General features: G+C 46.5%; 1 protein-coding gene across 1 annotated transcript; it reads right to left on the minus strand.

Annotated features, from left to right (window-relative positions):
* Positions 1-4,911: 4,911 nt before the first annotated feature.
* Positions 4,912-40,812, minus strand: CPLANE1 (ciliogenesis and planar polarity effector complex subunit 1; the record flags this gene model as incomplete). The annotated part of the gene is made up of 24 exons (XM_088454998.1): positions 40,579-40,812; positions 37,667-37,804; positions 37,197-37,320; positions 35,810-35,929; positions 34,551-34,786; positions 34,075-34,181; positions 33,290-33,446; positions 33,096-33,199; positions 32,831-33,013; positions 28,058-28,313; positions 21,015-21,170; positions 18,838-19,574; positions 17,996-18,207; positions 16,691-16,771; positions 15,736-15,900; positions 12,213-12,371; positions 11,361-11,583; positions 10,922-11,061; positions 9,754-9,971; positions 8,530-8,694; positions 8,173-8,311; positions 6,627-6,736; positions 5,413-5,568; positions 4,912-5,020 (listed from the first exon to the last, which is right to left on the minus strand). Coding segments are annotated over exons 2-24 (4,138 nt in total), but the record flags the coding sequence as incomplete, so codon positions are not given.
* Between the last annotated feature and the right edge of the window lie 26,336 nt (positions 40,813-67,148).

Here is a 67,148-nt window from a genome sequence, read left to right on the forward strand (position 1 = left end):
GTCAGACCGCAGTACAACCCCTTCTGAGAACAGGAATAAACCAGCAACTGAAACCCTGACGCTAAAGAGAAAACAACGGACAACTTCCAACATGATGGAAGTGCATAGGTAGTAGTAACTGCTGGCCTGAACATAGCATGAAAACAACCAGGAAGATACCAGTCAGGTACCTGTCAGTATGATAAAAATATCAACAGCTACTGAACAGGAAACCCACCAGGCCCCCTGAGTGGAACATAGTGACTGTCACACTTCTATGTAAAGATGTGCAGTAGCCCAGAGATGTGCTTTGGTCCATAACGCCAACAGATTCTAGTAGAATTGGTTCTCAATGTTGTAACTATGCACCCACACTCCAGGAAAATTCTAAAGTGTAGAGCCAACTGATTAAAAGAGCGGATGGCTGCTAGGAGGCAGTAAGGGAGAAGAACTCTATGTATGTCAGTTTACATGAAATAGGAGCCTCTACCGAGGCATTAGTGGGTAAGCTCTCACCTGTGAGCGACCAGAAGCCCTCTGGCCCGAAATGTAGAATGTCACTGACCTGTTCTATCGCAAAGCAACCCGCCACATTAGGAATAGAGAGTAGCTTCAGTGGGCTAAGACCAATGCCCTACAGCACGTACTTCAGTCTGGAGATGTGCAGTAGAAAATACTGTGGAAACTAGCAGAATGTTAGTGGAGACAAGAAGGTCGTAAAACAGGACTCTATACCTGAGCCTGTTCCATTAGAGACGTGTATCTGAAGATTATACTTATACCCCAAAAACGGTCTGCTAGTTTAAGTATCCTTACATAAATATTTACAATGTGTATTATGCCCACCAATCTAATATAACCCAGGTCTGTCCCTGCCTAAATCGGTAGGTGGCCCTAGGCCTTCAAGATATGAATTGTACCCAAGGGCCCTTTAGACTCATTCTATTGAGATATACGACAATAATATGGAGTATCGGAATCGATACTGAGAAGGGTACCTGTACTTAGACATAGAACTCGTTAGTTATCCCAAGCAAAGAAGGGAGATAGCAGTAGTGATAACCCCAGTAGGGTTAAACAGAAAACAGGTTTTTGTTTCCCAATTATTAGGAAATATACATACAAGGAAATGGGCGTCTTACCAGTTTGCTACCAAGTGCATCACTGTAATGATAATAGGTCCCCCGAAACAGGGCGCCATAGATATAGACTAACATGAACCGAGCTATATAAGTATATATCCTTATATACATGTGACATGGCTAGGGTCCATACTAGAAGCAATGCCTTAGGGAATTGTGACTATCACTATGTAAGCTGCAGCACATGACTTTAGATTATAGAGCCACCATATAATATGTATGGATATAGCCTACAGCTTCTGATAATCCCTGGCGGCTTCCCATGCGTGGTATTATAGGTAACCTAATGCTTGTAGAAGTATAGGCCTCCTACACATATACATGTATATACACACAACCCAATCCCCCGGGAGAGATCGTGTTAAGCGGAGTTATTGTACCATCTACCGCATCAGGAGTCCAGCCTCCAATCGCAGCCTTCTATCAATATGCTAGGTATCAGACATAAAACTGATAACAACAGATCCTACCCCTGCTCTTATGGTAAGGATAAGAAGCGATATCCACATATGCATATGCATACCTACATACAAATTTAGTAGGTGACAATAATATTGTAAAATTAGAACATGAGCAAAAATTAAAGCCATGGAAGGAACTGAGCCCAAGGACAAAATTCACTCCAGCATGTATATGTTCTACTGCAGGGCTAGTATAAAATACAATATACATATTACATATATATATATATATATACACACACACATATACATACCATACACGTGGCTTACCCCCACGCAGGGGGACTGCTCATATACCGCGTGTGGCCGTCACTCTGCTACTGCGCAGGGGCAGGGTATGTTAGCTGCGTGCTGTCCCAGACTGGTTTCAATCCTGGGACCCTTCTGTTACAGGTGTACTCGCCTTAGCAGGTGAGCCATTTTAGCGCCAGATTAACCCATTTTTCGAAGTGGGAATCAAAAAGACCACCTCAGTGCTGTGAGGCAGCAATGCCACGTTACTAACCTCTTCCTGTATGTGCTGCCGAAGGGAACACATGAGAAATAAATAGATGCACATATGCATACCTTCTAAAGTAAGCACAGAAAACTGGTGAAAGGTTTTAAGACCAGCCTATAATGTAGTATATGTAGTAATGTAGTATATGTGCTGCCACATATATGCATGGGAAGATACTGCCCCTCTTTAAGGCGAGCCCATGTGAGGCATAAGCCTGGGGATGGGACGCCAAAATGTGCTAACCCTGGGTGAAGGGTATGCTATAACCATAAGTTCTGGCAGCAGCACCAGAACAGTAGAGCTAGTACACCATGAGGCTATGATACTTCACAAGCTAAGATACCAAGCCATTAGATTAAGCTAGGCGCCCTTTGTTATAGAACGAAGGGAAGCCTGCCAAGCGGCGCTGCATTGGCGGGACTGTCTCGTCAATCCCTCGCTTCTAGCTGTGATGCATCGACTGAACTGGCCTCTTTCAGAACCGCCTAACGTGGTGTTATGGTGCAAAAGGGAATTGGGCTAGTTCCCATACAGCTAGCAACCAGCTATGCACTGTAGCTAGCACTAAACTCCTGTCATACAAGGACAGGGCCTCCCCTACCCTTTGCGCTGAAGCACTCCCAGTGTGGAAGGCGTAAGAGACCCACGCTAAAGCACTCCCTGCTGCAGGTAGTGCACTGAGCTATCATGCTTGTGTGCAGTAGTAACTACAGTCCTTAAAAGGGAAACAGGGGGCGCTGTTTGTACATGAATACCGCGCTGTACGTGTGGAAACTGCTACACTCCAGTTAGCACAGCGCTGCTAGCCCCCTTAATAGTATAAAGCGGTGATGCTGTCCTGCTGTGACAGGAGTGTGAAGGTCATACAGCACTGCATCGGGGAGCCGCATTGTGCTGGTATAACGTAAGGCTATTAGCCCTATGTTATAGCTAACAGGGAAGCCTGCTCAGCCCAGCCAGGAGCTGCGGGACGCGGCATCTCCTCCTGAGATCTAGATGAGGAGCGTTGCTAATTTTTTAAAACCAGCCTAAGCAAAGACAGTGCTGCCTGCACCGGGAGAACATACAAACTCCACACAGCAAGAGCCGTGGAGAGATCCGAGCCCTGCGCTGATACTTATTTGTAGCCAGCCCTATACTCCTATCTCTACTTTTGTGCTAGCAGCACTCCCAGCGTGGGAGAAGGAGGGAGTCGCGTAGGATACCCACGCTAATTAACCCTGTTGCAGGAGTTAGGAGGCAGCCGCGCTCTTCAGGCGCTGGTCTGCACTGCACCTTTAACCAGCGGCAGGCAGTGGTACAGATGGCGCGGCTATTATGCATGACGCGCCCTTCCCTAAAATCCCGGCTATCAGTGTGTGCGCGCGCGCGTGCACTGTTATGCTCGCCTCTGCCCACTTACTAGGAAAGAGTGGGCTGGGCGTAATGTAGGGAAGACAACCTTCCTCCCGGCCCTGCAGAACGGGGTGCGGGACCAGCAGATACATTTATAAGGCTGGGCCGCTCAATAAGGGAAGCCTCTTTACGCGGGTACTCCTTACCAAGGATCGCGCTGCTTGTCAGCGCTGCAACTGCCTCTGTAGAGGGACGCGTCTGGCCTCCTGAAGCCGGCCATTACACCAGATGGCAGGACCTCGCCTGTGCTGCACTATTTAGTGAGCAGCGGTGCGGCGTCTGTCTTACTCACACCTGGCTGCCCCGCTGGTTGGGCTGCCCCGCAATTAGGGCCGCGAAGGGGGGCGTGGCTTTGCCCCGAGTGCGGCCGCCATTTTAATAATGGGGGGGCTGCTGCTGCCCGCTCTAGACGCGGCAGGATGCCCTCCCAGGTACCTCTGAGGTCCCTTCCCGGGGGGACTAATGCAGAGTATGTCAGCGCAGCAGCGCTAACGGACCGGCAGACCGCGCTGCTCTCAGATGAGGGCTTAGAGCACGAGCCCGACTCCATCCCCTCGTTAATAGGAGGGGGATGGCTAGGAATAAGTCAGTCAGCAGCTCCGACACTACCACTTTCACTGGCAGGGGGAAGGAGCAGTGTGTGACAGCCATGCAGTGTGCGCTGTCCCTGAGCCCAGCGTTTTGGCCCACCACTCCAGCTAGTCAGGAGTAGTGGGATATACTTACGGACTGCTGCGGCCGGGTTGCTGGGCTGGGGGGCAAATGAGGAAACCCGGACACGAACCGGTTTCAGTTGTGGCGGGTCCTCATGGAGTCCGATGACTCTGTTTAAAGTCCCCCCTCAGGGTCACCGGACACAGACTGCAGTAGCCGTGTGGTGCCCTCCCGGCGGCTCCCACGTAGCAGGCAGACTGCCACAGTAAGCAGCCTGCCTGTCCTCAGTGCTTGTATAAAAGCTTAAAATATAATTATATGAGAAAGGCTGGAGACAGCCTGATGTGCGACCGGCTCTCTCGGGCACATTCTAAAAACTGGGGCTGATGGGGCATAGAGGGGGAGGAGCCAGTCACACTTCTAAATTATTTAAAGTGCCAGGCTCTACTCTACCACCGTCTATACCCCACTGTCTTGAACTCCAGTGTCCCCTAGTGGATGAAGGAGAAATATAATTTCTGCACAAGGTTCTAGTGAGTCCTCTTCAGTTCTTTACGATTAAGTCAGATCACTTAGGTTTGGAGGAAGAGAAATGAATTTGTATCCCCACATAAGGAGTTTCAACTGTGATAGTTTACGTTTCAATTGATAAAGCATAAACATGTAGAAACATTGGTGTGTCTGTGCTTAGGGTCCACGTGATTCAGTAAACTTTTATAGAGAAAAAAAAAAAAAAGGTGTATTTCATCAATATCGTCATTAAGAACTAGGAGTAGATTACCTTTAATCATGGAGTGTCTCAAGCGCTGCTGAACAGACTGATACTTTTCCCTTAATGGTACACGAACGTCATCAGGATGAGGAAAAGCTTTGACCATGATCTCTGCAACCTACAAATATCCAGATGGTCAGCAAAACTAAACACACTAACTACACAGGACTGGGCGGCAGTCCCATGCCACACTGCTATGTGGTATCATGATTGGAAAACCACAACAGTACCCATATCAGGCAAAGATTCATGTAGCAGACGGTAATATAACGCACATCATCTGTAAGTAACACAGTAGGGTGTATGGCAGTAATGTCAAACTCGGGCCATCCAGCTGCAGTGGAACTACATATCCCAGCATGCACTGCCAGTTTTGCTCTTAGGGCATGATAAAACTGTGGCAGGGCATGCTGGGATATGTAGTCCCACAGCAGCTGGATGGCCACAAGTTTGACACTCCTGGTGTATGGGGTAGTGGTTAGCTTCTAGCTGAAGTCTGACTGCATATACCTTTTTCACCGGAGGTAGCTCACTGATCAGGCTCAGAATGATATCTTGTATCAGCTCCTCGCAGTTCGTTACCCGTGTAAATGGCAGCATTCGACATGACCATTCCAAAGCCTCAAAGCAGTGCTCGGTCACACAGGAATCATACTCCTCCGAACTCTAAATGTAAGAGAAAGGACCAGTCTAAGATGTACCATCAAGTCCTTAGTCTAACATCCCAGAATATCTCCTAATTGTTTTATGGACAACCCTTGACATTCAGTGAACTTTGGGGCCAATTCAGACCCAAACGCTAAGCCGCGTTCGCTCGCTATGGGCGATTGTCGCCAGTCTGTGCATGCGTATGCATGCGCAAACCAATCACTGCGATCGGGGATCGTGCGCTCGTTGTACACAGACTGAGCGCTACTTTGAGTGACAGATAGCGCCGTTTGTGGATGGTAACAGGGGAAGGTGCTTGTGAACTGGGGAGTGGTGGTGCGAATGCAGGCGTGTCTGGGCGTCAAAACGGCATTTAATGGGCGTCCATTATTAGCATGGAGGCGTCATTGTACACGTCACTTGGTTGTATTTCAGCCTGCAGTGATCGCAGCGCTTGCGGTGGGGTAGGGTCTACCTCAAGGGCTGCGTGCAGCTCCGATGGGTCTCAATGTTACTGATTAATCACACACTTCCTTAAGATGACGTGCGCCAAGAAAGAAAAGTGGGCGTCTTTACACCGGCGTGCGCTAAATCTGCCGTCGCTCTCTAAGACATAGAGGGTGTCCTTAAGCCAGACAGTGCGACCGTGGAATTTGCATACCCGGCCCCTTTTGGATGCGAGCGATCGCGGCTTAGCGTCCGGGTCTGAATCAGCCCCCTTCTCTTTAATGTGCCCCTTTTATACTTAAATAGCATTAGCTCTCATATTTTACCAAGCAATCCCACTTTTGTATTTAATAGATACAAAAACGCCTCTATGGGTTCTCAAAAGTACTGTCTCATAGCACCTATTCTGCACGCTAATGAGGGTCTATCCATCATTTCATATTTGAAATGTAGTGGCGTCTATACGGAGGTGTTTATAGTTTATGATGCCAATAATAATAAGAAGTTTAATGAAAATATATTTGCACAAGAGACCTAGCAAAGGTGCAGATCACAGTCTGACTCCTGTTAGCTCCCCTGCACATAAATTGCAAACAACAATTAAATGGTAACACTGAAGAAACCTGTACCTTAAACAACTTGCCATTGTCTCTCGCTTTCTGGTACTGTCTGCAGCTGATAGACAATCGCTCGCGTACATGCAGCATCCAGCACAGAGCACAAAGCTCTCGGAAGCAGGCTGTAAGACAAAGACTTGCGTTTGTTTGCGGCAAGGATATAGGGCATCAGATAATCTTAGCTAATGCCTTCTCTTGGTAAAAAGAAATGGTGTCTGGAAATGGGAAACATTGATTTTATCATCTTTGTAGAGTTTCAGAAGATAATCAGTCTTCCTACAATCTAGTGTCCTTGTCACATAAACCTTCAATGCCCTACAACATCCAATAAGTGAAGATCTCTTTTCCTCCAATGACTGCATTGGCCAATGACAGATTCCTATATATTGACTTAAGTGGAGTTTAGAAACCACCTTAGACCGACAAGGTTTCATACAGAGAACGGCCCCAATCCACATTAAAAACCAGATATGGAGTTGTGTATGAGCTTTGGAAATGGACAAAAGGAACACCGTCTTCCACGTGATAAACTTAGAGATGCATTAATTCCAGAGGTTCCAAGAGAGCTTATTGTAATGTCTTCAACACTAAATTCAAGTCAGGTCAATTAAGACTGGCATTTTGCATATGTATATAAAGTTACGGATGAAACACCCCACACTTAGACCTGGAGATGCTCCCTTTATCAGTGATGACCGATAAACCTGAGACAGAAGCTACTCAACAAGCAATATGAGAAGTGAACATTGCAATGGCAGACTCAGAAGTCACCAGCAACAGTGTGAAAATTCACCCTAATCTACCGCTAATGATAGAAATACTTCATGCAGCTGGGGATCCAGGAGAGTGGAGGTTGCTGGCAATGTGCCTGCATTGGGGGGCTTCAGATAATAAAGCAAAGCCTTCCAAGGAGGGGGTGCTAGGATGCCTCTGGCATTGTGCCTCATTCCCTGGGCCTAGTATAACATCAGCCACCATCCTGACACGGAAAGCCTACTTGTGACTAGTGTCTGTTAGCTGCCCCCACCCAGCCCCTCTTCCCCCTCACCAGTAAACGTAGGGCTATGGAGTGCAGGCCGAAATCACCAGAGTCTGACTGACCACCTCTCCTCTCCATAGAACCTCTCCTCTCACCAGAACTGGGAGAGAGAACCCTCTGATCTGGCCACATCCCATAATAGCAACAAAGGGGGCCCCCGATTCTTACTTCTGTCGGTCCTCCGTCCGGTAACAGTGTCTGCTCAGCCCGTACCAGTGTGCAGACAGCTCACCGAGGCCGTCTGTTTCCAAGTGACTGCCACAGTGGTAAGCTCATAAGATAACATTACAGGAAACTACATCAAAGAAAGAAATCCCCCTTGTGCTATGGGCACTTTAAAAAGAGAGTTCCTGAAAAGTGGGGATATAGAGAAGGACAGGGACCAAACGGTTACATTTTTAGTGCTCCGCTCCTACATGGGTATCAATATCACTATAGGCCAGTGCCCGCCTCCCCCAATGGATGAATGACAAACTGGTACATTGTATCACTACAGAGGTTATCAGCCCGCACACATACCGACTACACTGGAAGACACCAGGTTATTTATATGTCGTCCACTCGCTCCTGCCTTCAGAAACACATTGCTACTGTTGGCGTAATCCAACAGCGTTTCCGGTAGCGATTTGGCAAGGGGCAGGGAGCCTTTAGCTCGGATCTAAACAAAGAATAAGACACAAATAAGGCATCTGAATACACAAAGACTGACACACCTTGACCATTATTACATTATTATGGGTTGTTATGGGATTTTGCCAAAAGAAAGTCAGTGCTAGCTCTGCACAGACGCCAGTAACATGCACAACTTATGTGACGGACATTCCAAACTAGCAAATCCACAATGATTTCATAAAAAGGTAAAGGCGACAATAAAACCTTCTGCATGATTTTTCTTGCTCGTTTAATCTGCCTGATGTACCACTGGGCGGCCGGGAGGGAGCAGCGAGCTGCCCTCAGCAGTAGTAGGATTCTCTGGAGGACTCCAGACAGCTTCTGGCGATTGCCTTTCTCCGCTGCCAAGAGAAGGTCGCTGGGGTCCTGCTAAGCATTACAATGCAAAAGGTTAGAACCCAGACAACACAATAGGGAACTTCAGTGGTAACTACGCAGTTAATCAGTAAGTAATTAGAGGAGCAAGCCTGGATATCAACGAGCAAACATTCGTAGACCATGTCATGGCAGTGACTAGCCCATTAGAAAACGCTTGTAGCACATACAAAGACACATTCTCCCACCAGACCATTCGCACCAATGAGGGGCGATTCTGAGTCGGACGCATCAGCGGGCATTTTTCCATGTGGCCATGGATATCGGCTTACTACATTAAGGTAATGCGAGAAACCGCCTCTGTATAGTAAAAAATCTTTACTTCTCAAAATCTTTGGCATATAGGGGTCAACATGCGAAGGGTGCGAGTTGCCGTTACAAAGGCGTTAAAACGCTGTGAACGGACCGGCACCTCGCACCCTTCGTGGCCCGCTCTGAGCTGAATTTTGCTCAGAGCCCTATGGGGCTGCGAGCAATTTTCTGCGAACCCAGGCTGCCGTAAAGTGCGCCCTCTGCCGCAATGACTCGCACCGACGATATCATCACGGTTAATTGGATTGACCCCATAGTCTGTTCCGCCGATGGACACATCAATCCATATGCACTAGCCGTCTCTATCTGAGTGCAGATACACAGTCTGGCCCGTGTCTAGAAACCGACTTCTATCTTTGGCGCATGTGTAATTTGCTGAACTCCGCGCATGCAATAGCTCCAAATCAGCCCCAATGTGCAACATTTATGCTACATTCAACTTTCTACTGCTCGTCCCCAGTTCTCAAGTGGGAGAAAAGAAGCCTATAAAGATCAGTTGAATGTGCACAGCAGCACAAAGTATTTCAGGGCGTGCTGATCTTGTTGGAGGTAGGGACCCATCCCCTCATATAAATAGGTTACTAGAGATGGAACCGCATTAGACAGGGGCAGAGTCACATTATAAGGAGGATAACAGAGAAGCAGGAAACTATAGGCAGTTACACAGTGGAAGAAGGTCCCCAAATAGTACTTAGATGTGTGCATTACACAACCTGCAGAGGTCAGATCAGAAGCACTTACTTCACTGACAGAAGAGGGCTGGGGACAGTACAGAGGTGGTGCTGGGAGGTATAGTCGCTCCGGCACTAGACCAGACAGCTTCCTGCTGAGATCCTTGGCCGACTCCATTAGCTGGTGCAGGGTTTCGGTGAGGATCTCTGCATCCGCCATGACAGCTGCTTTCAGCATCTCCTGCACTGAACTGAAGAGTACGTCTGCGTCTTCCTCCTCAATGGGATCTACAGGGTGCAGAACGCAATACGTTTATAGTAAGGGCACGATTTCGTGTTCTTGCTCAACTCTATTTTCTCTTTAACCCTTGGTCACACTCACTAGGGGTTAGCTGTGCCTGGCACACATACATATATAAAGCAACTTGCAGGCATACTAAACCATTATGTATATTTTATATAATGTTTGAATAACACAGGTCGCCATGATGAAACACGCCGTGTATGACTAGGGAGGTCAAGTATCAAACCTACTCAAGAGCAGAGAAGAGGACAAGTGGAGACGTTACCCATAGCAACCAATCAGCTTTGAGGTAGCATTTATCCAGCACAGTCTATAAAATGATACAGATGTGTTCATATACAGTACATCTATCCTCCGTGCGCTACCAGTGGCGTTACACAACGCATAAGGGCAGTGTGACTTGGTAGCGCCGATCGTCTTTTTGTGCGACTTTTAACCTTCAAAGGCGTCTTATTCGCCCAGTAATATTCTGTGTGCAGCTGTATCTGCAGGTGAAATGCTACGTTACAGTGTCAGCGGCTGTGACTCTGTAACGTAGCATTCCGCATGCAGACACAGCCGCAGTCACACACAGAATATAGGAATGCTGCATATCATTTTAATCAGCAGAAGCTGTTTGTGCCTCCTATATGCATCACTGTGCGAATAAGACGCATTTGAAGGTAAAAATAAGCACAAAAAAGATGCTCGGCGCTACAGAGTCACGCCATAGTACGACTAGAAGGGCTTTTTAACGCGCAAGGAGCCTAGATGTACGAGGACACATCTGTAGTAGAAGCTGATTGGTTGCTATGGCAACTTCTCCACTAGTCCATTTATTTGCTCTTTAGAAGGTTTCATATACTGTATCTCCACTTACACCAATTGCGCACACACACGTTATTCTCTTTTATACAAGCTATCACGGTTATAGACATTAGACATCTGCAATTACCAGTGAACTGTTTGGCATCAGTATGACCATTATATAAGGTTTCTGAATTTGGAGGCTGGCCGAGGAATGACTGTAACTTCTCCTGGAATATGTGACCAGGGGACAGAGATAGGGGCATTGGTGGAACCTGTGCCCCGTTTCTAAAATCAAGCAAAATAGAAGATGGGTTAAAAAAAAGATACAGAATTATAACAAAAAATAAATCCACCATATCATTTTATAGCATCATTTACTATAATAATTGCCTACAGTAACCAATCAGCTTTCTAACCGCCATTTTTTAGACTGTTCTTGGTAAATGATCGCTAGGAGCCGATTGGTTGCTATAGGGTAACTTCTTAACTTGTACTAGGAAATTTGATACATCCTCCCCCCTCCCCTCCTTAGTAGTGTTTCTAGAATTCTAGCCCCAGAAGATGATCATGGACCAGTAACTTACTCCTCAGGAATATTGTCTCTGTGCAGGTTATAAGCCACGGCCATTGAAACAGACATCTTCCAGTCTCCCAGCTTGTCTGCTAGCCATGCAGCCTCCAGCATCAATCCGCCGACAAGGAGCAGGTCCAGAGCATACTCTACGGTCCATACGCTGGAGAGATTCTGATCTCGGACCAGGCCGGCCACGGTACTGTGCTGTAGAGTAATGACTCTGGGAAACCGGTCTGCAAGAAACGTGCAAATTCATTCCACGTCCGTCTCATTCGGTGCACTTTCAGCGCTACAGAGGAGGACTAGAGCAGCCAAAGCATCTCTGCACCTTTGGGCAAACTACACACAATAAAGACTGGAGTAAACAGTACTCTATGTCACAGCACTCATGGGGGCGATTCAGTTCTTTGCCACGACGTTCGGCTACGCACATTACCGCTTATGACAGCAAGCAATTTTCACTTATTTTCTGCACATATTTGAGGGGTTAAAGTAAAAATGGTCGAAGATACATTGCCAACTAGCGCCATCCCAACGTCGACAAGGCACACTGGACAAACTGAACTGCTCCCAAGGTGTAATGTGCATTATAATCAGTATCAAAATCAGTAGTAATCAACTGGAACAAGAGGTCTCACTAAAGTTTGGATTCGGTATACTCAGTCAATATCCATAACTTCTATATGCTCACACTGACGACATCCACCAGGTCGTCATTTATCATGCCAACATTGATGAAAAGATCGACATGATTAGAATGTCGACAACATTTCCCTGGTGCCATCGTTAAAGTCGACATTTTGACTACATCCCTATGTGTTAAACATAAGATGTATGGAACAAGTGACAGTGCTGGCTGTACCTGTAGTAATATGAAGAGGGGCCAGGACACGGACATTGTGTGGAGGAAACACATAGAGCAGCTGGTTAGTGAAGTACGCTGCCATGAATCGGCCCATAGATTGGATCACAGCCAGCGCTGCTTCTGAGTGCGCCTTAGCAAAAGGTTTCCGGTCAGGGTCTGCGAGAGAAGGAACATAAAGGAATTTCAAATAGAATGAATAGATAATGAATATTCAAAAATCAAAATGTCGAAATGGACTATATGTTGACAATCAATACGTACACAGTCAAAATGTTGACAGGGACATTATATGGATATGGATATAATGTAGACAATTAATATGTAGACAGGATAAAATGTCCACTGGGTCTAAATGTCGACAGTTAAAATGTAGACAATAATAAGGTTGAAATCAAAATGTTGATAGTTATAATGTCGACACAGATAATATAATAAATAATAGTGACCAGTCATAATGGACAAATGTACAATATAGTATACCACTTATTGAAGTGCGCTGCGTATGCACAGTCATCCTGTCATGTTAGCCATACAGTCATAGTTTCCCAAGTGTCACATAATAAGAATCATTGTCAACCCCCCCACTAGAAAACTGTGCACAGACTAACTGCACGTCCGTTATCATCCCCAGCAAGAGAACTGTGCACAGACTAACTGCACGTCCATTATTCACCCTTTGCTAGAGAACTGTGTGCAGACTACCTGCATGTCTGTTATCACACCCTGCTAGAGAACTGTGCGCAGACTAACTGCATGTCCGTTATCAGCCCCCACTAGAGAACTGTGCGCAGACTAACTGCACGTCCGTTATCACCCCCCTGCTAGAGAACAGTACGCAGACTAACTGCATGTCCGTTATCACCCCCCTGCTAGAGAACTGTGCGCAGACTAACTGCACGTCCATTATTCACCCTTTGCTAGAGAACTGTGTGCAGACTAACTGCACGTCCTTTATCACCCCCTGCTAGAGAACTGTACGCAGACTAACTGCATGTCCGTTATCACCCCCCACTAGAGAACTGTGCGCAGACTAACTGCATGTCCGTTATCACCCCCTCCTAGAGAACTGTACGCAGACTAACTGCATGTCCGTTATCACCCCCCACTAGAGAACTGTGCACAGACTAACTGCATGTCTGTTATCAGCCCCTGCTAGGGAACTGTGCGCAGACTAACTGCATGTCCGTTATCAGCCCCCACTAGAGAACTGTGCGCAGACTAACTGCACGTCCGTTATCACCCCCCTGCTAGAGAACTGTACGCAGACTAACTGCATGTCCGTTATCACCCCCCACTAGAGAACTGTGCGCAGACTAACTGCACGTCCGTTATCACCCCCTGCTAGAGAACTGTGCGCAGACTAACTGCACGTCCGTTATCACCCCCTGCTAGAGAACTGTGCACAGACTAACTGCACGTCCGTTATCACCCCCCAGCTAGAGAACTGTGCGCAGACTAACTGCACGCCCGTTATCACCCCCCTGCTAGAGAACTGTGCGCAGACTAACTGCATGTCCGTTATCACCCCCTGCTAGAGAACTGTACGCAAACTGCATGTCCGTTCTCACCCCCCACTAGAGAACTGTGCGCAGACTAACTGCACGTCTGTTATCACCCCCCTGCTAGAGAACTGTGCAGACTAACTGCACATCCGTTATCACCCCCAGCTAGAGAACTGTGTGCAGACTAACTGCACACTCATTATCACCCCCTGCTAGAGAACTGTACGCAGACTAACTGCATGTCCGTTATCACCCCCCACTAGAGAACTGTGCGCAGACTAACTGCACGTCCGTTATCACCCCCCGCTAGAGAACTGTGCACAGACTAACTGCATGTCCGTTATCACCCCCCAGCAAGAGAACTGTGCGCAGACTAACTGCACGCCCGTTATCACCCCCTGCTAGAGAACTGTGCACAGACTAACTGCATGTCCGTTATCACCCCCTGCTAGAGAACTGTACGCAGACTAACTGCACGTCCGTTATCACCCCCTGCTAGAGAACTGTGTGCAGACTAACTGCACACTCATTATCACCCCCTGCTAGAGAACTGTACGCAGACTAACTGCATGTCCGTTATCACCCCCCGCTAGAGAACTGTGCGCAGACTAACTGCACGTCCGTTATCCCCAGCAAGAGAACTGTGCGCAGACTAACTGCACGTCCATTATCACCCCCTGCTAGAGAACTGTGCGCAGACTAACTGCACGTCCATTATCACCCCCTGCTAGAGAACTGTGCTCAGACTAACTGCACGTCCGTTATCACCCCCCTGCTAGAGAACTGTGCACAGACTAACTGCAGGTCCGTTATCACCCCCCAGCTAGAGAACTGTGCGCAGACTAACTGCATGTCTGTTATCACCCCCCTGCTAGAGAACTGTGCGCAGACTAACTGCACGTCCATTATCACCCCCTGCTAGAGAACTGTGCTCAGACTAACTGCACGTCCGTTATCACCCCCCTGCTAGAGAACTGTGCACAGACTAACTGCAGGTCCGTTATCACCCCCCAGCTAGAGAACTGTGCGCAGACTAACTGCATGTCTGTTATCACCCCCCTGCTAGAGAACTGTGCACAGACTAACTGCACGTCCGTTATCACCCCCCTGCTAGAGAACTGTGCACAGACTAACTGCCCTGCCGTCATTACCCGCCAGCTGGAGAACTGTGCACAGACTAACTGCACGCTCGTTATCACCCCCCTGCTAGAGAACTCTGCACAGACTAACTGCACACCCGTTATGTGCATACATTAATTTTCACAACCGTTGCACTAAACCCCATCACGGTGGACATGGTTCTGTCAGTCAATATAAATTTGATATTAATAAATAAATTAAATGAATAAAATATAAGTTAACATATTCTAATATAGTGCAGCATATTCCGTCTATCAATGGCATTCTTTGTGTTTATACACATTTCTGATAATATTAAAAGTCACTATATAGTCGGTTTGTTTTTGGTCATGAAAAATACATACGTTATTTTTTTTTGCAAATAAAATCGGTAAATAATATAGGCCTTGCCCTAAATTTAAAATGCTATGGTCACTTTGTTATTTTATCTTTATCAAATATAGTGAACATGTATCTACTATGAATAGTAATAAGTAATACTATGTCATCACGATGTCGTACCTCATGTAAAAATTTAAATATTACTGTCAGAAACTTTTTTCAATTGTGATCTAGAGGAGGAAATCTGGAAAACATGCACTGTTATGCATCTTGTTTGTTTTAAATAATTAAACAGTTTAACCTTATAGTGTTTTTGTATTTATAGAAGATGTATGCAACCCCTGACAATTTTCGATCCCGGGCTCACCCCTCCTTGAGAGATATCTCATCATCTAACTAATGAGATGAAGTTTAAAAAAAATAATGTTATTATGTTTTGGGGTTGTTAAAGCAAACCAGTGTTCCCCCTGTCCCTCCCTATGGGCCGCCCTGACTGCAGAGACATTCACTGTGGTGGCAGCTGTCAGCAGATGAATATGCATCAGATCAGATCTTACCGTGAATATCCGGCTCTGTCTCTGTGAGAAGACTGGAACGAATCAGCATCTCTTTCACCAGCTGGTCGCACATGCCTTGTGCGTCATTGAGATTGTAGTTATACAGGTAACAGTAGAGGACAGCCAGGTAAAAACGTGTCTGAAGTAACCCACATCTCCTGCCTCCTAGACAGACCACAAGTACATCTCTCAGTTAGCCCCTCCTAGCTGCCAATATTGTAGCGGGAGACGTCCAGCACATGCAGCAGTCTTACAACATTAACAATATTAACTGAATAACAAACAGCAAATCATAAAATATCCAAGATGAGGATGCTCATTATACAAGCCCATATTCAAGAACACTAAACACTGTGCAATAATATAATAGCGTGGGAACATGGTGTAGGGGTAAATGATCCAGGTAACATCAATGGCGAGTGGCCACATCTGGATACAACTTAAATTATGACAGGAAACAGTGGCCAGGTTTATCCCCAGAGGGGAAGCATTGTATCTTCTTCATTAGAAGAAATTCAGATATTGCCAGTTATTATAATCTGCTACAATTTACTGAGTCTCACGATCGTTCTTTCTGGTAAGTATCGCCAACCTAATTTCACCCCCCCCAACCCTAACCCTCCTTTAGGGATGCCCAACCCTAACCTCCCCCCCAAGTGCCTAACCCTAACCCCCCCTTCCCCTAGCCTAACCCTAACCCTCCCGGGCGGGTGCCTAAATCCAAGTCCCCCCCGAAAGGTGGGTTGGGGTTATATTTAAGATGGGGGGGGGGGGGATTAGGATTAGGCTGCGGGAAAGGTGGGTTAGGGATTGGGTTACGGCATTTAGCTGCTTGAGTCCGGATTCTGACTGTCGAGATACCGCTGTCGGTTTTCTGACCGCTGGCATCCCGTACCCAACTCGAGTAAATGTTATTTGTCGTTCTAAAAAAAAAAATAATAATAATATTGTTTACCCCGAAGAGTTGTTTCCAGCAATTGTCTATTCCAGAACTCTACCGACTCTTTGTAGGACCCCAGTAAGTAATATTCTTCCCCTTAAAATAGAAAAAAAATACAATTAATATTAATAAAATGTTGCACGTTAATAAAAATTACTATATATAAATCTCCCACATTCTATGTCAGAACGCTTGATCAAGAACCATTTCCATCAGTTCTCAGATCTCAACAATCTTATAAAAATATAAGTCTGCTGTTAAAGCAATCAGATTTGCACCTTTCGCTAAAACACAGTCATGGCCAGTGCTTCCATAGCGTGGGCCTGATTCAGAGATGCACGCTAACGCATCCGCAACTGCGTTCTCCCACGGATCTCACTTGCTAAAATATGCTAATGCCTTCCACAGCATAGACGGGCATAGGGACGCCTCCCCACTGCTGCCTTCTCATATCCATCAGACGATGTACAACAGCGTAAACATCATTACCATTGATGCTCAAACATCGGTACCTTCAATGCACATCGGGCAATCAAGCAGCAAGTAAGTCAAATCTGACCAGCCGCAAACACTGCAGCTCTCCTGACACGCAAACAGCGGTCATACCTCAAAGGCGATTGCAATGACTAATTTATGCACGCTCATAAACGGCATTTAAACAGTCAGACACGCCTGCGTTTTTCTAACCCCCCCCAGTTACCACCCCCATACGCTGACTACCTGTCACTCACTTTGCGAGTGATTCCTATGTACGAGAGTAATCTCAATGCAATCTCTGCTCATGTGCAGTGCAGCGTTCGCGAATGCGCAATAGCAAATATCGACATTGTGTCTTTCTCTGAATCAGGCCCTAAAGGCCCCCATACACGGTGCGTTATGCACCTCGCGACGACCGTTCCGGCTCCCCCTCCCCCACCCACATAGCTCTGCATGGGATCGTACATCCCATCCCCAGATCAAGTGAACATGTAGTAAGATCTGGAGGTGCGATGTACGATCCCAAGGGAGCGCGCACTGGCCGGTATCATGCCCACACACGGTACCATATAGCAGCGATATCGTACCAATCCGTCGGATCGCCTGCTATATCGCACAGTGTGGGAGCCTTTCGTTTGCTCTGGCCACAGGAACAGTACAGAATTCTGTAACACTGTGTGCAGAGAAATGCTGGACATCATTTGCTGGTCATTTGGGCAGTAAAATATAGAATATTCCAGGCAATAATATCCTGCTTGCATTGCACACGATTGGTCCTTACAATGCCCGCTAATAAAAGTATGAATGTCCTTGACAAGCATGGGGAATTTTACATGACATTACCATTTACAGGAAGAAGACTGGAGCTCTGGGGGAAGTGTTCTCCCGCTGACTGAAGTTCAGCTTGTATGTGACACAGGAGATACCCAATGGCATTTTCTTCCTGTTGAACTTCAGGTGTCAACTGCATGGACTGACGTATACAAATCTGTTTTCTCAGTCGCTTCTGGTACCAAAGGGTCTGATTATACAAGAGTCGCCACAGGACAGCCAACCTGCAACACAAATAATAACATAAAGAAAACAGTTTGGGGTTTGGAGAAACCTATGAAAACATGTAACCATGGGAATACTCCTGTTCTTCCAGAAAACATGTAACCACGGGAATACTCCTGTTCTTCCAGAAACCAGCTCTGCACAGGTAACGGGTTTCTGCTGCTATTGTTCCAATGCACACACACTACTGACGTATACCAGATTACTAAGGGTTGGACAACATTTGATTCCATATTATTAAAAGTTGTTGCAGAATCTTTTTTTTTTTTATATTATCATTTTTATTTATTATTACATTTGGTTTAATGGTTAGTATTACTGCCTCACAGCACTGAGACCTTGGATTCAATTCCCACCATGGCCCTGTGTGGAGTTTGTATATTCTCCCCGTGCTTGTGTAGGTTTCTGCTGGGTACTCTGGTTTCCTCCCACAATCCAAAAACATTCTGGTAAACTAACTGGCTTCCGACAAAAATGAACCCTAGTGTATATGGGCGTGTGTGAGCATGTGGTAGGGAATAGAGATTGATCCACTGGGGCCGGGCTGATGGGAATGGTCACGTATTTTCTGTAAAGCGCTGCGGAATAGGTATGCGCTATATAAATAACTGGTAATAAATAAGATGTACCTTTTCTCTGACTTTACACCGTCAGTCACTGGCTTTGGGGGTTCATGAAAAATAAAGTGCACGGGGAAGACTTTGTGCGGCTTTACCATTGCTTCAAACACAGGCGTCTTCAGAGTGTCCAGGTGAGATACATTGTCCATAGCAGACACCGTGGATGTAGACTCAAAATAGAAGCTATAAATTGCATCCAGGTTCTGGGAAACAGTCTTTAACAAACAAAAGCTTTCTAACAGGCTCTTTGAGTAGAGCTGCTGGTGTTGAACGAGGATCAACTTGATGGCCTCTGCCGTCAGTTTGATCATGTGTCCGATAGCTTGCCGCGGTGCCACGTCCCAATACAGGACTGTAAGGCACTGCTGAATGACAGCAATGTAAGTCGCCCAGGGACTGCCTCCTGCTGGCCTTTTTGAGGGTTTTCCAGTTTTTAATATCGGGCACTTGGGACTCTGCAGAATCATCAGGAAATGAGTCAGGCAGCCCACTGTGTAATGCAGCAAAGTGTTAGCTTCTACTACTTTGCTCATAGTCACCCCAATGGACCACGCGGTCAGTAGGTTCCTTTTGATGTGGAGCAGATCAGTCATGACATCGCTCTTTCCCGTGTTATGGTCTCCAGCGTGGATAGTATCGAACATAGAAGCAAACTCAAGCCTGCCTTGCTCAGCCCTGGCGAGTGTGCTGTCAGAGGGGGCTGTGTATTTAATATAATCCGGACCGTCCGAGTCCTCGTCGTCATCCTGAGGACAGAAATCAGTAATGTGCTGTTAATACTGTTCCATCATCATTAGAGTGTGTGCAGAGATGGCTTCTGCAAACTAAACCAATGACAATGTGTAAACATTAGTGGCGGCTATGTGTAAACCTTTATAAATAACAAGAGGTTTACCCCCCCCATCAATGTGTTTAGCATTTCTTTCAGACCCAGACAAATTTGATTTAGGACTAGTATGGGGGAAATGTTTTACACCTTCTAAAGAGTGGAGAAGTGGAGAGATTGCCCCACAGTAACCAATCAGCGCATGTAAAAGTGTTTCCATAGACAACAATAATATATCAGCTTAACCTGCCTTGCACAGCTCTAGGAAGCCGAAACAGCAGTGTGAGCCGTGTGTCACTCCACAAGAAACAATACTATGGGGCACATTCAATTAGCTGCGGGGGATGTGTTCGGCATCCCTGCGATCGGGACGCCGACTCATTACCGGCACCGGAATACAGACGCTGGTCAGAATCCCGGCGCCAGCATCCTGACCCCCGGGATGCAGAAGGTAAGTGGGTGGAGGGTTATGTTTAGGGTGCGGGGAGGGGGAGGTTAGGTTCAGGCACTTGTGGGGGGGAGGTTAGGGTTAGGCACCAAAAGATGGAGGTTGAAGGGTTAGCATACTGACCAACAAGTGTCGGTATGTTAACCCTGTCGGGATCCCAGCGTTGGGATTCTGACCACCAGGATCCCGACATTCGGTATTTCATACCGATCCCACCCGTGGGGCTTCCTGCATGGCTAAAGCTGTGCCTATGGCGATATAATTAATGCCTGCTACTCTGCGTGACAAGCCCAACAGGGTCCTGCGAGGAAAAATATGCGTAAAATGTACCCTCTGGGACTTAGCGCGCACGGTAACCCATAGATTCCAGGAATTTCACCCAAGAATCTATGGGTTACCGCGCGTTAGCCATGGGCTTACCATGTGAGTATATTGGCTAATAATTCAATAGCTGCAGGCGCTAATCCTGGAGCTATAGCTTCTTGGTGAGCCCAGCGTCTAAATGAATCTGCCCTTATATGTATGAATTGATGGAGTTTTTTCTTTAACAACAGTTTAAACTTTACTTTTACAATATACTGTTATGATTTTTCTACCTCCCCATAAAGTCAGCCTCAATTTAGTTTGTGAACACATCTCCAAGTAGAGAGGAGGCAAGGCGTGCCTATAAATGTGCAGCAGTGGGTCCATCTAAGCACAGTAGTGCAAAATGAAAGTAATATGTGGTACACCCAGGATGCTTCGCAAGTGAGGTCCACACAGTGTAATCACTACCAAAGAACCTCAAATCTAATGGAAAACAAATGAATCTACAGTTTCCATGGACACCAATATTGAAGACGACAATGAGGGGGCATTTTACAAGACCTGCATTGGCGAGAGCGCGTGCTAGCCATCGCACATTTCCAGTACCTGCGACATCAATTTTTCAAGACGTCCGCAGATTTCATCCTCGTCCTGCAGAAAGCTGGGGGTGGCGGACACTACAGACGGGGGTTTCCTCGGGTCTTTTAATAATGTGGCTTTTAAAGAAGAAAGTGACCTCAGTTCAATCCCATTTTTCTTTGGCTGTAAAATAAAACATGGTTTAAATAAACAGTTAAAATGTATCAACGGTTCAACTGAAACAGAATCTCCTGCACGAGACTGTGGATAAAACATTAGACTTCACCTTTAACTGAGTATGTTACCAGTTACAGTGCATCCGGAAAGTATTCACAGCGCTTCACTTTTTCCACATTTTGTTATGTTACAGCTTTATTCCAAAATGGAATAAATTCATTTTTGTCCTCAAAATTCTACACACAATACCCCATAATGACAACGTGTAAAAAGTTTTGAGATTTTTGCATATTTAATTAAAAAAAAAAACTTAAAGAAATCACATTTCAGATAGCAGGTCTGTGTGGTGTGCCATGATTGAAGTTTGGATTGTCACGGTGCCTAATGTTTGTAATCTATGCAGTGGTTGGAGCTGCACTGTCTGGTTGGAGCTGCACTGTCTGGTTGGAGCTGCACTGTGTGGCTGGAGCTGCACTGTGTGGCTGGAGCTGCACTGTCTGGTCGGAGCTGCACTGTCTGGTCGGAGCTGCACTGTCTGGTCGGAGCTGCACTGTCTGGTCGGAGCTGCACTGTCTGGTCGGAGCTGCACTGTCTGGTCGGAGCTGCACTGTCTGGTCGGAGCTGCACTGTCTGGTCGGAGCTGCACTGTCTGGTCGGAGCTGCACTGTCTGGTCGGAGCTGCACTGTCTGGTTGGAGCTGCACTGTATGGTTGGAGCTGCACTGTCTGGTTGGAGCTGCACTGTCTAGGGCTGAAGTGTGTGTTTTGCTGTAGAAAGAGCCAGATTAGTCAGGCCTAATGCAAGGTATTAATACTAGGTCCATACTAACATAGTTCTAATAGTAACAGTTATTCTTGTTACTAATAAATTCACTATATTATTATCTATCTATTCTTAATTTAAAAAAAAAGAAAAAATAGGAGATGCCTCATTGAGTCTCCTTTAAAGGTAATACTTTGGTAAAAAAAAAAAAAAGTAAAATAAAAACAAGATAGAACATCTCTTTCACATCACCGTAGCTCAACTTCTGCTTTACTTAAAAAGTAAGATTAAAAAGTAAGATTCTACATCTGCTCAGAGGCGGAAAACACCTCAATTTTTGGTAAGTGTCAGGAACTGGATTACTGCGTCCCTCACATGACAACCAATGTATTGCCTATGGGCCATATTCAATTTGGAGCGAAAAGTCAGTTTCGGCGAAACTTTTTCACCAATGACGTCATTTTTGCCGATTCCACTTTTCCCCGTATTCAATTTGGCCGACTTTTCGTCGGTGCGAAAAGTCAATGCATCAGACACCCAGCACCCATGGGACAGCCCCCCTAAGGATAACTGTGTCAAAAAAATAAAAAAAGACTTCAGTTTCTACGAAGTCCATAGGGTCCACAGGGTTGACCTTGGGGTATAGCTGGATCTGGTTCCATGGGCACCACGCAGTTAAAGCTTTAGCTGCTCCCAGGATGCACTTGGGTCCGTCCTCCTCTATACCCGCCCCCGAGCCACAGCACCTCAGTTGGTAAGCAGCCAAGGCCGGAGGAGGAGACTAAACAGAGAGAAGGAAGACTGGAACACACAAGAAACCATACTCACAGAAATGGGAGACGGAAAACCGGTGACCAGCCACACAGCCCATTTGAAGCCAGGTGCGTCAGGGCGGGCGCCCTGTGGACCCTATGGACTTCGTAGAAACAGAGATAACAAAGGTAAGTTCTTACCATATCTCTTGTTTTCTACTTCAGGGTCCATAGGGGTCCACAGGGTTGACCTTGGGGATGTCCCAAAGCAGTTCAACTAAGGGCGGGGACGCTCCTGTGCTCAAAGGAGCACCCGGCGCCCAAAGGATGCATCCTGAGAGGCGAAGGTGTCAAACGCATAGAACCTCAAAAACGTTTGAATTGAAGACCAAGTGGCCGCCTTACACAGCTGAACAGCAGAGGCGCGACGTCTAGCAGCCCAAGAGGGACCCACAGAACGAGTGGAATGAGCCTTAACAGAGGCTGGCCTCACAAATAACGGAACGAAGCCAACGGGCTAACGTTTGCTTGTTGGCAGGCCAACCCCTCTTGTGAAAACCAAAGAGGATAAACAAGGAATCAGACTTCCTAACCGAAGCCGTCCGGTCCACATAAATTCTAAGCGCCCGGACCACATCTAAGGAAGTCTCACCAGCTGAAAGATCAGGGGACTGAAAAGCTGGCACAACAAGTTCCTGATTAATGTGGAACTTCGAGACCACTTTGGGCAAAAACTCAGGACGAGTGCGGAGCACCGCTCTGCCCTGGTGAAAAATCAGGAAAGGAGGGTGACAGGAAAGCGCCCCCAATTCAGACACCCTCCTGGCCGAAGCAATTGCCAGGAGAAAAACAGTCTTAATTGTCAGCCACTTGAGCTCCACCGACTCAAGAGGCTCAAACGGAGGACCCTGCAGGACCAGTAGAACCACCGCCAAGTCCCAAGGAGCCACAGGAGGCACAAAGGGAGGCTGGATCCTGAGAACACCTTGGAAAAAGGTGTGAACATCCGGCAGTATTGCAATCCGCCGTTGAAACCACACGGACAAGGCGGACACATGAACCTTCAGAGATGCAAGGCGTAAGCCGAGATCCAATCCTGACTGAAGAAGTTCCAAGATCCTGGAAACTCTGAACACCTGAGGATCATAATGTCTGGACTCACACCACTGAAAGTAAGTGTGCCACACCCTGTGATAAATCCGTGCTGAAGCAGACTTGCGTGCCCTGAGCATGGTACCAATCACCGAACTGGAGAAGCCCCGAGACCTCAAGACGGCTGTCTCAAGAGCCACGAAGTCAAAGACAGCCGACCCAGATCCGGGTAAAGGCAGGACCCCTGAGACAACAGGTCCCGACGCTGAGGAAGAAGGTACGGAGCGTCGATGGAGAGGATGTACGGCCATGACCGCCATAATCTTTGTGAACACCCTCGGTGCCGTGGAGAGACCAAAGGGTAGCGCCCGGAACTGATAGTGGTGTTGAAAGATAGCGAACCTCAGATACCGCTGGTGCGAAGGTGCTATCGGAACATGGAGGTAGGCGTCCTGGATATCCAGGGACACCATGTAATCCCCCGGTTCCATCGCCAGAATGATGGAACGTAACGTTTCCATCCTGAACTTGGGAACTCTGAGGAATTTGTTCAGAGACTTCAAGTTGAGGATAGAGCGATGAGAACCATTGCACCAGAAACAGAGACGAATAATACCCCGTCCCTCGTTGTGATTGAGGAACGGGAACAATGACCCCTGCTTTCAGCAAGGACTCTATAGCCTCCTGAATCTGTAACGCCTTGGTCTTGTCCTGAGAAGGACTCGTGCAGAAAAACTGGTGGGGTGGTCTGTGCCGAAAAGACAGGGCGTACCCCTGGGAGACCACTTCTCGAACCCAGGCATCCGTGGTGGTATTGTGCCAGCACTGGGCAAATCGAAGAAGTCGGCCTCCCACTCTGAGGTCCCCCAGAGGGAGGCCCGTCCCATCAGGCCGCAGGTTTATCTTCCTGCTTGGAAGAAGGGCGCCGAGCATTCCAGGCTTGCTTCTTGGGTTTAGAGGCAGTCTTACTCGCCGACTGTCTCAGGAAGGACTGACCTTTTGCCTTACCCTGAACCCGAAAGGAACGAAAAGCCGAACTCCGAACCTTAGCAGGCAGTGCCGCCGAAGGGAGGAAAGCCGACTTGGATTTAGCCAGGGTATCCACTATTTTGTCCAAGTCCGGACCAAATAGTAATTCCCCATTGAAAGGTAAGGCCTCCAGGCCTTTCTTTGAATCAGAGTCCGCTCTCCAGGACCGCAACCATAAGGATCGGCGGGCAGACACCGCTGCAGCCGATACCCGCAAAGTCAGCAAACTAGCATCTAAAGAGGCTTCCCCAAAGTAAGAAGCAGCGTCCCTCATCTGACCCAACAACGCCCTCTGGACATCCGGAGCGTCGTCCGGGAAGGTATCTTCCAATGCATTGGCCCACCCCTCAATGGCCTTGGCCACCCAGGAGATGGCCATGGATGGTCGGGCCACTGCCCCGGAGAGGGAGTAAATAGACTTTAAGCAAGTCTCAACTTTCCTGTCCGTGGGATCCTTCAGCGAGGATATAGACGGTAATGGCAAAGTAGAGCTCCTTATTAAACGGGTGACATGGGAATCCACCGCCTGTGGAGTTTCCCATTTTTTACAATGTGCCTCAGGGAAGGGATAATTAGAAGCCAACCGCTTCTGAGGAAGGAATCTCTTACTGGGCGCCTGCCAAGCTACCGCCATATGATCCGACAGGGGAAACACCGCAGAAGCCACCTTAGTTTTTTGAAACTAGGATACTTCGACTTAGGAGCCGGTGCCTCATCCTCTATAAGAAGAATGGCTCGCACCGCCCTAACCAGTGCTCGCACATTAATGGACGACTTGGTATCCATTTCCTGGACCGAGGCGTCCGAGTCAGTGTCATCAGGGACCTCCCCATCATCTGAGGAACCCTCTGAGTCCGATACCTGAGCCGCCCGCGCCATGAGTGGGCGTTTTGAAACCCTAGAAGGCATGTCAGTCTGCAACATTGACTGAAAAGCCGAGGATGCGGCCGCCAAATTTTGCACGGAGTTGGAGAGCACATCCACCCAGGGTGGAGGAGTCGCCATAGGGGCCTGAAAAGGTACCGCAGCAGCTGCGGCACAGGGGAAGCCTGTATATACATAGGAAACCCCGTATATGGACCCACAGACTGAGACCCAGGAGGACTCCGCAACAACTGCGGGACACCCGGGGACTGGAGGATGGTCGGCTGGTGTAACGCATTAGTAGGGAGAGCAGTCGGGACCGACAGATGGTCCGCAATAGACACCAGCACTTGAGAAAACATCGCCCACGGTGGTCCCTGCGTCAGAGAAGGTCTGGATGGGCCAGGAGCCACCTGGCACCGACCACACAGGCCATCCTGTGACAAATCCTCCCTATCCACTCCTGCAGAACAGTGTCCGCAGGAGGCCAACACCGGAGTCACTGAGCGCTCAACCTCCTCGTCTGACATGACAGAATATATTATATAGTCAAAAAAATATATATCTGGCAACAGGGCAGAAGAAAACGCACTCACCGGTGTGCTGAACAACAGCCCACAATATGGCACTGTGTAGCACACAACTGTATGTGACGAACCTCACAAATACGTGATTTATATAGGTGAGGTCTGTAGAAACGCCCCTCCCCCACACACCTGTAGGGCTTGTAGGAGAAGTAAAGGGATATGTATAAGCTGACAGTAAGCGGAAAATAAGCACAGACAGGCAGCACTAGCAAAGTCACATACCATGCAGAGAAGACATACTCACTGCACCTTTCCACTACAATCAACCTGCCCAGATTCAGTGTCTGGGAGGGCTATAGTGCTGTGTACACTGTCCTTAAATCGGGGGAGAGGTACACAGGGGGACCGGTCCGCGTGCTCCCTGAGATCTGCGTTGCCACAGAGAAAATGGCCACCAGAGACCTCAGAGGAGGAGTGGCCGAAGAGTCTGCAGCTCAGCGACGCCAGACTGCGTGCTGAAAGGCGCTCTGAGCTGAGGGGAGGAGCCGCAAGACAGGGAAGGCTTCCTCCCCTGGCTAGCCTATTAACCCCAGGGCTTGCCGGGCTTGCCAATATATCCCTGGTGGTCTAGTGGTCCCACGGGGTATTCCTCCTCAGAGGGGGAGCCCGCCGCCACCGCTAGGGGCCCCCGGTCTGTCCCCTAGGACCGGGGGCAAAGGAATGCATGTGCAGGCAATACCCGCTAATCGGCGACTCGCGGCTTACCTTATCCTCGGCGACTCCGGCAGCAGTCCAGGGAGGGACCCAGAGTCCGGCTAGTACGGACTCTGGCCCCCCCCCGCCGCGATCCCCAGTGCAGTACTGGCATCGCGGCGCCAGCGGGGAAGGAGAGCGGCAGCGTGGCCGTCTGCATAGACAGCCCGTCGCTGCCACACTAGAGCCTCTGTTTTAAAAGAAAAATCTAACAGGCTCTTTTTTTTTTTTGTTCTTTTTTTTTTTTTTTAAATAGAAAGCTTTTGGGGGCTGCTCCTGCGCAGGTGACCCGACTCCGGCCGGGCACCAACTCAAACTGAGGTGCTGTGGCTCGGGGGCGGGGTATAGAGGAGGACAGACCCAAGTGCATCCTGGGAGCAGCTAAAGCTTTAACTGCGTGGTGCCCATGGATCCAGATCCAGCTATACCCCAAGGTCAACCCTGTGGACCCCTATGGACCCTGAAGTAGAAAGTACTTTCGTTTTGGGGGCGAAAAATAAAATAAAAAATCAAAGTTGGGGCCAAAACTACCAAAATAGACTCTAGGGGGGTCCCCAAGTATGCCCCAGGTGTTTTTTCGATTGCAAGTAGTTGCGGCAGGTGGTGTCTTCACGTTTTTTAAAACTTCATATTAGCAACTTTAAAATATGCTTGGACCCATTTTCATGTACCCAAAATTTGATGGGACTACTTATTTTGCCAAAAAAAACCCCACCTAAATGCTTCTTCACCACCTTCTTAAAAACACTATATAGCTCTGATTGAGACCATTTAAAAATCCCAAATACCTTCAGCAGGGCTATTCGGGGGTATCCAGAGTGATCCCTCATATCAGAGCATCTTTTGAGGGGTGTCAGGTTGATTTCCCCAAAAATGACAGAACTTTGCGCTGATTTCAGTTTCGCCGGGTTCCTTTTTTGCCGATTTCAAAACCTCCAATGAAGCGAAAAGTCCGGGAACTGACTTTTCGCTCCAAATTGAATATGGCCCTAAGTCTTTTGAGAGACTGTACTAGAGCAACACAGGGAACTACCACGTGGCTTACACAGATACGCATTAACAGCAATGTTGGACAACATCATTCAAGCGGCCATGTTCTATTAGTAACCGATACCTTCACCAACTGCAGCTTCTGCCGCACGTTTTCCAGTCTCTGAGCCGTGTCCAGTAGAAGAGACTTCATGAAGCAGTAAGGGGACAGATTTTGTGTGAAGCGGAGCAGTGTCACCATATATCCATCAGAAACTATGAGGTAGGGTAGACGATGGTGACAGGTCACAGAAAATCGCTGCCTCATTATATCTGCCTCAGACGCTACCGAACCCAGAGAGTCATTGGCATCACAGCTCTCCAGCACGGGCACGGGTGGCCTAACATAGGGAGAAATAATTGGTGAACAGACGAGTAAAATTACCTATTCCACTAAAAAAAAAAAAAAACTTTACAAATAGCGATCAATATAATTTACATTTTAAAAAAAAAAATGCAGTTTAAGTTCAAATCAAAATAACAATTTTAAAACATTTCTTTAAATGCTTGAATTTGTTTAGAATTTTTAATTATTTTCCTACTAAGGACCATAATCAATTAGCGGCAAAATCAGCTGATTTTGCCAAAAAAAAAACAGGCGAAAAATGGGAAGGGCAAAAAAAAAAAAAAAAAACAGGCGAAAAGTTTTCACCAACTCAGACCAGGTGAAAAAAATAAATAAATAAATTTTGCAAAATCCCTATTTTTACTTAGAAATGTGGGTATTTCTTTCAGAACCCTTTGGAAACCCCACCTAATGATAAATTTCCCTAAACCTTTTTGGAAAGTTGCGTAATTTGGTGATAAAAAGGGGGCGATATGGATGCGTCAAGTGTTTTAAACATCGCACGTGGTTGCAGCAGACGCTTTTTAAGAGTTTTTAAAAAGGGCGCTTTTACAACACGAAAATATACTTGCACCCATTTTAATGTACCCGAAATTTACGTGCAACTGTAATTTCCTGGAAAAAAAAAATGCTCTATCATTTCAACGTTTTTTCGCATACGCAAATTACAGTCAACTGACGCAATTTAAGTACAGTAAATACTTTTAATGCGGCCAATAATAAACTTCTAAATTATTTTCCGATGTACATCAGCCATTTTTTGGCCCTCGTTTTTTTGCCTATTTTTGCAAAAATCGTCCGTTTTCGCCAATTACGCACCCAATTGAATTTGGCCCTCAGACTCTTAAACATAGATGTGTCGACCTACGACATTCACATTGGGCCAGCTGAAGGGTGCAAATTTGCACCTGGACTAAACCATACAAGGGAAAAGGACGTTTTTTTTTTATCTTTTCACATGAAGGGAAAGTACAGTACTCCCTGCAGAACACAAATATTGGGCAGCTTTATTTCTATGTGTTGATACAGCTGAGCTAAGATTCGGCCCCGTCCAACTCTATGGGCCGTATTCAATTCAAGGTGAAAAGTCAGTTTTCGAGTGTTTTTTGCGGAAACTTTTTGCCGATGACGTAATTTTCGCCTGTTTTGACTTTAGTCCGTATTCAATTTGAAAGACTTTCCGCCTAGACGGAAAGTCAATGCAATGTAATAGGCAAAAAGCTTTGCCTATGAATAGGAGGCGGAAAAAAGTGCAGAATTGGGGTTTTGGGGTGCAACGTTGCTGGAACCTCCCCGCAGCCTTCAGACAGTCCCCCAAAGGTAAACTGTATCAAAAATGTTTTAAAAACAACACCCCAAAAAAATCACTTTGAATTTGGGGGCGAAAAAAAAATGTTGGGGGACAAAGTTAAAAACTAGCGAATGTGACTCTGGGGGGGTCCCCAAGTATGCAATTTTTTCATTGCAGGGTTTGCGGCAGGTGGATTTCTCACAATTTTTTCAACTTAACTTTAGCAACTTTTAAATATGCTGACCCCCATTTTCAAGTACCCCAAATTTGCTGGGATAAGTTATTTTCTGCAAAAAAAACCAACTCCTGAATACTATTCTGCATCACGTATACAAAAACGCTATTTAGCAGCTATTGAGCCCGTTTAAAAACACCAAATACCTTCAGCAAGCCAAATCGGGGGGGTACCATAGCTAACCCCCATGTCAGAGCATCTTTTAGGGGGTGTCTGGTTGATTTTACCCAAATCTGACAGCACTTTCTGCTTGTTTCAGTTTCGCCGGGGTCCAGTTTTCGCCTACTTTCAAATTGAATACAGGCGTCGCGATAAACGCGATAAACGTCTAATTAGGGATGAAACATTACCATGAATATCAGTGTAAAAGTCCAGAAGTAGATCAGGGGTAGGCAATGGCCCTGATTCAGAGCCGGACGCTCTGACCAGAGTGCTCGCTCTGAATCAGGGCCCTCCTCCATTAAAATGGAGCGTCCTCCTGGACACTCATATAGCTGTGGGTCACCACCCACAGCATATACGAGCGTGCAAAAAGATGGTCGCGATGGTCTTCGCGACCATCGGACTTGCGAGGGAAACCCTGCGGTCGGGTTTCCCAGCCGCAAGGCCAGGAGTGATTTTGGCTCTATCAGAGCCAAAAATCACTCCCACTGACATCACTAGTGATGTCAGTGGGGCCGGCTTCAGACGGTAGGCGTTCCCATGGGAACGCCTCCGTCTGGCAGGCACGCCCACCAAAGGGGGCGTGCTGTCAATCAACATCGACAGCACGCCCCCTTTGGTGCGAGACCCCAAGCGATGGAAAGCCCGTCGCTCGCCGGGTCTCGCGCATGCGCACGACGGAGCTCCCTCCGTCGTGCGCATGCGCAGTGGGGAACATCGACCCACTTGCGAGCGTACTGTCGCTCGCGAGTGGGTCTGAATGACCCCCAATGTGCGGCACTCCAGCTGCAGCGGAACTACACTTCCCAGCATGCCAAAGTTTTGCCGTTAGGGCATGCTGGGATGTATAGTTCCACAGAAGCTGGCGTGCCAGACGTGGTCTGCAGCTGTAGAGCAACAATGTACCTTGTAATTATAGTGAATGAATAGTTTCCAAAACCTGTGCTCTGACCCGAATAGGAAATGACCAAAAAATAAACAGTCACAAAAACATCATAATGTGCATTTTGGTTTTACTTAATGATCACAACTAAAATATAGTAATAGATTTAGTATCTATATAGCTACTATATGCAAGACTACAACTAGCATTTACAAATTAATAAGAGGAGATGGGAGCAGGGCTATAGTCCTATTTATACCACCTGCAAATTGGGAAATTAGATCGGATATTAGAACATTTAAGTAGATGTAGGACCATTAAGAAAACACTATGGAAATACTAAGGACATCTACAGCGTCTTATCTAGATTTGCCTGCCCTCTAGCCGGGGGCGTATTAACACCTGAGTAGGCACGTGTGCAGCAGCCCCCTCCTCTGAGCAGTGGCCCCCCAGCATCACATCTTACATTGCTCCAACAAGTAAAGCAGGTCCCTCCTCCACCCCAGCACCATCATCCCAGATATTGGGGAAGATGGCGCATGGCCACATGAGAGCAAAGGCTCTGGAACAATGTCAGTCTTTGCTATCACTGCACAGCGCCATCTTCCCAAAGAGGTAACTGGGGAGATGGCGCAACGGTGGGAGCAAACCCACTTGCCGGAGCAAGGCAAGTATATTATGGGTGCAGGGTTCACAGTGCGGGGCCCCCCCTGGACCCAGGGGCCTGTGTGCACCACACACCCTGCACCCATTATAAATACACCTATGCCTCTAGCAGCCTATGAAGATTAACTGATTAACGTAAAAGGTTACGCTGTAAATCGAAGAGGCAATAAATCTCTTGTGACAACATTTGTGCATATAAGATGCCATAATGCTATAGCCACATGAATTGTGTTTGTAAGATTAAAACAAGGCGATTTCAATAGTGAAGATGAAAACCAGACGTCGAAAGCCCGGCACCAGTGAAAATCCTGAACGCTCTAAAAGGTAAGTATTAACTAACCTAACCCCCCCTACCCTAACCCTCCTTTAGGGGTGCCTAACCCCAACCTCCCTCCCTAGTGCCTAACCCCCCTTTAAGTGCCTAAACCTAACCCCCCCTTCCCCGCAGCCTAAACCTAACCCTCCCCCCGGGGGTGCCTAACCCTAACCTCCCCCCAGGGGTGCCTAACCCCCTCCTTCCCCTAGCCTAACCCTAACCCTCCCGGGGAGGTGCCTAGCCCTAAGTTTCCCCTCGGGAGCCCCTAACCAAACCCCCCCCCACCCTACACACAGCTGTCCACGCCCAGCTTACCTTCGATCGGTATGCCGGGCGTCTGTTCCCCGGCGTAGGTAAAATGACAGGAGTCGGGTTATCGACGCCTGTCATTAGACCCCTGCCGGGATTAGACAATCGGGAAGCCGGCGGTCAGCATTTCGACCGTCGGCATTCTGACTGCATTCCGTTCAAAATGGCTGTAGCCTAGTATTATACTTTTATAGACTCCAGAAATCATTATATTGTACTTACATGTTCACAATGTAATTTATGTCAGCGGGACAGAACTAGTGATAGAAGGAAGCTAGAATGAAAAAAAAATGGAGGAATGAAAGATAAATGAAAAGACAGAAAAAGGCTACATAGAAATGAAAGTGAAATAAAAACACAACCATAAAGAGAGAGAAAATAGCACACAATGCAGAAGATGGAAAGAGTAAATCTAGAACCGCGGTGACTACAGAGAAGTGTAAACACATTTATTGATCAAATATTGGACAAAAAGCTCTATGTGGTAGTGAAATTATACAATTTACAATCAACATGAATAGCAGCTGCTGCAAATGGTAAGATATGGTTCCACCATATTTTTTATGGCACCGAATGATATATCACAAACATATGAATATAAGGGAAGCCGAATAATACATTCTCAAGTGGCACTAACTTGGAGAACTGACCTGTATGTGATTAACGGGTGAAGTGGGATGAATTCTGCCGGGCCGAATTCCACGCTACATCCGGAGGTGGTCAGTGTCAGCAGCTCGCCCGTGCGAGTCAGTAAGAGGAGGGACCCTCTCTTCAACATACAAGCCAAAAATAGGCTGTCTGCAGTCCAGGCCATGCCCCCTACCCAGTACGACCTGCAAAAGGGAAGGAGCTTCTTACAGACACCGACCTGACATTACAAGATCATTAATTAGAAGAAAAAAAATACATACTGACCGTAGCAATCTGGGGGGGATTTGCTGATCCCTGCTGCTGCAGCCCCTCAAACTACCAAACACAGTAACAAAGTTCATTGTGTTCATAAAGAGGACACAAGTGGTCTGCAATAAGGTAAGGACATTACATTCTCATCATGGTGTCCCTAGAGCATAGAGGCGATACTGGTGTCATTATACTTGCAGCACATTTACCTTGGGGTCTTTCTGGTTTACCGCCATGGCCAGGACTAAACCATTGTTCGAGAACACTGCGAGCAGCGCTCCCTTAGACTTCACCGGCTCACAGGTCAGTGCGATGGTGTCCAGCGGGCAGTCCTGCTGTGCCCAGTGTACATGGTATGGGACCACACTAAGAGAGAGGAAGACCCTCATATAGACTGGTAACATAGGATTCTGGTTACTCAGCTATATCAGCTTGTGTTATAGGCAATTGCATCAATCAACAATGTTATACACTACAAAGACCATAGTTTGGGAAAGGACAGACTAAAAAGGCGTAATTATGGATATGTAAAATGATGACAAATAATAATTTTGGTATATATTTACTATCATCAGCATTACCCAGTGAAACACATTTCTAGGGAGTGTGTTATGTGGTCGGGAATATAGCAAGCTCCTTTGGGGTACATAACATGTAAGCATTATTTGAATAAAAGGTTAAGGATGAAAATCAGGGGTTTGTCTGAATTATCTGCACTAACATTATAACATCAATGAAAGCAACTCAGACTGAACACCGGCGCCCTCTAATGGCAATAGTTCTAACAGATCGGTCTATAATGTCAACCAGAGACACACTGCATTGTTTAATAAGTTGCAATATATTGTTTTAATGGAGCAGATTCAACATAACAGGCATTTTGTTGACATTTACATAAACACTCAACTCATGACAAAATCAACAATATGTTTTTGCACAACCGAGCTTTGAATATTGCAGTCCCCAAATTAAACATGGGCACGACACGGCTTACCTGTTATACTTCTGACTGTTTTCGAGCCAGCGCAGAGCCAGGAATGTCATCACAAGACGTGTGTCGGAGCAGAAGACAATTGCGCACAAGCAGCTATCACCCAGCACCTGTGATACGTACACTAGTGTGACTAGGATGCAGGTACAGTGCAGACATATACAGGGATGCATTGGGATAGAAATATACTATACTACAAAAATGAACTACTAATAGGTTTGCCAAGTATTATAGCATTTCTAACAACTTACTAAATACAAAAAAATATATTTTGCTTATACATCTTTATACTGAATAATTCTTTTAATTAATGCAAAACTCAAACTGTTATTTAAGAACATCCTACATTACAGTACCACTTATTTTTCTATGGCCTTTCACCAATAACCCCTGAGTAACACAAGTCTTCTACTGAGACTATCCATCAGCGAGCTCCCAACGCACACATTTAAATATATATAGATAAATATATACTGTACCTCATTCTTAACAAAGATGGCATTGGCAGTTGCTTCCCTATCTCCTATGCCGGGGAGCACAACTGTGTCATGAGGTTCAATCTTGGTCCATCGACCAGTAAGGACTGTGCTTTTTTGAGACACACGGCGATGCCTGTCCTCTGTGTTTTCCCACAGGTAGACACATCCCGTGTGAGTGGCCAGGAGCACTCTGCTGCCATCTCCTGACACGAACAGGTACAGCTTCAGAGAGGTTTCTGTAATCAGGCAAGCAAACCAGGTCACTTAAAGATTAAAAATACAAAGCAGATTACATTTTGAAACGTGTTTTTGCAATAACATTACAACTTGTGTGCATGTAATACATATCACTTGCGATGTAAGTGCTCCCCAGAATTCCTGCTCACTTCCCCTGTCATTCTCTGCCTCATTAGCATTCAGACACTCCAGAAAATGACCCTAAAATTAACTAGAAGGGACTAATATCCCTAGTCAAGCATGCTGTTAGCACAAAGGGTACAGGTTCCCCTTCAATAGAATAGACACAACAGATTGCAGTCTAGGTCCAGACAGATATCAGCTGCATGAAACCATTGCATCCAGTCTTATATTGCTCAATAAGACAATGAGGGCGTCCAAGCAACGGAAATCATGAGTTTTATAGAGATATATAAATAAAAAGTTCAGGAGTAAGGGCACAAGTATGGTCATTGCTATTTCCAGGTTGACAGGAAGCCACAAAACCACCTTAGGTTGGATCAAGGGAGCTGTAGACATTACCACCTTGTTTTCATGGAAAACCAGAGAAAGACTACTGGAAAGGACTTTTTGTAAGTGGGATTTTTATGTTTTTAATATATAGATTAACATATTCCTAATGCATTGAGGATGGCGCCACATTTAGGTATACAGCCATTATTACAATTATACTGCACAGATACCTCAATATTACACTTCCAAGGAGTACAGTGCTGTCCAACTACCTCCATAAAGAGGGTCACATTCCTGTTATAATGACATGCTTTCAGGCCAAAGACTATTGAATAAATGATTAATCAGAAGCCTGGGGAGATTTCAGGGAGGTAAAATCCACAAAAATGGGTTAGGGGGCCACATCCGGCCCACTGGCCGCTAGCTGAATAGCCATTATATAGCAGACAGGTTTTTTTGATACAAAACCCTAGAAATATGTAATGTAAAAAAAAATGCAGCTTCTGTATCTACTGAATACAGGAAAACAGACACAAATGACGACCACTGATGAGGAGAAAAGGATGTACCTTGTGCTGCACTAATCACTTGGGCAAGCTCTTCATTAGCTGGGACACTGTGCAGACAGTCCCAGTCCTTATTCCATAGGGACAATTTCCCAGTTACATCTATAGCAGCCAGCCATGCCCCTGTGGTGAGAAATCAAACAAGAGGTTAAACAGAACTAGATTATTTCCTACCGATATGTGTCAGGTATCCCTCATACAGCTTAATAGCATGATGTGTAGCTGATGAGATATTAAACCGGCTATAGTCTGGGACTATATTGAAAATAAATAAAATATTCTGAGTAGTTCCTGTACTTTGGCCACTTAAACGAAGTTATAAAATAGTAGCAAAAACAGAACAGATCTGACTTCATGTATTTTATTCCATGTGTGGTCTCGTATTTATGAGAACTCAAAATATGTGTCGACAGACGAAGGGATCGGTGCCGCCGCCATAACCACCACAGAATACACCTACTGCATAGCGGTCCTCGGAGCCGTAACTAGACTTTTTGGTGCCTGTGACAGAAAGTGCATTGCCCCCCCACCCCCTATTTTTTAGGGACATACGATGTGCACCCGAAAAAGGGCCATAGCCTCATGAGGAATGGCCAGGGAAGAGATAGGGGAGGTCAGGAGATACTGTGGATAAAAGAGGAAGCTACAAGTAAGAATGATAATAAACAGAAAATTGAAAGGCCCGAACAGCTCCCCCTGCCCTGCGGTGCCCTGTGCCATGGCACAGATCGCACCACCCTAGTTACGGCCCTGGCTGTCCTGATCCAACAAGGGACCAATATAAAAATGTAGATCATGCAATAAATTTAAAGGGCAGCTCTGCCGCCTGAAATTGCTACGGTGAGGATACAAAATCTACTACTTATTGGCCAATATAAGAACTCAGAAAAGCTTGGAAGGAGGGAACCCTACAAGGGGCCAATTTTATTGACAGGAGGAAGAAAAAAAAAAATCAGGTAAGGAGATATAGGGTAAAGAGTCATCAGCTGAAAAACCCACCTAGCCATATCACTAGCCAGGAGAAATATAAGCGTCCAGGTGTGGAAACACAAGAGAATAATACAGGGGCTCAATAGCAGAGCCAGCAGGACATCCCGAGCTAGGTTCAGGACCCATGGAAGTGGGCTAGGATATGCTAGCATGTATTGTTTGTTTGTAAATTCGGAATGGGACCTTTCTGTAAGGAAGCACAGTATCAGGAGCACTGGCCACCTGTAATAAATCAGCCAGCCAGCATTTCTACATGACATTTCCCCAGCATAAAGTTTGCACAAATAGATGCTCACAGGGGGTTCAAAGCCGTTTTGGAGATAAGCGAAAAATAACGAAGGTGGAAAAGGTTACTGAAGTATCTAGTGCGCATGGTATCAATATGGGTAATATTCACAACCATTGACAGAGGTATTAAGGGTCACAACGCTGCTCTTCTTCAGTAGTGTCTTCTTCACCCTGCCTGAGCGTAGGTTGATCTCACTAACAGTCTTCTCATCAACAAGGAAAACAGCTTCTTTCTCCTAAAATAAAAAAACACAGTACGATAATTCAATGATTGGGCGTGGGAATAATGATTAAATGAAGATGTCAAATTCTACACTATAGTGCTTGTTGGTTTCAGTTTGCTATAACGATTGGGAGTTAATACAAATGTTTTGATGGTAAAATGGACTAAATTGGGAGCAGAAACAGTATCAAGTGCAACAATGCATTTCATAAAATGAAGTAAATCATATACACATGTGATGTGATCATGTAACGGATTAAAAAAAAACAAAAAAAAAAACTACATTTATTAATTTAGGTCACTTCTTGTTTTCATCTCAATTACCAAAAGCTGTGGAATTAGTTTACTGATAGACTGACCTGCCCCAACCAACTCAGCCTGGAACTGGGCTTTTTCCTCTTGATGCCGGTAGACAGAAGAACTTCAAGAGAGACGTCCATGTTTATTAAAACATGTTACCAAGCTCCCCCAGACCAGCTAGACCAGAGTCCTGCTACCTAAGAAAGGCACAGTATGCAATTAGTGACACAGAAACAATGCATGGATGTGGTAAACAACCTGCAGACGTTACACAATAGCTTAATGGGAATACAATGTTATAGAAAATACTTGTGTATATAAAATCATTTTCACAGACTGCTAATTACTGTAAAATATTTACATGGACTGGCGCAATGTCTGTGTTGGTGCTCTGCTCTTTTAAGTACACATTTCTTCTTTCAGCCTTCTGAAGTGCAAGAAGAAATGTGCGTAAATGGCCTGATTCTGCATGGATCGCAAATGCAACTGCATACGCAGATCGGACATTTGTTGCGTATTGCGATTGTTGTGCATGCCGTTGCATGGAATTGCATAAACTAGCCACTGAGATTGTCTATGCAGCTTGGATACTCACTGCGTGCGACGAGACTTGCAATTTCTGCGACGGGTCAGAGCTGTTGTAATTGTGCGTGACGGGCTGATGTGCTTCGATGTTACCGATGTATACGCAGGAGTGCGAGGTATTACGGATGCGAGAAAGCAGTAGTGGGCGTCTCTATACTGGCTGAGCTGTGGCAGACATTAGTGTATTTTCACAGCTACATTGCGTGCCATTACGCAGCTGCGATCCGTGCTGAATCAGGCCCAAAGTCCGTTGTTTTGGGCACGCTAACGGTGGTTTGGACTCTTCCCCGGCTGTTTGGGCGCCCTAATCACTTCTTTAGTCAGCTTTTTTAGCCACATTAAATACTAACGGGCGCCTGAATGGAGAAACAATTGAATTGCTCCATCGGGCGCCAGAAAACATTTGAATCGCCCCCTATGTGGGTGCAACTATTTGTGATCTAAAGGATCGTTTGTAACTAAACTATTATTGGGTAGTGTGTACGCTGTATATAATCCATTTTTGGGATTGTTTTGGTCAGTCTGAATCTGTCTATTCGTTAGCATCGTACAGCAAAATCTTATAGTGTGTACCCAGTATCAGAAGGAAATGTGGATGGATTGAGCCTTTTATAAACAGGAAACAATCATTCAATCTCTGTTATTGTTATCCCTTAATTGCGAAGTATCAACATATTCAGTGGTGCTATACATACAGTATATTACCACTTATTCTGTATACATGTAACTCACATATAGACATTACAGGTAATTCTATACAGTACCACATAACCTCTGTACATGTAACTTACATATAAACATTATTACAAGCAATTCAATACAACCTGCCTACAGACACTATTACATGTAATCCTATACAATACCCCTTATCCTATGTACATGCAACCCACATACAGACATTACATGTAAATCTAAGCGGAATCAGTATCATATCCCGACAGCGACAGGTAAGTATTTTCGCTATTTACTAACCTAAACCCCCCCCCCAACCTAACCCACCCTTAGGGGTGCCTAACCCTAACCTCCTCCCCAAGTGCCTAAACCTAACCCCCCCCCCTTCCCTGCAGACTAACCCTAAGTCTCCCGGGGGGTGTGCCTAACCCTAACTCCCCACCCCTTCCCCTAGCCTAACCCTAACTCCCCCCCAGGGAGCCCCTAACCTAATCCCCCCCCCCCCCCCCCCACAGCTGTCCTTCGATCGGTAAGCCGGGTGTCAGGCTCCCGGTGTAGGTCTAATGACAGGCGTCTGGATTTTGACGCCTGTCATTAGACACTTGCCGGGATTTGACAGTCAGGAAGCCGGTGGTCGGCATTACGACAGTCGGCTGCCTGACTGCATCTCATCTATGGAATATCCCTTATCCTGTTTACATGGAACCCACATACATATATTACATGTAATCCTATACAATATTCCTTATCCTGTATGCATGTAACCCGTATTTAGGGCCTGATTCACTACCGTACGCAACTGCGAATACGCACGCAATCTGCTGATTGTTTCGCACTGCGCATGCGTACGGATCGCAGTGCGTGAACCGGCCGCTGCGATGGGGACTGCAATAGCAGCGGCTACGCAGACCCATAGCAGAGTGATTGACAGGAAGTGCCATTTGTGGGTGGTGACAGGGGGTGGTCGGCGAAACACAGGTGGGCCAGAACGTTTGAACGCCGTTGCAGGGGCGTGCATAAATTATCCACTGCGATGCCACACGCAGCCTGAGCTCTCATAGCATGCGTGGAGGTTAGCAATTTCTGAGTAAGGTCAGGGCTTGTGCAAGTGTGCGTGAGGCTGCGATGATACTCGATTGTACCGATGGTTTTGCTATTCTGCTTAGTATTACGGATGTGTGTAATGTAATGTGGGCGTCCTTATGTATTGCTGAGTTTGCATTGCAATTAGCATACTTAGGTGAGCGAGTTCGGTTTTACCCGGATCTTTAAACGGCATTTTATTGGCTATCGCCTATCATGTGTTTTGGGTAACCAATAAAATAAATCCGAATTTGCGGTAAATTTGCGATAAGAACCGAGTAAATCCGAGCCTGCACATCCCATCGGAATCGCAGTTGAACTGCGTGCGTGCGCAATATTGCGTTCTTAGTGAATCAGGCCCTTAGACATTATTACATGTAATACCACTTAACCTGTGTACATGTAACCCGCAAATAGACTTTGCATGTTACTCTATACAATACAACTTCTCCTGTGTACATGTAATTCACATACAGACATTACTACATTTTATTCTATACAATACCACTTATCCTGTGTACATGTAACCCGCATACAGACATTATTACATGTAGTCCTATACAATACATACATCATTCTATGTAATCCTATACAATATAGCCCTTATCCTGTGTACATGTGACCTACATACAGTGTCCCCGCTCTGCAGCTCTCGGCTCTCCTGACATGTTGGATCCTCTCGTTGGGAGCCCGGGAAGAGGGGCGGCAGTAGCGGCTAGTAACGGGGAATACACGGGGGAGGACACAGCTCCCAGCCCGGCCCTAGATACAGTGTACACACCCCCTGCCAGGCTAAGGGGCATCGGAGACACTCCCCTGCTATCCCAGCCCTGCCCAGGGACACATAGGCAGGCGGCCGGGCACTCCTCTTCCGTCGGCTGTGAATACAACATAAGGCGGCCTGCAGATGTGATGAGACCTCGGTGTGTCGGTCCAGCTCAGCGCGCATAGCCAGCACCCACTAGGCCGGGGAATAATGGGGTCAGCCCGGAGAGAGAGAGGTCCAGCAGTGACCAGAGCTGTCCCTGTTATTTATCACAGCCATAATGCAATGGGCTCTGGGCTGAGATTTCTATATGGAGACATCTCTGTGTATCACACTCTGGGCCAGATTCGCTTCAGATCACAACTGCGAATGCAATAGCCATTACGCACGCAGTCTCACTGCGATAGTATGCTAATCCACTGCAATCGCTATGCCGCCGCAGCACAACATAAAGACCCCCCAGACTGCGAAACCATCGGTAACATCGCAGCCTCACACACACTTGCACAAGATCTGACCTTGCTCAGCAATTGCTAACTTCATCGCACGCTATGAGTGCTCTGGCTGCGTATGGCATCGCATTGGATAATTTATGCACGCCCCTGCAATGGCGTCCAAGCGCACTGGCATGCCTGCATTTCGCCAATCCCCCCCACCCGTCACCACCTACAAACAGCACTTCCTGACAATCGCTCTGCGATGCGTCTGCATAGTCACTGTGATCACAATGGCTGGTTCGCGCATTACTATGAATACGCATAACAACAATCGGCTGATGGCGTGCGTTTTAGCAGTTGCGATCCAAGCTGAATCAGGCCCTCTGACATTTCTCTCTTTCCATATTACCCATCTGCGTCTAATAGATCTCCATGGACAAACTATTGCAGCTTGTTCCAAATATGATAGCTCAGCTCTTATGGTTATATTTCATTATAATAGCACCCACAGGAACTAGCGCTGTTCTCAATATTTGTGCTGCCATTAAGCATGTCATTTGTACAGTTCTATGGGGAAGGGGGTGCTTCTCACAGTTCTACGAGTTACTGCTCTCCCCCCTTCCTGCAAAGGAGTGATCATGGTGCACACTACACCCTGTCATCCTCTGGTGTGCTGTTTGAACTCTGCGCTGTACTGAGCAGAACACGTGACACAGAAACAGAGCCGTAACAAGGGTTTTTATTGCCCTGTGCCAACCCAACTCTTTTGCATATGATGTCGCGCATAGAGGGCGAGGCTGCCGGTACTCAGAACTGCAGCAGTGCCGGAGCAGCTTGAAGACACTCCGGACATCTATAATGACGGAAGGATGCCTGCTTATAGCGTCAAGCACTGCCACGGTAATGATAACCAAAAGCAAGGGCCGTGGAACGGCGACTGTGCCGCTCACAGAGCCCTGTTTTCTGTGCGGCAGCACCAGGCGCCCACCCCTAGTTATGACCCTGCGCAGAAGTCAGCTGTTTAGTCAGCTGCTCTGCTGGGCCAGTCCTGTGCTCCCCTCAGCAGTTTGTCACAGCCCCTTGCCGGGCCGAAATTTGACTGTCGTGTTTCCACTGTGGAACGTAAACCAGAAGCTGTTACCTGCTCAGGCTAGCGGACACATCCGGGTGCCGTCAGTTGTGAGAGATGGACCACCCCGGAGCCCTGCAGTTGCCTCTATGACATTGACATGCAAGCCAGATGTGGCCCGCAAGGCAATCAGGACCATACCGAATCATCTTGCAGCACCTGCAATTGATGTGTTTTATGTTTTTTCCTGTGAGGGCCAATGTGTGTGTATTTTTCCTGTGAGGGACAATGGCCCTCATTCAGACCCGGTTGCAAGCGCTGAGCGCTCGCAACCGGGTCGATGTTTTGGCCCTTCGCATGCGCCGCGGAGCAAGAGAATTTCTCTTGTTCCGGAGCTCACTACAAAACGGGTCGAGGGGGGGTGGCTACACAAATGGAGGAAGAGCAGGAAGCTCCCTGGGGCTTGCGACTGCCGAGACCCAACCTTAGGGTCTCGTCACAAGCCGCGATGGTCTTGACCATCACGACCATCAACCTGATCGGTCGCTAAAGCTGTGGGTGGTAACCCACAACTTAGCTAGCGACCAGGAGGCCGTACTTGAAAAGGTAAGCTTCTTGCGACTGCCTCTGAATGAGGGCCAATGTGTGTGTATTATTCCTGTGAAGGGACAATGAGTCTCATTCTGACCCGGTCACAAGCGCTGAACGCTCGCAACCGGGTCGATGTTGACCCACTGGGCATGCGCACGTCGGAGCCGGCTCCGACGTGCGCATGCACGAGACCCGGCTAGCGACAGGCGCTCCATCGCTACGGGTCTTGCACCAAAGGGGGCGAGCTGTTGATGTTGAATGACAACTCGCCCCGTTTGGGAGGCGGGCAGGGCGGGCGGCCAAACGGAGGCGTTCCCGACGGAACGCTTGCCATTTGGGGGCGGCCCCACTGACATCAGCAATGATGTCAGTGGGGAGCTTCCTGCTCGATCAGAGCAGGGAGCTCCTTGGGGCTTGCCAAGACCCAACCTTAGGGTCTCGTCGCAAGCCCCGATGATCTTGACCATCGCGACCATCACCCTGGTCAGTTGCTAAGCTGTGGGTGGGCGTATGGGGTCTCCAACGCGTTTCGGCAGGGGTTCTGTCTGCAAGGAGGTAAGGCCTTTTCATCTATACGTGGGACGCCGCCACTATACTACACTACCTCTCACCTTGCACCCCCCTCCCTGCCCACACTACCTCTCACCCTGCATCCCCCTCCCTGCCCACACTATACTACACTACCTCTCACCTTGCACCCCCCTCCCTGCCCACACTACCTCTCACCCTGCACCCCCCTCCCTGCCCACACTATACTACACTACCTCTAACCTTGCACACCCCTCCATGCCCACACTACCTCTCACCCTGCACCCACCTCCCTGCCCACACTACACTAACTCTCACCCTGCACTCCCCTCCCTGCCCACACTACACTACCTCTCACCCTGCAGCCTCCTCCCTGCCCACACTAAACTACCTCTCACCCTGCACCCCCCTCCCTGCCCACACTACACTACCTCTCACCCTGCACCCCCCTCCCTGCCCACACTACACTACCTCTCACCCTGCACCCCCCTCCCTGCCCACACTACACACTACCTCTCACCCTGCACCCCCTCCCTGCCCACACTACACTACCTCTCACCCTGCAGCCTCCTCCCTGCCCACACTAAACTACCTCTCACCCTGCACCCCCCTCCCTGCCCACACTACACTACCTCTCACCCTGCAGCCTCCTCCCTGCCCACACTAATCTACCTCTCACCCTGCACCCCCCTCCCTGCCCACACTACACTACCTCTCACCCTGCACCCCCCTCCCTGCCCACACTACACTACCTCTCACCCTGCACCCCCCTCCCTGCCCACACTACACTACCTCTCACCCTGCACCCACCTCCCTGCCCACGCTACACTAACTCTCACTCTGCACCCCCCTCCCTGCACACACTACATTATCGCTGCTAGCCTTTGCCCCCCCTCCCCACACACACTGCACTACACTACACCTTACTTTCTCTGGCCGGCTTCCTTCTTCATGCAGGCAGGCGCAGGAGCCAGTCAAACGGTGGGAGGAAGCAGCAGCCAGGTAAAGGTGACAACGGAGCGTCTGGAACAGGTGAGACCTTTTTTTCCTCGCACCACAGGGTTTTCAACACAGAAAAAGCTGCGTGCATTTTTTAAAATTGGATACTGCAGGTACAAAATAGTCTGCTCCCGCCATCCCACTTTATTTTTAGAAATGCAGACTTTTCAACGTTACCCCATTTCACCAAGTACAAAATGACCTGCTCCCACCTAATATTAGGCCTGATTCAGAGCCGCGTGTTATGCCGATATTCACGCAGCCCGGCAATGGTTTTTTTTTTCTACTGCGCATGCCTCCCGGTTTTGTTCGTACAGAGTCACACATCACTTTTAGGTGCATGGTATCCTGGACGGTCAACGAAAGGTAACGGTGGTGGCTATAAAGGCTTAAAGAGATGTTGTGTCTTAGGGGAGTGACATGGGTGTGTGCCACACGTGCCTAGTGGGAAATCCAGCTCTGGCTACCACAGCATTTTGCAGCGCCATGCAATACCCTCTGGTCTATGCTTAGCTGGTCAAGGGTTCATCCTACAGCGAGAGGGTAATGGAGGAGGACAGCGGCAGACAATGAGAGAGAGTAACGGAGGAGGACAGCGGCAGACAATGAGAGAGGGTAACGGAGAAGGACAGCGGCAGACAATGAGAGAGGGTAACGGAGAAGGACAGCGGCAGACAATGAGAGAGGGTAACGGAGAAGGACAGAGGCAGACAATGAGAGAGGGTGACAGAGGCAGACAATGAGAGAGGGTAATGGAGGAGGACAGCGGTAGACAATGAGAGAGGGTAATGGAGAAGGACAGCGGCAGACAATGAGAGAGGGTGACGGAGAAGGACAGCGGCAGACAATGAGAGAGGGTGACGGAGAAGGACAGCGGCAGACAATGAGAGAGGGTGACGGAGAAGGACAGCGGCAGACAATGAGAAAGGGTGACGGAGAAGGACAGCGGCAGACAATGAGAGAGGGTAATGGAGGAGGACAGCGGCAGACAATGAGAGAGGGTGACGGAGAAGGACAGCGGCAGACAATGAGAGAGGGTAACGGAGGAGGACAGCGGCAGACAATGAGAGAGGGTGACGGAGAAGGACAGCGGCAGACAATGAGAGAGGGTAACGGAGGAGGACAGCGGCAGACAATGAGAGAGGGTAATGGAGGAGGACAGCGGTAGACAATGAGAGAGGGTAATGGAGGAGGACAGCGGCAGACAATGAGAGAGGGTAACGGAGTAGTACAGCGGCAGACAATGAGAGAGGGTAATGGAGGAGGACAGCGGTAGACATTGAGAGAGGGTAATGGAGAAGGACTGCAGCAGACAATGAGAGAGGGTAATGAAGAACAGCTGGAGGGTGAGAGGGGGGAAAAAAAAACCAGACAGACCCAGGGAACACCATGCACAATAGCTAGTATACCTCGTACATGTCTCCTAGTATTTAAATCTAATAGTATCCTTCCTTGGTGTACACAAACTGATTCAAAGGTGGATGTAATCCTGATGTTTGTGCAGTTGAGCAATTTTTTTTTTCTACTGCACAAAAAGTCTAGGAAACCCTTACTGGGAGGTGGCCTGAAGTGGATACAAAAAGAGGGCGTGTTATGGGCGTCTACATGCCTGCAGCTGCGTTCTCTTGCGCAGCTCAGCGGCCACAGTAACCATATTTTAAAATAAAAGGAAGAATCTGCCGTAGCCCGGGGCTGCTCGAGGAGACAATGGTCCGACCGATGGTGCGTCGATGGCTGAATGGTGGGATCCACCAATGGACTTGGGTGTCTCAGGGTTTACTCAGTCCATCCCACATTACGGCACAAGGCGAGCGCTTAAACGGGCATTTGCATAATTTCACACGTGCAAATTCATAAGAAATCACATTCGTGCATGAATAGCGTCCACCTCCGAATAAGGCACAATGGGGCAAATGTATGAAGCTCTGGGAAGTGATACAGTGTAGAGTGATAAACCACCAGCCACTCAGATCCCAACTGTCATTTTTCAAACACAGCCTGTAACATGACAGCTGGGAGCTGAGTGGCTGGTCAGTTATCACTCTGCATTTTATAATTTTCCAGAGCTTCATACATCTGCCCCCGTACTATGGGCCTGATGCACAGCGCTCGCAAGCGGCTCGATGTTTGGCCACTGCACATGCGCTGCGTCCGGCATGCACGAGCCCCACCGAGCGACTGAAGTTCAGTCACTGCGGAGCTTGCTACAAGACAGGGCAGCTGTCGATGATGAGTGACAGCTCGCCACGTTTTGTAGGCGGGTAGGGTGGGTGGCTGCACAAACGCAGGCGTTCCCTTAGGAATGCCTGGCGTTTGTGGGAGGACCTACTGACATCACTAGTGATGTCAGTAGTGGACTTCCTGCTCTGTTAGAGCAGGAAGTCCACTCGGCCTTGCGGCAGCCTAGACCCTACCACAGGGTCTTGTCACAAGGCCGATGGTCGTGATAATCGCGACGGTCTCCAGGCCGCTAGCACAAGCTGTGAGAGGTCTCCCACAGCTTTGCGAGCGGCAGGGGTAGAAAAAAAAAACGCTCACAGACCCTGCGAGCGGCCTGCGTCAGCGAGCGGGTCTGAATCAGGGCCTATGTTTGCAGACATCCTGAAATATTTATTGGAACTATATTATCTGTCACAAACTAACTGTAAATGACATCAGAGGAAGGGGGTTAAATATACAGTCCAAAATAGGCTTATAATGTCTTGCTGCAGACACTGAAAGTGTGCAAATTTATATTACTTATTATCTTACAGAATATTGTGTCATTTGTATTCTGTGCAAGTAATTATCACTGTTTGTGTGCTTGTGGTTATGTCTTCTATATTAAGGGGGAGATTTAATAAAGCTTAGAGATAAAATTGTGAGAGAAAAAGCACCAACCAATTAGCTCCTAAGTGTCATTTTTCCAACACAGCCTATAAAGTGACAGGAGCTGATTGGTTGGTGCTTTATCTCACAGTTTTATCTCCAATCTTTATTAAATCTCCCAATTCAATAAGATCTGATTCATTGTTCTTACAAACTCAGGTGTCATTTGCTGACGACAGGGGAAAGAGTTTGGGTAATATTATCTCTGATTAAAGTAAGGTGTGTGTGGATATATTATGAAGTAGGAGTGGGGGAGAATTTAAGAAATCCATAAGGTTGAGCCCTTGATATCCCTTTCACACATAGGGGGCTGATTCAGAGATGTGCGATAACCTGATGGTTAGCGCACATCTCCGATTGTGCCTCCTCTGTGCAGGCTCATGACCTTACTGCGTATGTGCAGTTGTGCTTTCCCTGTCATCACAGCTGGGTGGGCATTTGAATTTGCCCACCTAGTTGAGCTGTCAGTCACCGGTGGTCCCTGGAGCAAGTCGGCTGACCGCCCATACACACTAGCAGATGCACCGATATATCTGCAGATACAGTGTATCGGCTATCTGCTGTCCTGCAGAGCAGATGCGATATGTCTGTGAATGACAGACATATCGCATACCTCTCTCTTACCTGTCAGCAGCCTCTCTCCCTAGTTTTAACGTATCTTTATTCATTCTCGAGTTTTAACATAAAGTATATAGGATATGTTTGTAAGTGCTGTCCACCATGTAGCAGTGTTAAGGCTATTCTCTTTTCCCATTCCTGATGAACCTTGAAATACATGTCTGGCTGAATCTGAGCACAAGCATCAACCATTTGTTATTACAGATGATAATAATCTTGTATCTTCAAAGCATAAACACGTTCCTTCAGGTAACCCCACAAAAAGAAATCCAACTGAGTTAATTCTGGGGATCTTTGTGGCCACTGGACTGGACCTCTAAGGCCAATCCACCTTTGGGGAAACTGAACATCAAGATGTTCCCTGATAATGAGTCCATAATGAGGTGGGGCACCATCTTGCTGGAATAAATTAGGATATGGCCCATCCTCTGATAACAATGAGGGAAAAATCTCTTCATCTATAACAACCTCTTGTAACGTGCTGCTGTTAATGTTCCATTAATGAAGAATGGTCCCACAATACGAGTATCCCACAAACCAAGTCTACAGGCAATCCATCCAGTGAGGGTTTGTCTGTGATCAGTAACTGTGGTTCTATTTGTTTACCTCACCATTGATGAAGAAACTTGCCTCATCACCAAACAATATCTGGTGTGGAAAAATTACGGTTCAGTTGAAGTTGCTGTGCTACCCAGTGTGCAAACTCCACCCGACGGTCTGAGTCATCCTCAGTCAGGTGTTGCAACATCTGAATCTTGTAGGGGAGCCATTTATGTGTAGACAAAATCTCAAAATGGCTGCACATTCACAAGTCAGACGACGAGTGGTACGTTGTGGGCTGTTTGAAAATGATGTCAGCACAGCAGTTGCTGTTGCTTCATCTGTAACAGTTTTTGGTCATCCACTTTTTGGTTTATCTGGAACTAATCTGTTTTCTTTATATTGGGCAGGAGTTTGGGGTTGAAACCATTTGCAATAGCACGTGTGCTTCGTTCTCCAGATATCAAGAAAATCTCAGCACGTTCTGTTTGTGTTAGTGCCATTGTCATTAATGTCACTACCTGCAAACGAAAACTCAGTTAAAACTCAAGAATGAATAAAGATGCATTAAAATGAAGAACGCCATTGTTTTTCTTATGGAATTCTGCATCCTCTTGATACTGTATGTCACATGACTACCTTCCCAATTAAAACAAATAAGAGTTGCATCTAAGGTGGCCAACTTCAAGATGGCCGCCATACTGGTGACATACCCTAAAAAGTTTTCCCTCACAACCCATGTCATTTGTGTAGACACTGGATTAATATTTCCCTACTCATTTCCTTTTTATAAGGGTGTTTCCACACTTATAGACCAGCCTGTATTTTTTATAAATGATAATTTGTGGATTTGAAATAATGTAAATGGTCACACTCCTTTTACTCACCACAATAGTGCTAATTTCCATTGTAAGTAATGCACAATAAAAGCGAATATCGTGATTATACTAAAATATTGCTAACTTTGTAAGATAAGTCATACACATGGTCAGATTTTTTCAGTTCATCGCTTTCGTTGAACGATAAGGATGAACGATTTGAACGATTTAGTCAACGATGAAAGATTTCTGACAGTATTAAAATGAATGAAATCGTCCAAATCTGTCTGCAAACACAGTCGATGTCAGATCTCGTTATCTGACATGCGGGCACGTGCATCGTTGGTCGATGCATGCTCTACATGTCAACAATATGAACGATTGAACAATTTTTACAATCGTTCATATCTTTAAGAAATCTGACCGTGTGTATGCAGCATTAGGGCCGGATTCAATTACAATTAGAGGCGAAAAGGCGAGGCCGGCGAAATGTTTTCACCGCTGCAATCTTTTCACCTAATTCACCTGTTTGTACGCAAAGTTATCGCGTACTTTCACAATGTGTGTACCCGCTTTTAGTCCTATTCAATTCAAAAACAGGTGAAAACGCAGAAGTGCGAATGGCGAAACTAGTGAAAAAAACTGCTTCTTTTGGGGAAATCAGTCTGTACCCCATAAAAAGCCTAACTGACCCTGGAAATCAATATAGAAGTGTATTAATGGACCTAATAAAAGTATTTTAGCTTCTTAAATTTAGTTAAAGGGCTGTTAATTGCATAAGTGTGGATAAATGGTAAAAAGCAATTTGTTTTGTAAAAAATAATTGCTGTAGTTAAATTGGGGGTTCATTTAAATGGGTACTAGTATATTTTTGTGTCTAAGTGCATTTTAAAAAAGTTTTAAAAATACACCTGCTGCAGCCTCCTGCAATCCTAAAAACATCTGTCCCATCCATACAGCCCCCCAAAATACCTGACCCAGTACTTTATACACATTTTCAAACACTTTTTCCTTTTTTCGCCCCAAAAATGATGTGTTTTTTAGGGTGAATTTAGATTTATTTATTTTTTGCCTAATTAGTCATTAGGGGGTTTGCAAAGGGTTCTGAACCAAGGGGGTCATTCAGACCCACTCGCGAGCGGCAGTACGCTCGCAAGTGGGTCGATGTTCTCCACTGCGCATGCGCACGACGGAGGGAGCTCCGTCGTGCACATGCTCAAGACCCGGCGAGCGACGGGCTTCCCATCGCTCCGGGTCTCGCACCAAAGGGGGCGTGCTGTCGATGTTGATTGACAGCACGCCCCCTTTGATGGGCGTGCCAGGGGCGTGCCTGCCAGACGGAGGCGTTCCCATGGGAACGCCTACCGTCTGAAGCCGGCCCCACTGACATCACTAGTGATGTCAGTGGGAGTGATTTTGGCTCTGATAGAGCCAAAATCACTCCATGGCTTGTGGCTGGGAAATCCAACCGCAGGGTTTCCCTCGCAAGTGCGATGGTCAAGACCATCGCGACCATCTTTTTGGACGCTCGTATATGCTGTGGGTGGTGACCCACAGCTATACGAGCGTCCAGGAGGACGCTCCATTTTAATGGAGGAGGGCCCTGATTCAGAGCGAGCGCTCTGGTGAGAGCGTCCGGCTCTGAATCAGGCCCCAAGTCTCCACATTTTTAGACAAAAATAGGAATTTTGCACATTTTTCTCCTGCCTTTGGGTGGAGAAACTTTTTTTGCCTATGGAGTTTTCGCAAATGTGAAAACATGCTGGAATTGAATAGGGCGATACTTTGGAATGTGGGGAAAACATCGCATCGGCGATGAATACAGCCCTTGATGTCCTTACATTATCACAGTCATAGAAGTGAATGAAGACATCTTTCTGACAGTGGAGCTGATGCGAATGGCTCATTTTGCAACCTTAGCACCACAGGTACCATGCTTCTCATTAACAATCTCATTAGCACCCAGACATTGCTCAAGTGTGTCAGTTTCTTTGTGCATGTGTGGCAGTGAAATATCTTAATTTCCTACATAGTATCCCCTTGGTGGATTATCAGTTGGATCTACAGATGGATTAGATTTATATGTAGCAACAAATAGGCAGAACATTTATAATTGGATGACGTTTCCTTAGTAGAAGTCTTGTGTGTTACAGGAATTATTTTCTTATTGCCTTCTACATGCCTAGTAACATCACAATGGACCCTCGTGTGTCTGAGCTCACCGTGGTTGGCTTTAGGATATTATTATGTTTGCTTGGTGTCTTGGGAAATTCTGCTTTATTATTTCATGCAATGCCCACCATAAATTGCAGGATCGAACCCTACAAGGTCCTCCTTATTAACCTGGCACTATCAGATCTACTCACAAACTGCATGGTGGACATTCCAGGCATACTGGTGGAATTGTACGGCACATGGTTCTTGGGAGACTACTACTGCAAGATATTTTGGTTTGCTGGAAGCCTTTCCATCACAGGCAGTATCCTTACCACCCTGACCATGAGCGTCTTCTGGTTTCAAAAGGTGGTCGGATCCAGACCAATAAAATGCAAGATAACCCAGGCAGCTGAGACACGACTGATGAGAATATTCCTCACCCTTAGTTGGCTGGTGTCCATTGTTTTTAGCGGTCCGCTTTTGTATTTCAGCAGTGTGTACATGCTGAAGAATGACAGTGGGGAGGAGAGCCAGCACCCGGCACAGAAGGTTTTTGGATGCCGCAACGATTTCCCCTCCAAACTCCACAAATACCTTTATGAGATAATATATCTATTAGTTGCCAATGCTTTTCCAACCATGGTGATGTTTTTTATCAGTGTCAGAATCATCATATTCTTGGTACGCAACAGGAGGCGCATCGCTGTCCAGAACTGCGCAAAAACAAAAGTAAGACCAGCTCTTGTTTGTTCCGTTCCCAGTTGTGGAGACCATGTAAAGATCAATTGCCAAGATTCTAAAGGAAGCAAGGGTCCAATGCCTGGAACCTCAGGACAAATAAGAAACATGATTTTTCAGCATTCAGTGTCTTGCGTCTCGGCGACAACTACAAAACTCGAGTTTGTAACCATAGAAAAGTCACACTCAGACTCGGAAGGTGAACTGAAGGTGATAATAATTACTAATGAGGGAGTTGAGCAATACTTAAATTCATTGGAGAAAGACACGCTGGATGGAGAGGCGCATAGACACACACCAGCAAGCACAATTTATGATCCCTGCATGTTCAACTATAATGAAAAAGTACAGAAAACAGTGGTTTATAACATGAAGGCCAGCCGTTTAGTGCTTATCCCAGAAACAGATGGTATATCTATAGACAGAAACACAGATCAGCTGGCGGCTTGTAACACTGCTGAGCAACGTCCTACCGAATTCACCTGTTCCCGGTACCAGTGCATCCTGGGAAATGACGAGGTCCAGCTACCTCCTGTGCTTGAATGTGCAGACAGCAGACCCACAAAACCTCAACTGGCACCTAAGACTACAGCTAGAAATCGCTTTGCAACAACGCAGATCAGAGCCATGATAAGCATCATGGCGGTTGTGAGCGTGTTTTTAATTTTCTGGGCCATACACTTGGCTCTACGTATCAAAGATAACACCAGTGGATTGGATCATATAATTGACACCGCCAGTCTACTAGCAGCATCATACACTACAATCATACCTTACATCTTTATATACAGCATGAGAAAGTGTCCTTGCAGTCACTAGGCACAGACAGTCGTTACAAGGTGCAGGTAATCAGCGCAATTAGGTGTTAACACAATACCTGAGCTTTGTAACAATGTACTACAGGCAACTTTAGGTGTCAGCAACCTTTTGCTATCATTATACCAGCTGAAATCTCAAGCTCAAATCTCTCTCTCTCCCCCTCTCTCGCACTCTCTCTCTCACTCTCTCTCTCTTGCTCCCTCTCGCTCCCTCTCCCCGAGAGATGCCTGGGGAGCAGACACTGGTGCCCCCATCACGGCAAATAGCTGCGAATCGCGGGAGGCGGCAGGGCTAAATGGCGCATTTTCGCGTAATTTAGCTTTGCCCCATACATATGGAGCCACGAGTCACGGCAATTATTCTGTGATTTCCGGTATTTATCTCCTAATCCTGCCCACTTCACTAGGAAGTAGGCGGGATGCGGGAGATATGGATACTCGTGCGGGGGGGCTCCCTGACAATTCACTAGCCTCCCGACACTTCTGGGATAAGTTTGACACAAACACACACACATACTGTATATCTAATACAGCGACCGAGCTCATGGATAAATCGTCGGTTTAAGTTTATTGGCATAGTATTGTTTGCTATCTGTAACTAAGTAAATAAACAAATTGCTTGTTTGCATTTATTAAGGTCACATCCCACTTTATACAAGATGTTGTCTCATTGCTACAGTTATTTACATTAAAAGAACACAGACTGAATTAGTCAACCATTACATTTTTTATATGAATTTATGTGGTCTGATATAGAAAATACATATATAAATTCTGTTGTTTTTTTATAATTGATTCTGAATTGTATCACACAGTATATCAAGCGCATTTCAGTGGTACAGAACGCTGATAATACAAAAATAATACAAGATAATGTCAGAGAAATCTGATCTTAAGCTATCCACATGAGACTCCATTTTGTAATGGTGTATGTCTTTAAAAAGTTATTAATAAGTGTATAATAACTGTGAATTCAGCTAAGAAACAGGTTATAGTGACCTTCATAGACTCTGAGATTGGAATGTACCAGAGATAATTGTATCTTGCCAATTAAGAATGCTATACTCCTTAGATCAGTGGTTCCCAAACTGTGTGCCGTGGCACCCTGGGGTGCCTTGGGACCAGTGGCGTAACTAGGGTATTTGGAGCCCAGGGCAAATTTGAAAAGGGAGCCTCCACCCGATATGTGCGCGCGCGCAAAAAAAATGGGTGTGGTCACTTAAAAATGGGGCGTGTCAACATGACACACCCCTTTATTTTCACGCTGAACATTCCTATCCATATGCACCTTAACCGCAGTAGTGCCTCTTATAAAGTACCCCCACTATGCAGTTGAGGTCCCTCTTATGCAGGCCCATAGTAGTGACCCTTATACAGTATCCCCAGTGGTGGTCCCCCTTATACAGCCCCCAATTAGTTCCCCTTATTCAGTGCCACCAGTAGTGGTCCCCCCCAAATGCAGTGCCCCATGTAGTGTTCCACCTTATGCAGTGCCCCCAGTAGCAGTCCCCACAATGCAGTGCGCCCAGTAGTGGTATCCCCTTATGCAGTGCCCTTTATATAGTGCCCCCAGCAGTAGTCCCCCCCATGCAGTTTTCCCAGTAGTGATCCCCCCCTATTTAGTGCCCCCTGTAGTGGTCCCCCCAGTCCAGTGCCCCTAGCAGTAAGCCCCTTATACAGTGCCCCCAGCAGTAGTCCCCCCCAATGCAGTGCCCCCAGTGGTGGTCCCCCTGATGCAGGCCCCCAGTAGTGATCCCCCCTATCCAGTGCCCCCTGTAGTGGTCCTTCCTATTATTGCCCCCAGTAATGGTACCCCCAGTGCAGTGCCCCTAGTAGTAGGCCCCTTTTATAATGCCCCCAGTAGTAGTTCCCCCCCCAAGTAGTAGTCCCCAGTAGAGGTTCCCCCTCCCGATTAAGTGCCCCCAGTAGAGGTCCTCCCAGTAGTAGCCATTATCCTCCCCCCCCCTCCCCGTTGTGCCCCCAGTAGTGGCCCCAGTAATGCAGACAGGTATAAAAAATATATATATATACAAATATACTTACCTGAATCCACGCTGCTGCTCCGTACCGCAACACCGCTCCCGTCGCCGCCGTCTGCCAGTCCTCCCGAGCTGGCGCGCTCAGCATTATGGCATACCTCCCAACATGGCCCTCTCCAGGCAGGACACAATGCTCTGGTCCTGGACTTCCCTGGTAATTTATGATTGGTGGTGGCTCCAGAGGTGTGGCTACAGTACAGTCCAAAATTCAAATAGGAGAGTCACACCAACTGCCAGTGAGTCCCAGCCAGTGATGTTTGGCAGTGTGTGAAATGACAGTTGGTGTGACTCCCCTATTTGAATTTTGAACTGTGCTGCAGCCCCACCTCTTACCGGGGAAGTCCAGGACCAGAGCATTGTGTCCCTCCTGGAGAGGGTCATGTTGGGAGGTATGATTATGGGAGAGACATCATGATGTCATGACGTCTGTCCCATTACCCACTGCAGGAGCCGGACGGAAGCCCGGCTCTTGCAGTGGGTGCTGCAGCAGTCAATGAGAGTCTATCTGACTCTCATAGGCTGCTGTTTAACCCAGCGCTGGCGGCGATGCGTGTGTTATGCACAGCCTGAGCCCGCCTCCTGGCGCTATTGGGCAAGCGCTCAAGGGGAGGGAACGGGCTCAGCTGTGCAGCACAGGACCGGCGCTGGAAGCCTAGCGCTGGTCCTGTGTAAATGTGTAGCGCTGACCGCACTCACTGCGGTCGGCGCTACACTGGCTAACTAGGGTGGGCCGGACCGTGGCCGGCGGCGACCCCCCGCGCCGCCGGTCCCACGGCGCCCAGGGCACGCACCCTGCTCGACCCCCCTAGTTACGTCACTGCTTGGGACACTTACAGAGGTGTCTTGGATTGGTAGTCCAGCACCAAATCAAATTATTTATGGTAAATGTAATGTAAAAATGTGAACAAACAGAAGTGTAAACCTGTCCACCACCACATAACTGACCCTAAGGATGACCGTTAAGCACAATTTGCTTCACTTTACTATTTTACTAGATTTTTTTCTAAATTTCTCTATAACAAACTTAAACTTAGGGGTGCCATGAAACCAATGCTGATCCTCTAAGGCGCCTTGATTCAAAAAAGTTTGGGAACCACTGCCTTATACCATAGATAAGAAATTAAGAGGAATGTTTGTATAATTGATGCGTTTTCAGTAATGAACTGTCAAGAAATAATGAGTGATTATGCTTTTTGAAGAATCACATATGTTACACTGTGAGATCACCATGCTTGTAGAAAAACCTATAAAATTCTGTACCCTTCAGAAATATAGTCAGAGAATACTGAATACAGACTTGTTGGTCTCACGTCTTTTCTCTCAATCAGCTGATTAACACAGAGCTCTCCACACAGGGGTTCTGACACACATAACGAGCTTTGGCCCGGTGACCGGCCACAGAAGGTTCTATCTATAGATCTGTCAGTCACAAAGCATAGACATATTGAATAAAGCATATACAATTGTAAAAGTAGATGTAGTACATAGTCAATGGCCAAACGGAATACCGTCCCCATAGAAATTCTATTTGAATAGCAAATCATTTTTGTATTGATGAAATACCTTATTATGAGTAATATTGCAGAAAATGCAGCGTTTAAAGTAGACAAAATATTTCTAAAGACAATGTACAAATAAACATTTTTACATTTGCTGTGTTCATAAATGTAGAAATAATTTCATATTTTCCACTGTACTGAGCAAAAATTAGATGCATGATAGTGTGATTTAGATACCAGGGCCTCTGTTGCTGAATAATTAGTTTGATGCTGAAGAGTTAGTTCAGGAATCAATCCTTATTTACCAACTAATTAAGTGAATAAATGCAACCACTGGAGAATTAGACAACCCTGTCCCAGTGACCAGAAGTAACGGCCTATCGCTGCAAAACACCATTATTTCCTATGTATGCCTTGGGGGTCCACCAGTGTTTAAATCTCATGGGGTATAACAAGGGAACAGAGGCCCTGATTCAGAGCCGCTCGTAAGCGGCCGCTCGTTCGTTCTGACCGATGTTCGCACATCTGCGCATGCGTACGGATTTTAATACGCATGCGCAAACCAGTCAGTGCGGCCGAAAATCGTTTGTTCGCTATATAGAGAATGCCTGCTATTTTGAGTGACAGAAGGAGGCGTATGTGGGTGGTAACAGGGGAAGGTGCTTGAAAACCAGGGTGTGGAATTAGATCGCAGGCGTGCTTAAATGTCAAAACGGGCGTTTTAAGGGAGTGCATAATTAATACAGCAGCGTCATTGACCACGTCACTTGGTTTTTTTTTACTCCAAACTGCTCGCAAAATAGCGGTTGAAAAAACCAGCCACAAGAATAGCGAGCAGTTCATACGCTGTTTGATGTACTCGATTAATCTAATAAATAGCGGACATGACGTATGGTGCGAGGGGCAAGGGGGCGTATTTTTCAAAATTACAACCGCAAGTTTTGCTCGCTCGTTTAGACTTAGAGGCGTGAACAGACCGCAATTAGCGAACGGTTAATTTGAATAGCCACCCCTTGTTTTAGAACGAACGACCGCAAATAGCGAGTGGCTCTGAATGAGGGCCAGAGACACCAGAGAGAAAAATGAAGGGACTTATTATAAGTTGGACTGAGTTTGCATAAAATGACAAATATGAGCAGCTGGTGGAGTCGGGGGAAGTGATTTCTTTTCGCTCTTTACAGGCCAAGTGGGATCTGCCGAATGCAGGGGCGTATCTATAATGGGTACAGGGTGTGCAGTGCACATGGGCCCTTCGGTGCAGGGGGACCCACACCGCAGACCCTGCACCCATATTTTTAATACTTACCTCTCCAGAGTCCCATGTTAGCAGTAGCAGATCCGTGCAAATCGCCTGGAAAATGGCCATCGCGGCCGTTTTTCCTGCGTTTTGCGCATGCACAGTAGGAAAATCACCGGGAAAATGGCGCTGCAGACAGTTTTGCAGTAGACTCTGGGCACAGACTAGTGCCCAGAATCTGCTGCTGCGCTCAGTGCTCTGCCGGCAGCCAGGAAGGGGCCCCGGTTGGAAAATGCATACGGGCCCCCTCCTCTCTGAAGGCTGAATGCTTAGATTTGGCGATACCTGCAACTCAAACATTATGCTCAGAGTGAAGACTTGCAGTTGGCCTGCTGTAGATCATTGACCTCTTTTGAGTCTATGTGCCTAGCTCCAATACGCCCGTAACGTTCTCTCTCTGAATGCTACAAGCTACTGATCGAGCACGCATACTCAGAACCTCCTACATTTCTTTTGACTGGGAAAGGGATCTGCAGGCTTCTTTTTTTTTTTTTTGCATCAATAGTTTTTTATTAGAAATTTGTCCGTGAATCACGGAGGGGGAAGGGTACAGAAAGGAAAAAAAGGAGGGGGGGATGGGGGGAATCAGGAAAAAGTACAACATTTCCAAACATACATACACTGTAAAATAGACAAGTGGTATTAGTGGCAAGCTAATCACAAGTCCGATAATTGCATTATAATAAACAAATATTAGTACATGAGTCCACTATTAAACCTCTAAACAAGATAGCGAACTAGGGGGTCTCCAGAAGAAGTAAAGCACCTTCCCCAGCTGTAGTAAACTTAGACCAACTGGACCACTTCACTAAAGGGGAAGAAATCGAAGAGGAGTGAGGTAACCCTACTGTTTCCATTAGAAAAACAAAATGGATCTTACTTATTATTTTAGAGAGGGGGGGAGGGGATGAACATTTCCAGTGTTGAGCAATAGCTGCTCTCGTGGCAATGAATATATGACCAAGAACGTAGCAGTCTGCCTTAGATATCTCCGGGGGGTAGACATGCAGCAATGCCAAAGTAGGAGACTCCCGTAGGCGTACCTGTAGAACTTTATAGGCTAATGTGAACACCTCGTTCCATAGGTGACGAATACGGGAGCAGCTCCAGAATATATGGAATAAATCGCCTATTTCCATACAGTTTCTCCAGCAAAACTTTGATTGAGAAGGCCAAATTTTATGTAGTTTAGCTGGTGTGAAGTAGAGTCTCTGCAGCAATTTATATTGCATTTCAAGGTGGTTGTGGCATCTGGAGAAGTGGTGGGCTGTTAAGTATATAGATTCCCACTGATTGGGTGTAAATGTGGTTTGTAAGTCAACTTCCCACTGGAGTTGCGTAGGAGATTTACACACTTCCTCTCTATCTTGGTATTGGGAGTACCAGAACCGTATTGAACCTCTAGAGTTCCCTGCTGACAATCTAGATAGGATGTGGGAAGGCGGAAGGAGTAGGGAGCCTGGGATTTTAAACATACTTGATAACCAGTGGTGAATACGGGTATATGTGGTAGGTTGTATTGTAGCTGCAGGGAGGGAAAAGTTCTGATTGATCTATTAATGATCAAATCAGAGATAAAGGAGATGCCGCATGTTTGCCACCGAGAGATGTTTAAATCAGGAATTAAATGTGGAAGGGTTCCTAAGGAGAGGTTTCCTGTCGGTAGAGAAAGACCCCTAGTAGAGACCGTAGTGAGATCCCAGGCTATTAATGAGTCTACCATGGCTCGAGGAGTGTCCTTCGCCACAGGGCGTAGTTGTTTGGGTATCCACAGAAGCTCCCAAAGAGGATATGGGCATAGTTCCCTCTCCAAATCCACCCAAGGTTTGGTCCCAGGGGGAAGGGACCAGTCACCTAACTGAGCCACTAGGCAAGCATAATGATAAGCTAACAGATCAGGAACTTCGAGCCCACCCAGCTTACGCTGTCTAGTCAACCGAGAGTAGGCGATCCTAGGGGTCTTTCCCCTCCATATATATTTCAAAATAATAGAGTGGAACTGTCGAAAATAGCTTTTTGGAACCAGATATGGGATTGCCCGAAACAGGTACATAAGCTTTGGTAAGATCAACATTTTGAACGCTGCCAATCTACCCAGCCAAGATATTTCAAAACCTACCCAACTTTTCAGTAGGTCATCAATATGGATCAAAAGGGGTTTAAAATTTAATTCTGTTAGGTTAGACATAGTATTAGATATGTGTATCCCTAAGTAGGATATGGCGTTCTCCTTCCATATATATTTGAAATTAGTTTTAAGTCCTGTCAATATTTCAGGTAAGATATGGAAAGGCAAGGCCTCTGTTTTAGTGGTATTAAGTTTATAGAATGACGAAACGCTATATTGATCTATGATATTGTGTAAAATTGGTAATGAAGAGCATGGGTTCGTAACGAATAGGATTACGTCGTCCGCAAACAAGCTCAATTTATGTATTGAAGAGCCCACCTTGATACCCGGGAATGCTTTAGAGTCTCGAATTGTAGCAGCAAATGGCTCGACGGCGAGGATGTACATAAATGGGGTGAGGGGGCAGCCCTGACGAGTACCATTTGTTATCTCAAAGATTGGAGATGAAAACCCATTGCTCAAGACAGACGCCGAAGGGCAACTATAGAGTGCTGAAATTGAAGTCGCTATTTCCCCCTGGAACCCAAATTTTGCTAAAACGGCATTGAGAAAGTCCCAGTTTAAACGGTCAAAGGCCTTTTTGGTGTCGAGGGAAAGAAGTAAAGCCTCGCGTTTTTCCCTGAGTAAGATTTCGGCAAGGTCATATACTCTACGGATATTGTCGGACATTTGTCTACCATGAACGAATCCTGCCTGGTCCGGATGGATTAATTTTGGAATATATGGGGATAGTCTATTAGCGATTAATTTAGAATAGATTTTCACATCAGTATTAAGTAATGCAATGGGTCTATAACTCTGGCAGAGCGAGGGATCCTTCCCCTGCTTATGGATAGTGATTATTTGAGCTTGGAGCATTTCCTTAGGGAGAGAGCCCGTTTTAGTAGTGTACAGAAAAAGATCTCTAAGTATAGGGGATAGCTCCGTTTTTTTGTAAAAGGAGTTTGTGAATCCATCCGGACCAGGAGCCTTTTCTGAAGGCAAGGATCTAATCACCCCCAAAATCTCCTCGGAGGACCATGCCGAGTTAAGGGATTGAAGATCCTCCTCGCTCAATACAGGGAGTTTCAAGTCCTTCAAAAAAGAAGAAATAAGGGTGTCGCTAGGTTGAGGAATTGAAGAGTCATCTTTTAAGTTATACAACTTCCCATAGTACCTAGAAAATTCTCTAGCTATATCAGAGGGATTTAGAAAGGTTCGTCCGTCGGGGGATCGCAGAGATTTAATTCTGTTTCTAGCGTGTCTAGTTCGAAGTTTGCTAGCCAAAAATTTGCCAGATCTGTTCCCCAGGGCATAGAACCTTTGTTGCATTTTAGTATAGACCGATTGCATACGGGATAGGAACATCTTATGTAGCTGGTTTCGAATAGAGACTAGTTCTCTTTTGAGCACTCTAGAGGGTTGGGTCCTATTCAGTGACTCCACCTGGTGAAGTCTTTCCTCTAAAACCAATCTGTTTATGAAGATGTTGCCTTCGAAGCCTAGCTCCCGACTGAATGGCTACCCCTCTTAAAACTGCTTTCAAGGCACACAAAAAGGTAGGGCATGAGGTATCAAGAGGGGAGTTAGTCTCTAAGTAAGTTGATATGGCTTCAGATAGTGCAGCAACTGCCTCTGGGGAGGACAATAAGTAGCTAGGGAATCTCCATTGTCTTGGGGGCAGAGTAGACTGGAAGAGATTCCAGGTCCATGTCACCGCGGTATGATCTGACCATACTATTGGGACAATGGTAGATTTAAGGGTGAGCTGCAGCGTCCACTTATCCATTAATATGTAGTCGATACGAGAGTTTGAATTGTGTACATGAGAAAAATATGTGTAATCTTTAACTTGAGGCGAATATGTCCTCCATACGTCGTATAGATCAAACTCAGCTAGTAGGCGTCGCAAAGCTCCAGCAGGACTTCCCCTCCCATAGTGACCCTGAGCTAGTGGAGTTCTGTCAAGCCCATCATCCAACACTAGATTAAGGTCTCCCATTAGTACTAAATGACCCTGTCTAACCCTTTGAAGTATTTCTAGAAATTTGCGTAAGAAGGTCACTTGCCGTGAGTTCGGGGCATAGATCGAAACTAGTGTGATCAGTTTATCCTCTAATTTCCCAATTATAATGAGGTATCGGCCATCTTTATCTGCTATCTTCGATATTAGTTCAAACTGCACTGAACGATGGAGCAAAACAGCCACTCCATTTCTTTTAAAGGGGCCATTAGCATAGTAGGCAGTGGGATATCTGGTGTTACTAATGACTGGGGGGGCTAAAGAGGAGAAATGGGTTTCCTGGAGGGCGACTATTTTAGCTTTTTTTTAATGAAATGTATCAAGAGCAAGATGTCGTTTGTTAGGGGAATTGAGGCCATGTGTGTTTAGACTGAAAAACTTAACCATAGGGTATGGTAGGGGGCTGATACGAACATAAAAATAGTAGAAGTCCTGATTCCCAACTGGAAGGAGGGGGGGGATATGCGGGTAGCACAGGGTGCAAGGTATGGGGGGAAGGGGAGTAGAAAAACTGAAATGACCCAGAGAAAAAATTTGGGTCATAGTGTTTGTCTCCGGGAAACTTTTCAGACAAAACCAAAAAAGGAAGAACAATGGGGTGGTGGCCGACATAGGGCTCACCCATACAGTAATCTATGCAACATAAGTAACTCTAGTTATTGGAAATTATATGGATCAAAGAAAAAAAAGTAATAAAAACACATCTGACCGGTTCTATGATTTAACAAAACAATCCTATAGAATATGGGCCATTGAGAAATGGCAATAACATCACCACTGGTATTAGCTAATAATAACTGGAGACTGGCTGAATAATGAAGAATAATCTAGCAACAATACACATAATAAATGTATAGCGAAATTGAGTAAATATGTGTCACCATAGTAACATAGTGTGCAGTTTCCAGGATCAACATAGTTACGATTTTTACAATCGGGTCCTGTAGCTTAAAAATACAACATATGTAGTAGCACTAGAAAGGTACAGCTAGTAAATGAAAGAGAGGCATTAAGCTAACTAGTGATAGATGAACAACTTACAGTAACCACATATGTCTCTGGAAATGGAACAAACCAACAACATGATATACTCGCACCTAAAGGTAACTTAGCTAAAAGTTGGAATCGTCATACCAGTGGCTTTTAGATGACATTACAGTCCCGAAGTATCAATCGGAAGAGGTAGATTTAGTAGTTGAAATAGGAATGTCCCAGTCTGCAAGAAGCTTGACTCCGGCTTCAATAGAGGAAACCACGTATGTGGAGGACTCGTATTGTATCAGAATCTTGACAGGGAATCCCCAACGATAAGAGATGTCGTTTTCTCGGAGAGCAGCAGTTATAGCGTGATATGAGCATCTTTTGGCTAGAGTATAGGGGGATAAATCTGGAAAAATCTGCAAACCACCCAAAGCATCAGAGCCTTCCGGCAATCTTGCCGCCTTTAATATATTTTCCTTAACGTGGAAAAAATGAATCCTCATGAGGGTGTCTCTGGAGAAATTAGCAGATCCCCCCCTTGGTCTCGGCAAGCGATGTATTCGATCGATAAGCAGGTCATGGTCAGATGCTGAGGGGAGTAGTTTCTGGAAGAGCTTAATCACGTATTCCTGAAGCTCGCCAGGCGCGACAGAGTCTGGGATACCTCTAATTTTTAGATTGTTTCTTCTTGACCTGTCCTCGAGATCTGCCAATTTATCTCTGGTGGAAGTCATCTCGGTTTGTAGCTCAGAGTGGGCTGTAAGAAGGTCGTTGTGGGATTCCACCAGCTCCTGCATCTTGCACTCTAGGTGGTCAGTACGTCCCGCTATTCCCACAATATCCTCCCGGAGAGATTGGATCGAAGTTTCCAAGCCTGTGAGAATATCTGTACGAAAGGCGGTAAACAGCTGTAACATTGTCTGGGTAGTAAGAGGAGCCGAAGGATCCAGATCCAGACCCACTCCGGTCTGTGAACGGGATCCCATTGTCGAGGACATTATCGCAGACCCTGAAGGTTTCACTGGCGTTGTTATTAATGATTCCTTTCTAGGGGCAGTTGGCTTTGGGAATTGGATAGGGGCTGGCTGGCGGGGGGTTTTCCCCCCTTTCTTCGTCGGCATTGTGTTAGATGAGTGCAAAATCAGGACACTAGGAGTGGATTTAGGCAGATAGAGGGCCTGAGATGATATTGTTAGGTCCGGTCGTCAGAGCATTACTGTATGAGTTAATAATCAGTCCATTATAAGAGACATCAGGTCCCGGACCCGCTCATCGGGCGTTATCTTGTGGAATTACATATTCAGGATATCGTAGGGCAAATGTAGAAAATCCACCAACCTGAAGGCTTTCACAGAAGAATCACAGGAGAATGACAGGAGCCGGTCCCACAAAGTCTGGCTGTAGATTTATGGTATAGGATCTTGTGGTATAGTGTAAGCTCTCCCCTCAGAGTAAGGGCAGGCAAGGCTGTGCTCAGAAATAGCTGGGTGCCTTTTTAACCTGGGTGTTAACAATGCAGTGTGCCTTGTATGAGAACCTACATTCAGGTCCCCGGCTTCAGGTCACCGCTAGGCCGCGATGTGTAGGCCCCGTCAAGGATCCCCCCACAGGCAGCTCCAGGGTGCAGTCAGCGGCACCAACCCCCGAACACTCGGCCGGCCAAAGCGGAGAAGGCCGCGGCACGGAGCAGGAGGCAGCTCGGAGAGCAGAGGGAGAGGAAGCAAGATGGCGCCGGCGGGTGCTGCGTTGAACGCTGGGCGCCCATGTCAGGTCCGCTCCAGGGCTCCCCACCTCCGACTGGAGGCTCCACCAGATAGCGCAGAAGGTAGAGGGAGGGTTGTAGTGCTCTCCGGCAGTCGGGGGGAGGGTTAGTGTGGGATCCGGGAGTGATCAGATGTGCGCTGTAACGGAGCTCAGGGAGAAGCGTCCGCCATCTTAGCCTGCTCGGCCACGCCCCCGAAAATCTAAATCAAAAGAATATTTGGTGTGACCACCCTTTGCCTTCAAAACAGCATCAATTCTTCTAGGTACACTGCAACACAGTTTTTGAAGGAACTCGGCAGTGAGATTGTTCCAAACATCTTGGAGAACTAACCACAGATCTTCTGTGCATGTAGGCTTGCTCAAATCCTTCTGTCTCTTCATGTAACCCCAGACAGACTTAATGAGGTTGAGATCATGGGGTATATTTACTAAAGTGAGAGTTTTTAGAAGTGTAGATGTTGCCCATAGCAACCAAACAGATTCTACTTAACATTTAACTAACACCTTCTAGAATATAATAGCTAGAATCTGATTGGTTGCTATGGGCAACATCTCCACTTCTAAAATCTCCCACTTTAGTAGATGTCCCCGCAGGGCTCTGTGTGGACCATAGCATCAGAGAAGCACATTATTTTAACATACCTCCCAGTACTTGCTAATAATATATACTCCAAGGAGACTACTTTATTCCACTATTAAGTGGCAAATGTTCATGACATTTCATGATATTCAACTATATGCAGGGAAGAAGGGGTTCTATAATTTTTATGGTGCAATTTTGTCCACCTAATTATCTATCCTAAGACCCACTAATTAAACCATAAGGAGGATGCTAATGATAGTTAACATACTGCCATATGTACAATCAAAGATGTAGACGATGGGGCTTATCTAATAGGGTGTGATCTGGTGCCGATGCGGGAACACCTGCAAATCTTCCCGTATTTTTAAAGTGGCAATCATTTTAAAGGCCAAACCAGGTTAGTTTTGCCTTTAAAATGTATTTATTATTATTTATTACCAGTTATTTATATAGCGCACACATATTCCGCAGCGCTTTACAGAGAATATTTGGCCATTCACATCAGTCCCTGCCGCAGTGGAGCTTACAATCTATATTCCCTATCACATGCACACACACATACACACTAGGGTTAATTTGTGTTGGGAGCCAATTAACCTACCGGTATATTTTTGAAGTGTGGGAGGAAACCGGAGTACCCGGAGGAAACCCACGCAAGCACAGGGAGAATATACAAACTCCACACAGTTAGGGCTGTGGTGGGAATTTAACCCATGACCTCAGTGCTGTGAGGCAGTACAGGTCCGCTGAGAGCCGCGGGGGCCCCTGGTGATAGGGGGCGTGGCCTATTCGCGGGAGGCGTGGCCACGCCCCCTTCCCGGAAAAAAAATTTGCAGCACCGCGAGGGAGGGCACTCTGGGCCCCCTCAGCCCTGCTCAAAGCCAGGGGGGGCGCGATCAGTGTGATCGCACCCCCCCACAGGCTTAGGAGACTGCTGTGGCTGCTGCTCAGCAGCCACGAGCAGTCTCCACTGCAGCTCAGCACACGCTGTGTGCTGGGCTGCTGTGAGGGAGGGGGAGCGGCGCCGGACCCGGGCCCCCACCGGGCCCCTCAGGAAGCCCGGGCCCCGGTAATCTGTACCCGCTCCCCCCCTCGCGGCGCCCCTGAGGCAGTAACACTAACCATTACACCGTCTGTGCTGCCCTATAAAATGATTGCCTCTTTAAAAAAATACTCCCCTATGAAAACCTAAATGTACATTCAGTATGAATGGTTAATATTTAACTAAAAAGGGAATAATCCCTGTGAATATATATTATATCTAACAAATAAGGAAACTGTCCAAATTATTTGGAAAATATACAGAGAACAGCTGTTGAAATTCATGCAGGTTGAGTCTCCCATTTCCAAATATTCCGAAATACGGAATATTCCAAAATATGGAATATTTTTAGCATGACTGAGATAGTAAAACCTTTGTTTTTTGATGGTTCAATGTACACAAACTATGTTTAAAGCACAAAATTATTACAAATATTGTATACAATTACCTTCAGGCTGTGTGTATGGTGTATATGAAACATAAATGAATTTCATGTATGTATACAAACTTTGTTTGAGCTACAAAATTATTGAAAATATTGTTTAAAATTACCTGCAGACTGTGTGTATAAGGTGTATATAAACCATAAAAGCATTCTGTGTTTAGATTTGGTATGCAAATATTCCAAAATACGGAATATTCTGATATCCAAAATACCCCTGGTCCCAAGCATTTTGGATATGGGAGACTCAACCTGTACTAGTATTCAAACTAGAAAAGGGATATGTAACATGTGAGTAAACATCATATGTGTATCTTATTTACATGAAGGTGAAGTGCAGACTACAATGTAAAGAAGGCAAATAAAAACACATTTTTATATATATATATTTTTATTATTCACAATTTGATATTCTTTTTCACATTCTTTCACTATTTTAAATAATTTTCGCTGGTAAATTATATGGAATATATA

This window comes from Taudactylus pleione, unplaced genomic scaffold (assembly GCF_031769625.1).
Source record: "Taudactylus pleione unplaced genomic scaffold, aTauple2 ptg000639l, whole genome shotgun sequence".
Lineage (NCBI taxonomy): Eukaryota > Metazoa > Chordata > Amphibia > Anura > Myobatrachidae > Taudactylus > Taudactylus pleione.